Source organism: Ursus maritimus, unplaced genomic scaffold, assembly GCF_017311325.1.
Source record: "Ursus maritimus isolate PB19 unplaced genomic scaffold, ASM1731132v1 scaffold_22, whole genome shotgun sequence".
Lineage (NCBI taxonomy): Eukaryota > Metazoa > Chordata > Mammalia > Carnivora > Ursidae > Ursus > Ursus maritimus.
In genome coordinates, this window is record NW_024424675.1 from 29,882,548 (window position 1) to 29,952,039 (window position 69,492).

Here is a 69,492-nt window from a genome sequence, read left to right on the forward strand (position 1 = left end):
GTAAGAAAAAATACTTCTACACCAGAACAAAAAACTAAAAGGATAACTAGCTAATTGTGGTTTCCTATCGTTTGTGGTATTACGGGTTTTTTCTCAAGCTTTTCTTTGTTTTTCTAGTTTAATGCTTTAAATGTGAATTACTTTTGTAATTTTTAATGTTACCTTTAAAAAAAAACGCTCCTACCAGTAGACTGCTCTAATCTCAAGTCATACTTAAATACGAAAACAAACAAAACACGGAGAACATCTTCTCCAAAAGTTACCCCACTTCCATGCAATGTTTGCCTGTGAACGAAGCACTGCACAAATCAAGCGCTGCTCAATGTATCAAGGTCACAAAACCAACTTGGTTAATATGTTTATCATTACATAGTAGCTCTGTCCTCTACAGCAACTTTGATACCATTTTTCCAAGGCAGCAATAGAAGGGCCCTTTCATTAATTTCCTAAGACTCTTTGATACTACTTTGCTGCTTCTGGATTTTTCCACTGTATGTCTCTTAGAAACAAATTAAGCCCGAATAAGTTGTTCCAGCTAATGAAGTGCGCTTTTGGCTCTTTCCCCGTGGCTGAGAACTAGCCGGCAAAATACCAATTGTTTAAGGACGCGTTTTCTCTTCGTTTCTAAATACCGCGATGATAAGTTTACTACAAATAGAGAACATCAACATAACAACGTACAAGTACACGTATAAATGGAAACTACTGTCGCCCCTTTTTAAACTGAAGATGTGTGGACTCTCATGAATAAATACTATGTGTTCACATGACACAGATAAAAACAGAAAGGAGTATGCCCTCCCTCCGCCTCTACCTAACCTCTCCTCCCCACCACAGAACTGTTTCTCCCAGGGCACAAGCCCAGGGCAATCACTGCTCAGAAATGCAAACCACGCAACTCAAAGTGACTCAAGCTCTGAAACACTTTCCACCTAAGCTCCCCATCCCACCCGCTCCTCAATCACTTCCGACAGGCTTCTCTGAATGGAAATCCCAAACTCCGCTCACACGCCACTCTCCGCATCCGGGAACCCGGGCCCCAGGGTGGGTGTTTTCGCGTGGGCAAATGAGGGTCCCGGGGTTCAGGCCTCTACTGTACCCCCAAGTGGCTGGAGTTCCCGGCTCAGCTGCCTCCTCGGCGGAGCTGGCGCTCTCCACGCCAGGGGCAGGGGCTGCCCCACGCCCGCAGCGGCCCGCTGCAGCCGGAGCGAGGGGCTCCCGGCCGCCCGGCATCCCCGCCCCGCCGCGCGCCCACCTCGGGGCTCCCGGGCGCCCACACGGTCCCGCACCGCCGCACGGGGACACGCACCCTTGCGGGGTCGGCCGGGCGTCTGCGGGTGCCCCCCTCCCCTCCGCGCCCCCTGGCGCTCGCGTCGCGGCTGCGGCCCGCTGGGGCTACACCGAGCCCCAGGACGCCCCAGCCCCGGGCTAAGTGGGGGGGTGCTGACAGATGGGGCGAAGGCGGGGCTTCGGGGGGAAGGGGCGGAGCCTGAGCGCATGGGGGTGCTGGCGGCTGACAGAAAGAGCCGGGGCAGCGGGCGGGAGGGGCTGGCGGCCGCCGCGGGCAGGGCCGGGGGGTCAGGCGTGGCGGGAGGGAGCTCGCGCAGACACGGGGGGGTTGACAGGCAGAGAGACACACACACACGGAGACTGACAGTCGCGGGGGCACGCGGGGCCGGCGGGCCGCGGCGGGCGCTCACCTGGCAGCAGCGGCGGCGGCGGCGGCGGCACCCGCGGCCGGGCCGCTCTCCCCGCGCTCCGGGCCTCCCTCCCGGCGGGCGGGCGGGCGGCCGGCGCAGGCCCCGCGGAGGCGGCGGCGACGCCGGAGCCTCGGACTGCTGGGCGGCGGGGACGCAGCTGCACCAACCGACTCTGGGCCGCTCGGCTCGGCTCGGCCGCGCTCGGAGCTGCTCGGCTCCGTTCGGCCCCGCTCGGCTCGGATGGGGGCGGGGCCCGAGGCCCCCCGCCCAGGTCGCCTCTTGCGCCCGGGGGGCGGGGCTTTAGTGCGGGCGCGAGCCCCCTGACGTCGCGGGGAGCGGACCTTGCCCCGGACGCATGCGCAGGCGTCGTCCCGCTTTTCCCCGCGTGTAGACTGAAGGGGGCGGGGAAGGAGGGCACAGGGGGCGGATGCTGCGGCCCCAGAGGTTCCCGGCTTTTGTGCTCCATATCCTGGTCTTTCTGGAGGACCACCTAAGGAAGGTCACACAAGGCTACTCTTTCGAAAGGATGTAGGCAGGGCAGGGATCCTGGTTTCCCAACAAGCATCGCCTGGGAGTTGGGTTTTTCTTTCATCCCACCAATGCTCCACTGCAGTTTTAATCTCTTCTGTTTCTGAACGACAACAACTTCTGATGGCTTTTTAACATTAAATCTTCAGGTACTTGAGAACTTGCCAGCATCAGTCCCTGCAGTTACAATAATGCTGTCCTTTCTTAACAGCTTCCATTGTGTCACCTGTAACACCCGGGATGGGGTTGGGCCCTTTTCTGGTTTTTTTCCCAGGTACCTGGTTGTCATGGAGCCTAACTCTATGGCAGATATGCTCAAAAAGTGATCCCCACCTTTAGAATCCGGTGATTAATACACAGCAAGAGCTCTGCAGTCTGACACATCTAGGTTGGCATCCCAGATCTGCATTATATTGACAGATTAATAATTGGCTGGGTGACTTTGGACATGCTATTTAATCTTTAATCCATAAAAGAGCAATGAAAATATTAGTAATTAAGCCAGGAGAAATGATTGAAAGATTTAAATGACAACACCCATTAAGCTTTCCATACACTGCCTGGTGTTCAACAAATAAAGCTGATTTTAACTTCAGGTTGCATTTTAACCTTCAGATTCTGAAAAACAGTGAACATATAAAGTATTGAGCAATATGTCAAACTTGACACGTCCAAAGCCAGACTCTCCAACTTGCCCTTCAATTTGCTCCTTTCAGTCTTCTCCAAATCAGTTAACATCAATTCCATCCTTCTGGTGGCTGAGACCAAACCTTGAAGTCATCCTTAATTCCTCTTTTTCTATCATCATATCCCACATATAATCCAGTAGCAAATACCTTTTAAATACCCTCATTTGCGCCCTTGTCATCTTTCTCCTGGAATATTGCAGTAACCTTCTACCTGCTCTCCGTGATTTCCCTCTCTTCTCAGAGAGCTTGTTCTCAAGAAGCCAGAAGGATTCTGTTAAAACCTAAGTCAAAACATATTTCTCCCCTTCTCTAAAGCCTCCAGTGCCTTCCCATCTCAGAGCAAAAACCAAAATTTTTTTGTCAAGGGCCCCCAAGAGTCTATTGTGACCTCCCCCCACCCAACACTCCTCCCATTCTCTAACTCCATCTCCTTGCACTCTACCCCTTCACTCCATTCCAGCCACACTAGCCTTCTTCCTGCTTCTGGAACATGCAGGCTCATCCCTACCTCAAGACCTTTGCATTTGATGTTTCATACCCCCAAGATATCAGAAAGGCATATGCCCCTACTCCAAATTTCAAAATTTTTCAAAAGTCACCGCCTCAGACTTACCCAGACCATTCTGCTAAAATATCAAGTCCCACGCCCCCCATCATTTTCTCTCTCCTCATCCTGCTTTACTTTTGCTTATAGCCCTTATGACCTGAATATCATCTGTAATGTTCTGAGAGCAGGGACTTGTGCTGTTCATCTGCAGTATCTGGAACATAGCCTGACATGGTTAGGTACTCACTATATATTTCCTGAATGAATAAGAGTATATATGGAGTATGTTGCTCAAATTTAACTTCATTTACTCAACAAACTTTTTGAGCATCTATGCCAATCCAGGTACTGTGGGCTGTGAAGGTAAACAAGGCATTCTCCCAACCAGTAAGGAACTCAGAATTTCAAATGAGACGGACATGTAAAGAAGTACTTCTGGAAGAAATATGGGGCACCTGAGTGACTCAGTCCGTTAAGCGTCTGCCTTCGGCTCAAGTTGTGATCCCAGCGTCCTGGGATCAGCAGGGAGCCTGCTTCTCTGTCTCCTGCTCTCCCTGCTTGTGTGCTCACTCACTCTCTCTCTGTCAAATAAGTAAATAAAATCCTAAACAACAACAACAACAAAAAAAAAAAACCCACAAAAAAATGGAAGAAAATATGTAACGCTACACATATGTACTACCTGCTTTGGGAAGCAGAGAGAAGGACGTAATTAATACAATATAGGAGAGTGTAGAAAGTCTTCCCATAGGAGCCAACATTGGAGCTCAGTCTAAAGAAGTGAGGGAGGAGGAGGGACTCCAGGCAGAGGAAATACCATGCACTTAATAACTAGTGTTGGGAAGTATGTCTCAAATAGTATTTACCCAAGGAGACAAATTATTTTCCTTAAAAAAAAAAAAAACCAAGCAGATTCCAGGTGAGCCCTATAATAACGTCACCTGAACTCACTCACATTCTGATGAGCTTTCTCAAGCAGGAAAGAAATTGCCAGAATATAGTTGATGCAATAGAATTGCCACCTGACCTCTGTTTTACTGGAATCAGCTATACCTGTCACCCTTTTTTTGTGTCGGGGTCTAAAGGCAAAGAACGTGTATCAGTTAGGAGTTTGCTGGCTGCAAGTACCACTATCCTCTCAGGCCAGTTAAAGAAAAATTAAGGGGAATTTATCTTAGGGCTTTTTAGGGGTCAAAGGGATGGGTCTCTCAGGCCAACAAGAACCCAGATGGACTTCCGGATGGATTGGAGGCAAGCAAGGGGTGCCAGTAAGACTCTCCCCACAAACTTGTTTCCTCTCCATCCAGGTAATACAATGGAAAAATATGTCTACCAACTACTCCCAAGTACATGATACAGTTCCAACTACATAGAGACTAATAATTCCTCATCATTCCAATCCCAAAATCTCAGAGAAGAGGCTCTAATTGACCCAGCCGTATCAGGTGTTTCCCCTCCCCTAGAACAATCATGACCAGCTTACAGGTCATGTAGTTCACCAGGAACGCACCTCTGTGGATCAAGACCACGAAAAAAGGGAATTGTTTTGAGTTGAGGAGGTATCTGAATAGAAGTTCCTTGTAGAACCATGAATTCCACTTAATGGCAAAACACCTGGGAGACATTTGATAGTCACACAGAAAGTGAATACTGAGCTTTCCTGATTTCTGCAAAGTAAGGAGGCCTCTTTTTACGTAGCAATCAAAACCATAAGGTATTCTTTTCCCGACAAAAAGTGGACAAAAACTGGGGTGGTTTCCATAAGCCCTGTGTTGTGGGTATTCCGATGGCCTCTGGTGGTCGTGGACATTAATGCTAGCCACCAAATATTTCTGCTGTGTTTCCCAGCCACATGATAGGATTGTATTTCCTTACGGCTTGGAGTCGGGGGTGGTCATGCCACTTGCTTTGGTCAATAATGTGTGAGTAGCTGTACTCCCAGGTCCAAACTTTAAGAGCTAGTAGGCAATTGTGTATGCTCTCTTTCCCTCAGCAACAATAGACAATGCTGAAGATGGTGATCGCTCCATCATTCTGGGTCCTGAAGGGAGGAGTCATTAAATAGTGGCCCCCGGGGGACTCACAGTACACATGTTGTAGCAGCAAGAAATAAACCTTGCTGTCGTAAAAAGACTGGGGCGTGTTTGCTACCCTAGCAAAACCCAGCCTATCCCAATAGATACGCCTTCTAACATCCAGGCTATCCCACTGCCCATTGTACAGCACGGAGGCAATTTGGGTGGGAAAGACCCCATTCCCCACATGTGGGTGTGGATTCTCTGCTAGGTCAGTGGAATTAGTCTCATCGACCTTGTACTGACTGCTTCAGGAATAGACCTATTACCCAGGCCTACAACCATCAGTATCCAATACTTGCCCCATCACAATCATTGAATAAAATCCTCACTATTTCCCTGGATGTCAGTGGGAAACCATTTGCTGCTGGCAAGGAATTTATGACCATGAAGAGAGTCAGCCTAAAGATGAAGCCCGCACATGAATAGAGAAAAGCAGAAGAAAGAGAAACAGAATCGGAGTGCTGATCAAGGCTTACCTGAACCAATAAAGTCAGGTAAATCAGTAAATTCCCCATATTATTGATTCTAATGTGAGTACTCGAAACCAAAAGCATTCCCACTATGGCTATCCTACCATATTCACTGCATAGTTCCGAGCAGTAGCCGGTGATACAGAATCACAAGGGGGAAAATGTCTGAACTTTGAACAATCACAGGAAGAGAAGCTGAAAATTCTGTGATTTATACACCAGCTCTTTCTCTAGAATAAGGTGTCACAGTGCAGACAGAGCACAGAAAAGGAACAGTAACCAGGTGAGAACCAAGGACTTGAAGGAGAAGAATCCTATAGAACCAGGATAGTGACCCCCTGGCTTAGTCAACACTACATAGTTCATTTCATAGAGAGGGTTCTATCACTCTCCATGAGCCTTCATGCTGCATTTATAAAGTCTGGAGTGAAAGAATCCAGGAGGCAGTTTCATGCAGTATGTACGTAGGATTTAACTTTGAAACTCCTGGGCTGGAATCCTGTCTCCCCACTTACTTGCTCTGTGAACTTGAGTAACTTACTTAAATCCCTAATGTAGTTATGACAGTTGAATGAGATACTCGTGTTACTATTAACATGGTGGATGATGAATCATAAGGACTCAATGGTTAAAAAGGATGTCCTGTTAATTTTTTTAAGAAAGGTTCTGGGATGCCTGGGTGGCTCAGTCATTAAGCTCAGGTCATGATCCCAGGGCCCTGCATCGGGCTTCCTGCTCAGCGGGAAGCCTGCTTCTCCCTCTCCCTCTGCTTGTGTTCCCTCTCTCGCTGTGTCTCTCTCTGTCAAATAAATAAAATCTTTAAAAAGTAAATAAATAAACGTTCTGAATCCAGTTACGTCAACTTATTGCTCTCGGGTCTAAAGCCACGATTCTTTGCTTAGCCCTGTGATATTGGAGCTGAATTCTGTAAACATTTCCTTTTTGCCAGTGGCACAATGTGAGACTCTGTCAGTAGAGAAGGTTGGAGAAATTTAAAAAAAAAAAAGCAGCATAAGGGGCTCCCTGGTTCAGAACCTTCGTGATTCCACTCTGCTCTTCTTGCTCCCATAGCACATGGTTGCCCATGGTCTAGGGAGACCCAGTGGTGCTCACCCTCCAGTGAGCTGTTCTGCCACCTGGATGGCCAGCTTCTGACCTGTAGCCTGTGGCCATCCATCAGATATCTCCACCATCCAGTGGCCTGGATTCCTGCTCTCTCCAACAAGGCCCAAATCTCACCTTGGGGGTGGGGGAGAGGCACTTGCAAGTTTGTTCTCTCCTTGGTCACTCCACCTCAGCCCTAGAGATAGTAGACGCTGTCTCTAGTTACTATGCCTATATTCTTTTTTTTTTTAATAATGATTTTTTATTATATTATGTTAGTCACCATACAGTACATCCCCGGTTTTCGATGTAAGGCTCGATGATTCATTAGTTGTGTATAACACCCAGTGCACCATGCAATATGTGCCCTCCTTACTACCCATCACCAGTCTATCCCATTCCCCCACCCCCCTCCCCTCTGTAGCCCTCAGTTTGTTTCTCATAGTCCATAGTCTCTCATGTTTCATTCCCCCTTCTGATTACCCCCCCTTTCTTTATACCTTTCTTCCCCTACTGATCATTCTAGTTCTTATGTTCCATAGATGAGAGAAATCATATGATAGTTGTCTTTCTCTGCTTGACTTATTTGACTAAGCATTATCTCCTCCAGTGCCGTCCATGTTGTAGCAAATGTTGAGAACTCATTCTTTCTGATTGCTGAGTAATATTCCATTGTATATATGGACCACAACTTCTTAATCCAGTCATCTGTTGCAGGGCATCTCGGCTCCTTCCACGATTTAGCTATTGTGGACATTGCTGCTATGAACATTGGGGTGCATATGGCCCTTATCTTCACTACGTCTGTATCTTTGGGGTAAACACCCAGTAGTGCAATGGCTGGATCATAGGGTAGCTCAATTTTTAACTTTTTAAGGGACCTCCACACGGTTTTCCAGAGTGGCTGTACCAACTTGCATTCCCACCAACAATGTAGGAGGGATCCCCTTTCTCCACATCCTCTCCAACAATTGTTGTTTCTTGCCTTGTCTATTTTTGCCATTCTAACTGTATGCCTATATTCTTTGGAGCTCTCTTTCTACCCTTTTAGGCACCCACCACCTTTCATCAGCTAATAATTCTTCATATTAAAGATTCCTTGTTCAAATTACTGGTGTGGTTTCTGCCTCCTGAGTGGCCCCAATTGCCAATTAGACAAGTTTCTGGGATTAAAAAGGAACTGGTTTGTGGGAGCAGATGGGGGGAATTCAATTGTGTGTATAACAGTATTTACAAAGTCATGACTTCATCCTCAAGAGAACACTGTAAGAAACATATAATGGTGTCCTGATGTCAGAGCCAGTCTTCTGCCTGTCCTTACAGTTGGGGTTCTGCTGGCCCAGCCCAGCCCAGGACCTGAGCCAGACATGATGGACAGGATCCTGAGGCCTATCACAAGGCGGGGCCGAGAGTCACATCTTGATTATAAATATGTAGTTTCTGTTGGACCAGAGATGAGTTTGAATGTCCATAAAACCCTCCCAGCTCAAGGCATTGTCTGTCCCCACCCACCACTCTTCCCCCAAAGGAAGCGAACTCTGCACCTACTATGTACGTACCCCTGCGTTAGGTTCTGAGTATGCAGCCCCGAATAAAACCAGAGACCTTCATGTAGCTTACAGTCTAGTAAGTGAGGCAGACATTGGTCAAATAATCAAAAAACATAAATCTTACACAGTGCATGGTACCGTGAAATCCACTAATAGGAGGCTTTGGCTCAAAGATGTTCAGGGAAATAGTTCGGGTAAATCTAAAGGGAAAAAATAGGGGTTAAATTAGACGTATTAGTCTCCTCGGGCTGCCATAACAAAACACCGTACACCAGGGAGCTTAAACAACAGAAATAAATTTTCTCACAGTTCTTGAGGCTGGAAGTCCAACATCAAAGTCCCAGCCAATTTGGGCTTTGGTGAGAGCTATCTTCCTGGCTTGCAGATGGCCGCTTTCTTGCTCTGTCCTCACATGACCTTTCCTCAGTATTTGTGCACAGGAAGAGAGGGAAAATGAGCTCTCTGGTGTCTCTTCTTACAAGGACACTAATTCTACTGGATCAGGGCCCTACCCTTATGACCTCAATTAATCTTAATTACTGCCTTCCTCCCAATAAAGCCACACTGGGGGGTTAGGGCTTCAACATATGAATTTGGGGGAATACATACATTTGGTCCATAACACTAGACAAATAAGGCAAAGAAGAGTACTCCCTATAGAGAGAGCAGCACACACATAGGCCCTGTGGTCATCAAGATACGTGGTGGTTTAAACAAAGAAGAAGGAAAATGTACAATGAGGCAGATAATTGGAGGAGATAAGGTTGGAGAGGTGGCCAGTGGCCAGATCATGTACAGCCTTGAAGGTCATGGTAATAATTTAAGTCATATCCTAAAAGCAATGAAGCTTTACTGAAGTGAACGGAGTAGGGACAATATGCTGGGTGGAGACCAGAAAGGAAGGCTCAGAATAGGCCCAGACAGAACAATAATGAAGCTGTCTGGGGTGTCTAGGCTCAGTCAAGACTACACAAGTGGTCACTGGCTAGCCTGGAGGAGTCCCCGGCCAGGAGGGTTGCCCAGGACCAGAGAAGAGAACCTGTTTCTGGCCCAGGGGGATTTATGACATGCAGCTTCTCTGCAGTCTTGGCTTCTCTCCTGCTGTAGACCCCATGCTTTCTACCACCTCAGCGAGGACAGACAGCTCTGTGACTGGTTCCATATCTCTAGCCCAGTCTGGCCCAGCTTGCCTTCCTCCTTTTCCCATACTGGACCACAGAACTAAAGTTCAACATGCTGTCCCCCTAACGAAGCAGACTGACCAGCAACTGCCCAGCCCTTCTCCAGACTCTTCAGTGTGACATTCAACCCCTGAGCCAACAAAACTCTTTACACTTGACTTTCATCTAGGATCCTGAAGAGCTTTAATTTAAGAGAAGATGTGAACTGGAAGTGATCCATTCCTTTCACAGATGGTTTCAAGTCATCTGAGTGGCCTAGATAATGTCAAGCTCCGAATACAGAGCAAAAGGATCCTAAACTGTTAGCATTCCTAGGGCCCAGGGGGGGAAAAAATCTCTTTGGCGCAGTATGTTAAGTGACCCACTCTTGGTTTTGGCTCAGGTCAAGATGTCAGGGTCATGAGATTGAACCTCACATCAGGCTCCACACTCAGTGCAGTCTGCTTCAGATTTTCTCTCTCCCTCTCTCTGCTCCTCCCACTTGTACTCTCTCTCAATCAAATAAATACATTTTTTTAAAGAAGATCTCTTTGGAAGAGGTTTACATCATTCTAATCTTAAAATGGTTTCTACAAACAATTTTTAAAATGCACTACAATGCCTAATGCACAGATGCAGCCAGACTTACAAGAAGACAAGACACCACAAGAGGAAACAAGTAAAACAACAAAGAAACAGACTCATGATGACCCCAAATATGGGAAATTATCAGAGACCAAAAAACAGCCAAACACAGTACATTCATGGAGAAAAAAGCCAAGCTTAGACAAATAAAAATCATGAGACACCACTTCACAATCATTAGGATGGTTATTATCCAAAAAAGAAAAGAAAAAGAAAAAACCAGATGTTGGAGTAGATGCAGAGAAATTGGAACACTTGTGTGTTATTTGTGGGAACGTAAAATAGTGCAGCTGCTGTGGAAAACAGTATGATGGCTCCTCAAAAAAATTAAACATAGAACTACCACATATACCAAAAATTCTACTTCTAGGTATATATCAAAAAGAACTGAAAGCAGGAACTTAGAACAGACATTTGTATACCCTTGTTCGTAGCAGCAGTATTCACAATAGCTAAAAGGTGGAAGCAACCCAAATGTCCATCGATAGATGAATGGAAAAACAAAATGTGGTGTATACACACAGTAGACTATTATTCAGCCTTGGGGCGTGGGTGGCTCAGTTGGTTAAGCAGCTGGCTCTTGATTTTAGCTCAGGTCACGATTTCAGAGTTGTGAGATCGAGCCCCACATCCAGCTCCAAGCTCAGCAGGCATTCCACTTCTCTCCTCCCTCTCCCTCTGCCTCTGCCCCTCCCCAAGCTCACACGCACTCTCTCTCTCTCTCTTAAATAAATACTTTTAAAAAAATAAAGAATATTATTCACGCTTAAAAAGAGAGAAAATTCTCGGGGTGCCTGAGTGGCTCAGTCGGTTAAGCACTAACTCTTGCTTTTGGCTCAGGTCATGATCTCAGGGTCGTGAGATAGAGCCCCACATTGGGCTCTGTGCTGGGTGTGGAGCCTGCTTAAGATTCTGTCTCCCTGTCCCTTCCCCCCCCACCACCACCACATGGGCTCTCTCTCTCTAAAAAAAAGAGGGGGGGAATTCTGATACATGTTACAATATAGATGACCCTTAAGGACATAATGTTACATGAAATAAACCGGTCACAAAAGCACAAATAATGTATGACTCCATTTATATGAAGTACCTAGAATAGTTAAATTTACAGAGACAGAAAGCGGAATGGTGATTGCCAGGGACTGGGAGGAGGGATGAATGGGAAACTATTGTTTAATAACTTTTTTTTAAGTTTTCAGTGTTGCAAGAAAGAAAAAAACAGTTTTCAGTGTTGCCAGATGAAAAGAGTTCTGGAAACTGGTTGCACAAAAATGTGAATGTACTTAAGACTAGTAAACTGTACACTTAAAAACAGCTATGATGGCAAACGTTGTGTTTATTTTACAATATTGAAAAATCTAATGGAGAAGATAAAATGGAATAATAAAAAAAAACTGGATCCAAAAGAAGAAAGAAAAAAAGGAAAATGGGAACAAAACCCAGATAGAACAAAAAGAAGGCAACAGGATTATAGATGTAAATGATTTGTAACCATATCTGCAATTATCTTAAATGTAAGTGGACTAAATATTCTAACAAAAAGAAAAAAGACCAACAGGGCAAATTTAAACAAAATACAAGACTCAACTATATGATGTTTATGACATACTTTAATATGAGGACATATAGGTTAAAAGATAAAGGGATGAAAATATTCTAGCTAAAATTTTAAATAAGAAGTAATATCTATCTTATGCAAATTCTCTCCAAAAATAGAGGGAACACTTCCCAACTTATTTTATAAGGTCAGCATAATTGTACCACCAAAACCTGGCTAGAACGTGACAAGAAAAAATATAGACCACTATCTCTCACGACCACCAATACAACAATCCAAAACAAAATGTTAGCAAATCAAATACAGCAACAAATTAAGAGGATAAGAAATCATAACCAAGTGGAGGTTATCTCAGGAATGCAAATTGGTTTAACATTAAAAAATCAACCAGCCACATTAACAGAATAAAAGGAAAAATAATTTGATTATCTGAATAGATGCTAAAAAAGCATTTGACAAAATTCAACACTTACAGCAAAAAACTCTTAGCAACCTAAAGATGGAAAACAACTTCCTCAATCTGATATAGGATGTACGGGAAAAAAACAGAGCCAACAGCATTCTTAATGGTAAAATAGTGAGCATTTTCCTCTCTAAAATCAGAAACAGAGCAAGAATATCAGTTATCACCACCTCTAATCAACATTTTATGAGATGTCCTAGCCAGGGCAATAAGGCAAGAAAAAAAAATGTCATAAAGAAAGGAAGGAAAAAAACAAAACTATCTTTCTTCAAAAATCACATGATTGTATAGGTAGAAAACCCTAAGGAATCTCAAATAACCTTTTAGAACCAATAAGTCAATGTCTTAGTCTGGCTGCTATAACAAAATATCACAAATTGGGTAGTTCATAAACAATAGAAATTTATTTTCCCCCATTTTGGAGGCTGGCAGTCTGAGATCAGGCTGATACCATGGTCAGGTTCTGATGAAGGCCCTTTTCCAGGTTGCAAAACCAATATACCAAAGTTAACCTTACTTCTATATTCCAGCAAATGTCAGAAAATTGTTTTTTAAGAATAGTCAGAATAGGTTTGAAATAGCAAAAAAATACAAAGTACCTATAAATGGATCTAACAAAAGACATGGATGACCTCTATGGAGAAAACCATGAACATTTTAATAGACATTAAGGAATAATGAGAGAGAGAGCATGTTAATAGATTAGAAGACTCAATACTGTAAAGGTGTCATCCTCTTCAATTGGCTTATTGATTCAAAGAAATCCCAGTTGATTTTCACATGGCACTTGACAAGATCATTCTAATATAAAATTTATATGAAATTGCAGAAGGCCGAGAAGAGCTAAGGTCCTCCTGAAGAAGTACAAAGTAGAGAGGATTTATTCTATCAGCTAACAAAACTTATAATAAAGCTCTAATAATTAAGACAGTATGGTACTGGCATAAGAGTAGACAAAAACCAATGGACCGAAGAAAGACCCCCCCCAAAAAACAGATTAATGTTAGAGATAGCATTGCAGAACAGTGTGGGGAAATGATCTTTTGAATAAATGGTGTTGAGTCAATGGAATAGCCACATGGGAAAAATGGCATTGGGATCCCATCACACACCATACTCAAAAGCTAATTTCTATTAGATCATGGACTAAAATACAAAAGGTAAACCAATAAAGCGTTAGAAGATAACATTCAGTATCTTTATGATATCAAGGGAGGAAAAGGTTTCTTAAACAAGACTGGAAAAGCACTAACCCACAACTGAGAGACTGATCAATTGGACTTCTTTACAGTTAAGAACTTCTGTTCATCAAGAAACATCATTAGCCACAGAGGAGAAAGATTAACAACGCAAATAACTGGCAAAGGGTTTATATCCAGAATATACAAAAAACTACTATAAAGAAATAATGAAAAATACAGAGCAGTGGAAAAATGGGCAAGAACAGGGTCTTGGCTTCACAAAGAAAATCCAAATGGCCAATAAACGTATGAAAGGTGCTGAGCCTCATTAGTAATCAGGGCAATGAAGCGGAGAGAACACCTATTACAGACCCACCAGATGGCTAAAGTACAAAGTCTGATAGTATCCGTTGCTGGTGAAAACTGTTGGCAAATGCACAAAGGGAGCTCTATTGCTGGGGGGAGTGTACTTGTATAATCATTTTGGGAAACAGTTTGGCATTATTTAAGTTAAGCATAGGAATACCTATAACCCAGCAATTCTGCTCCAAAGTATATACCTAAGAGAAATCCAGGTAGACAGGTAGACATGTACAAAAATGTTCACAGCAGCATCATTTATAAGAGCCCCAAGTTGGAAACAACCCATATGTCAGCTGGTAGAAGGGATAAATTATGCTATATTCACTCAATGGAATGTTTTATATTGCACAAAAAATGAACCACACCTGCACACAACAACTTGGAAGACTCTTGAGTGAAAGAAGCTAGACACAAAATAACATCCACATTTAATGACTGTTTTTATATAAAACCCATAACCAGACAAAATTCAACATGCTCCCTGTCCCCACAATCTTCGCCCCTCCTGTACTCATGAGATATGTGAAGAATGGTAATAAAAGATGGATTTGCGGCTGAGTGGCTCAGTCGGTTAAGCATCTGCCTTCAGCTCAGGTCATGATCTGAGGACCCATGATTCCAGGGTCCTGGGATCAAGCCCCACATGGGACTCACTGCTCAGCGGGGAGTCTGCTCCTCCCTCTCCCTCTGCCCCTCTCCCGGCTCTCTTGTTCACTCTCTCTCAAATAAATAAAGAAAGAAAATCTTAGAAAATAAATAAATAAAAGATGGATTTGCAGGGTCCCTGGCTGGCTCAGTCAGTGGAGCATGCAACTCTTGATCTCAGGGTCGTGATTTCAAGCCCCACATTGGGCGTAAAGATTACTTAAAAAAAAAAAAAAAAGATTTGCAAACAAGTTGGGGAATCACTCTTTTGTCTCCAGCCACAACCACCAACCTGCTGGAATATCTCCAGTCTGGAGGGATGATGAAAGACAATGGTCCTGGAGGTGAGCTGAAGGAAGTCATTGACACAGCTGTCTGATGTGGGGGTGGAGAACAAGAGTCAGGCACCCCTTATGTTGGGGTTCATTATGAGGACCTCAGTGACATTTTAATAAAGTCACTCAAAGATAAGGGACTATAATGATGAATTTCTAGTGTATTAAACCTTCATGGGAGACCTGGAGACCATGAAGTGGGACAAGAGTCATGGGCAATTTCTGAAATGCACAGTGCACTAGCCAAACAGGGCCAGGCTCTTTTTTGCAAGATTCCCAGCAATGAACATAATTTTGTGTTATGTGTATTCCTTTTCGGGATATCTAAACATTTTTCATTAGTACAACTATGGGATTATATGACACACTGTTGAACTTTTAAAAAACTTAACAACAGGTGTTAGACATCTGCCCATTTGAACCCGTATCGATCTACTTCTTACTTGGAGGTGATGGGTACGTTCATTATCTTGATGAGGTGGTGGTTTCATGGGTAATTTCACATGTCAAAACGCAAATCGTACACCTTAAATAGATGTGGTTTACTGTAGGTCAGTCCCACATCAATAAAATGAGGAGTGTTGGCGCTTTCAAGCTCTTGGACTGCTTTCCCCACTTAGCTCTGTAAGTTTCACCCACGCTGTAGGATCCACACCTATTTCATTACTTCTCAAAGCTGTGTGGAATTCCGAGGTAGGCGTCCACCGTGGTTTACTAGCTTCTTCCTTTAGCACTTCCCTTGCTTCCCGTTCACCCATGCCATGAGTAATGCTATTCTAAATACCTCCTCCTTGTTTTATGTGTATCTGAGCAAACTTCCAAAATACATCACAAAGAGCGAAACGGCTAACCTCTGTGCCTTATGCATACTTAATGGTACTGAGAACTACCTGCTTATCTTACAGAATGGCTAAGCAAGTTTCTATTCCTGCCAACTGGGCACGGAGAGTCCCCAGTCTTCACTAGGGTTTCTGACTCTTCACGCTGCACGGATGTCAGTGCCTCGTCCCTCCCTCCCCCTCATTTGGTATTGACTTCAAGGTCGCTGACGAATAATTCTTCAGGCCGTGGCACACGGCTGTGGCCATTCCCGCATGCTTAGCGGATGGAATTTCTCTCCATCTCCACTTGGTTTTTAATCATGTTTTTGGGGAAGGCTGCAGGTTCGAAAGGGGAGCTCTACAGCCCATCTTTCTGGGCACTCCCTGGCTGCCTTGAAAGGTCCCATCTACATGAAGGAACTGGGCCTTGGTGCTGGGGCCAGTGTTTTAAGCTGCAAGGAATGCAGTGACTCAGCTGGTCCTCAGGGACACCTCTGTGAACAAGGCTGAGGGAAGGAAGTCATTACACAGACAGCTGGGCTGTAAAAAACAAAAATACTCCACACACCAAACTCTACAGAGTAGTGTGGCTATGTGTCCCATGACTCAACGGGACTGCTTCTGCCACGTGGCACTCGGCTCAGGATATGTGGCACACAGCCCTCACCCGCTGCTGGCCGGCTGCTCCTCTGAGCTGCTTGGAAAGCTGGCTGGGTGGGGGCCCCAAGGAAACCTGTGACAGTCCTCCCCCCACCCTCTCCACTCTGCCCGTTTCTTCCCTCATCAGCTCCTTCCTCCTTCCTCCCTAGTCCTCTTGCCCTTGAACAAAACAAAAACAGGAATTTAGTACTTCACACCTGCTGGAGACGTGGCAGGGACACAGCGAGGTCAATACACTGGTACCCCGGGAAGGCCCTCCTGAGTCAGGCAGATGCCTGTGACAAGTCATACCACCTAGGCAGGGGCTGGAGTCCTGGGGAGAGAGGCCAGAAGGAGATGGGCCAGCGGCAGGGGATGGAGACCCTGAGTTAGAGGCAAGACCATCAGAGATGTGGACACTCACCCGCGAACGTTTCCCGGAGACCTACTATGTGTCAGACACTATTCTTGGAATATATCAGCAAAGACAGGTCTTGTCTTCATGGTCCTACATTCTCGTGGAGGGGGAGGCAAATGCCAAATACTATAAATAAGTAAAATATATAGCACATAAAAGGGTGGTTCATGGGCCTGGAAATGATTAGAACAAGAAAGGTGGATGGGGGGCGCCTGGGTGGCACAGTGGTTAAGCGTCTGCCTTCGGCTCAGGGTGTGATCCCGGCGTTATGGGATCGAGCCCCACATCAGGCTCCTCCACTATGAGCCTGCTTCTTCCTCTCCCACTCCCCCTGCTGTGTTCCCTCTCTCGCTGGCTGTCTCTATCTCTGTCGAATAAATAAATAAAATCTTAAAAAAAAAAAAAAAAGGTGGATGGGAGTGGTCAGGGTAGAAAAGTGACACCTGAGTCATCTTGAGAGGCATGAGGAGTGAGCCATGAAGGTGTCTGGGGAAAGAGCACGGTGGGAACCTCCAGGGCAAAGAGGTGCTTGCGGATCCGTGAGGTGGTGAATGGGCGGCTGTGGAGTCAGGGAGGGGGATGGAGTGGAAGACGAGGGTGGCGGTGGGAGGTGTGAGACTGGAGCCATGGAAGGCTTCTGAGCAGAGATCCAAGCAGAACGGATTTTGGGTTTAACAGCATCCCGCAGTCAGATGGCTTTGACCCCTGGGAGTATGGCGCAAAGGGAGTACAAAATGAAACTGCAAATCTTGCCAGAGACGTAGATTTTATGAAGGAATGAGCACGATGATGGCGAACAGCTCGAATCACACAAAGCACTGGCAAGTGAGGGCCTGTTTGTGTCGGGTCAGAAAAGGACAGTGACAGGGTAAGAGTTTCCAAAGAATGATTTAAGTCAGAGGTAAGTCTTTGGGAAAACCAGGAGAGCCCCAAAGTATTTTTGGATGGTCGTGCTTTTTAGAACGTACAAAGTTCCATGAAGGATGTCAGACCATGCAATCTATGCCCATCTCCCAAAGCATTTATTCTGTAGTCATTCTAAAAATTAGGATATGGTCACATGTATAAACCAAAATTTGTAGGTATAAGATAATAAAATTCTGTTCAGCATACCTTGAAGTATATGTCAATAACTGGTTTCCTTTTCTTCATATGTAACAATGGTTCCCACTAAGCCAGGTTGTAGTAAAGACTAAATAAGAGCATTGACTCGCTGACAGACGCAACTAATACTTATTGTAGATCTTCTTCCACGTGTCACGCACCAAGAGAGAATCTGGGGGCAAAGGGATGTGCAAAAGTGCCTTCATGAAGAGATAGCATTCATCAAATGGTTTATATAACTAAATGGTCACATAAAAGAGGAGGATGAAAAAGCACATTAAAAAAGAAAGAAGAGGCATATGATGCTACGAGAGCCTATGTCAGAGAGTTAACCTGGCCGGAAAGTGTATTAGTTAGTTACTGCTCCATAACGAGTCACTACCGACGTAGAGACTTTGAACAACATACATTTATTATCTCAGTTTCTGAGTCAGGAGTCTGGGCATGGCTTAGCTGGGTCTTCCACGCAAGGACTCCTAAGGCTATGAGCAAGGTGACAGTGGGACTATATTCTCACTTAGGGGCTCCCACTCCCTCCGGTTGTAGGCAGGATTCATTTTCTGGTGGCTGCAGGACTGAGAACCCTGACTTCTTGCTGGCTGTCCTCAGGAGGCTGCCATAGGTCCTCGAGACTGCCCACAGCTCCTTGCCTTGTGGGCTTCCTCAACATGGCCATTTACTTCATCAGGTCAGCAAGGAGAGTTTCCAGAGCTCGTTTGCTAGCCAGACTCTTATATAACATAGTCATGGGAGTGACATCCCATCACCTTTGGCATTTTCTATTGGTTAAAAGAAAGTCACAGGTCCCACTCACACTTAAGAGGAAGGGATTACACAAAGGCATGAACACAAGGAGGTGGGGATACAGGGGGTCACCTTAGAGTCTGTCTGCCACTGAAGGTTTCCCTGAGGAAGTAACAGTGGAGCTGGGAACTAAAAAATGAGTTGGCAGGACACCTGGGTGACTCGGTCAGTTAAGTGCCTGTCTTCGGTTCAGGTCATGATCCCGGAATCCTGGGACTGAGTTCCTCATCGGGCTCTCTGCTCAGTGCTCAGCAGAGAGCCTGCTTCTCCCTCTGCCTGCCATTCTGCCTGCTTGTGCTCTGTCTCTCTTTCTTTGACAAATAAATAAAATTTTAAAAAATAAATAAAAATAAAAAATGAGTTAGCATTAACTACATAAATAGAGGGCAGGGGGAGAACTGTCTAGGCAGAGAGAACAATGTAAGCAGGACAGTACAATAACACTCACAAAGGTTCTAGTACAATGACTAGCAGTGCTGTCGCCCTTGGGCTTAACAACCATCCATGGCTCCTCAATGCCCATGGTTTTGCCTGACATTCAAGGCCAGATGGGTCATCTCCTTGCATTCACTTTCTCTCTCCAGCATCTATGCCTCTACTCACCACTTCCACCCACTTAGACTGCCCTTGCCCTATTATATATACCCCATCTATATATAAATTCAGAGCCCCGCAGAAATGATCTTCGCTAAACAATATTTTTGAACGTCTATTTAAGTGGAGGGCACCATGCTAGACCCTTGTTGAATTGCAAAGCATAGGGAAACATGGTCCTGGATGCCAGATAGTGGGTGGGGGCAGAAGGTATACCCAAATAAAAAGAGGAAGAACAGGAGGTCCCCTGCTGAAGGTCAAGCCCACGGGGCAGCTAAGTCCTGCAGAAATTTTAGACAACAGAAAGTTCTACTTCATACAGTGGTTAATGATCTTTCAGTATTCTTCCCTAGGCTAGAAATTGCGAACGGATTATAAGGTTCAGCCAAACTGACGCTTTTTCGGGAAGGACAGTTGGAATCGGGAACTGCCCAGCCTCAGTCCACACTGCCAGGCAACCTGGCCAGGCCGGGTCAGTCCTCGGCTGGCAACAAAGGCTTCGTTGGCAGGAAGAGGGGATAGCCACGGAAGTGTCCTGTGCTCCAGCCCAGGAATCCCTGGCCACATCCAGGGCCTGTCCTTGAAAAGCTGGAAGAAGAGGCCCCAGTAGCTCCACGGCCTTTGCCACATCAGCAGGAAAAAGGGAACACGGGAGGCAAAAGCAACCCAGGACAGTAGCCCAGAGCCCGGCTTCCTCCAGCCAAGGATGGAGGGCGGAGCCCGAGGCAGGGGGTGGGGCCGGAAGCGGGGGCGGGGTCGGATGGTGGGTGGGGCCGGGCCCTGCTTCCCCAGTCCCGCCCCTCAGTCCCGGAAGGAGAGGACTTTGAGCTCGGCGACTCGGGTCTTGGAACTGAGCACCTGCCCTCTCCTGTGATTGGGGGTTGAGTCCCTGCAGACGCCTTGGAGAGCAGAAGAAGCCTGAATCTGGGGGTGGGGGAAGGCCTGGCACCCCCTTCATCTCTACCCTCCACCCTCATCTTCCCTAGTGCTCGCTCCACCTGGAAGCCAGAGGGCTTTTCTCAACACCCACTAAAGCTGTTTCCTTTGCTCTGAGGGCAGAGGACCCTCCCCCCAGTCTGATACCTCCTCCACCCCCCATTGTCTTCAACTTCATCTTCAAGACTGAAGCACCCCCAGGTAGCTCTGCAGGGCCTTTGTACAAACTAGTCCCTACACCAGGAACATCATTCCCACCCTTCATCTAACTAATTACAACTTATTTTTCAAGCTCTGGTATCTACTAGGAAAGCCCTCCTTGACCCCTCCTATCCTGCTATGGGCTCCTGGGCGTGGCTCACCTAAGCCTAGTCATCTTACATCGCAATTGCCAGACTACCTGTCTGTCCTTTCTCTTCTCCCCACCACCCCAAGACTGTGGGGTCTCCGCAGCATCTCTAGTGCCTGGCCCTGCTCACTGAGATCATAAACACCCTGCCTGGCAGTCCTCTGCCATCCTCTAGACCTCTGCCTGGTGACAAACTCCTGCAGTCACTTCACCTCTTAGAGCAGCAGGTCTCAAAGTAGAGTGCATCAGAAACACCGACAGCGAGGGAGGTGGGGTATGTCTTATTAAAATACAGACAGCTGGGCCCTCCCTGAGTTTCTGATTCTTAGGTGCGGAATAGGGCCCGAGAGTTTGCTTTTCTAAAAAGGTCCCAGGTGCTGCTGCTGCTGCTGCTGCTGACACAGGAACCTCGTTTTAAGAATCACTGTGCTGGGGCATCAGTTTCTTTATCAATAAAATAGGATAACTTCTGTCTCTGTCATGTGAGGTTTTGTGAGAATCAAATAAAATCATGCAGATGAGGAACTAAGCATGGTGCCTGCACCCAGTAGGTGCTCAATAAGTGTTTGCAATTGCTGCTGGGAGTGGGAGGGACACATGCCATCAGAGAAAACATGAGCGGTAGAGGTAGGTCAGGGCCCAAGCAGGTCAGATGGGCTGGCAGAAGAGCAAGGCGCAGCACAGTAGCCAGGGAGTCCAGGTTGTGCTGTGGAGGCAGATGGGAGCCATGCACAGTTCTGGAGCAGGGTAGTGACAGATGTAAGCTAAATGTAGCAACATTGAGCAGGAGGCACAGCAGCAAATTCCCTGTGCTGGGTTTTCCTTGGCTGTTTGGCCAGGCATAGAGCTGCCAGATTTAGCAAATAAAAATGAAGGATATCCAATTAAATTTGAAGTTCAGATAAATAATGAATTTTTTTAGTATAATATAGGTCCCAAATTGCTGGGACATACTTACACTAAAATAAACTTTTGTTATTTATCTGAACTTCAAATTTAACTGGGTGTCCTTTATTTTTATTTGCTAAATCTGATAATCCTAGCCAGACATCAACTGCCTGCCCCAACCCCAAGCCTCCATACTGGAGGCAGCCAGCCACAGTTTCCTCTGCCTCACTCCCCCCCTTTCAATGACACCACCAGGAGTGACTGAGGAGCTGCCAAGACAAGTGGTCACCGGTGCAGGCCTGGGTGAGCAGGTCCTCCCACTTCATGCAAGGTTCGCCCAGCAAAGAAAGTGAGGCACAGTAAATAATCACTGGGTCTGTAATTTAATGAAGCACATAAGGTTACCAAGTCCCATAAAGAAGGAGGTGCCACCTGCACTTGTGGGTTACTCAAGAAACAAACAGATGTCAATGGTATGGGCCCACCTGGTGAGTGTACCCAGAGAGGAGAAAATAGCCTCTATCCTTAACCCCAGAAATGATCAACACAAGTGCTCAGACTGCTTGCATGCTCAACCTTGGAAACGGTTATATAAATGGCAAGCGAGAACGGGGGGGGGTGTCCCTGCCTCCTTCAGCTCACTTGGGCATTGGGATAAGTCATACTACCAGAGGCTGCCTCTGTCTCCCCCACCCCCATAATCACCAAATCCCAGATGATTCAAAGTTCCGGAAACAAGCCTGTTGGAAATCCAATTTCTGCAACAACCTTTAGAGCAACTTTTTTTTTTCTCTAACAAGGAACAATGAAAACAATATGCGCTCCATTTTTTAAAAATGTGATAAACATTACTGAACCCCTAGTGTGTGCCCTGTGCTGTGTTCAGCTGTTTAGCTCAGTTCTCAGCCTTGACTGCACATTGCAATCACCTGCAGATTTTCCAGGTGATCCCAGTACCCCAGGTAGCAGTATTTTCCCCAGGGCATGGTGGTTTCAACACACAGACAAGGTTGAGAACCACTGATGTAGTTCGTCCTGCTTAATCCTCACAATATGATATTGCAAGGTAGGTGTTATCTCTGTATTGCAGATGAGGAAATGGAGTTTCAAAGAGGTACGGTGACTGTGACCTGTGTAGTCATAATCTTGGACCTCTCCTTTCCTCCCAGGCTCCCTGGAGGGATTCCTATGTTCCGACGGTTAAATATCATGGGTATATATATAATGCTTCTGCAGATATGTTCACAGCGTGGCTGCCCTCGGGCCACCTTGAGGTAGCTCTGCTCCCAACAGGGCTCTTTGGAGATGCCAGACTGACACTAAATGACTTTTGCTGTTAGTGAGGACCCCTGAGGCCAGTCACGCCATCCAGGTTCTGGCATCTTGGGTCACAGAACAACCGCGGCCACCTCCCCCTCCCACCACCCAGGACCCTCTAAGCCTGGCTCTTTGCAATTGCGCCCCCGCCCCAAGCTTTTCCTCGGCGCCCTCCCCCTTCACAGCAACCCCCTCACCTCCTGATTCTTCTCAGCGCATCTTCTTTGCAGGAGTCCTACGCCCACACAGGTTGTCAGGTCTCTGATCCAGGACAGGCCGCGAGCCACAGATCCGAAGGGAAAATCCATGCCCTAGCCGGAGTCCTCGCCCGTGGCTCGCGGGCCCACGGATTCTTCAGGCGTGGGCGCACCTGGGCTCACCTGTGCCCCTCCCGCGGCGCCTGCCGGCTCAGAGGACTGTCAGCTGGGCCAAAAGGCTGGTCACCGCCTGCCCTCTGCTGGCCGGTGGCAGTATTGAGCCCGCTGCCGCTCCACCGGTGCGTCAGATGGATGGAATGAAGGACAGGGCATTTATTGAGCTCCTGCTGTATGTCAGGCCCTGAACTGGGAGCTGGGGTGTAAGGATGAACGCGACCTGCTTTCACAAAGTTCAACTTCAAATGAGGAGACAGACAATAATCAAATAGTCATTCAAGCAAATATGAAATTACAACTGTGGGCTATGTGACGTAAAACGCGAGCCTCCTGTCCAGTAGACGCGGTGTAATGGCGGGGCGGGGAGACGGTCAGGAAAACTGCCCCTGAGAAGAGGAAGTGCCCCTCAAAGGGGCCAGGTGCCCCACAAAGTCATTTCACGTAATCCTGAAAATCCTACAAGGTGGCTATTCCCTTTGACAAAGCAGAAAACAAGCTCAGATTGGGGAAAACTTATCCAAGGTCACACAGAGAGCTGGAAGCAAAGCCAGGAGGGCCTAAATCGGCCCGATTCGAAGATCCCCGCTTTTCCTCTGCTCTTGGCGGTGGGACTGGTGGCAGGCCACCGGGACGTCCCATCTAGCAGTTTTAGGGCGCGGGGCGGGGCTGGGGTGGAGCCTGCGCGGGGCGGGGCCTCAACTCCGGCCCCGCCCAGCCTCTATGGGTGAAAGGGCGCCCTTGGGCGTGGGGACTGGGCGGAGGCGGGGTGTTTTCGGGGGGTGGAGCCTGGGCGGATTGGGGCCTGCAGACACCCGCCTTGGCTCATGGAAGGGGCGGAGCCGGGATCTGACCCGGTCCTAGAGGAGACGGAAGCTCCAACTGAGTGTGGGCCTGAGGACACTTACCGCTGACCCCGTGCACTCAGGCGGCGGCTCCGGGTCCCGGAGGTCCGGTGGGCAGCTCCCCAGGTAGGGCCTAACCCCGGCCTGAAAAGAGGTACCCCTTCCCCAGCCCTGCCCTGCCCCGCCCATCTGTCCTGCCATCTGACCCACGTTTCTTCCTGTCCGTGGGCCTGAGTCCATCCCTGGACATCAGAAGGTAGCTCAGGGGTGGAGGGGCTGGTCTCACTTCGTCCCCCTCCCTGGTCCAGCCGCTGCGAGTCCCCGGACATCAGAATATGGAATTAGAAGATAAGATGCCAAAATCTCTTAGGGGAGGCTGGCGCAGCTTCACCCCAGGCTCTGTGACCTTTGGGAGGTCACCCACCCTCTCTGGTACTGAGTGTCCTGTGTTGCAAAACAGGATCTGACCCTGCCTCACCCTGCGGAGATGGGGTGAGTCGCTTTCTCCCTTCCAGGGCTATAGGAATGCTTATCCTCCTGCTTCTTCTGGTGGTAGGTGGAGAGCTGCACCTTCACCCTTCCCCAGATCTGGGAGCCCTGAAAGGCTGAGAGCTCAGACCCTGCGGTGGAGCTGTGTGCTGGCCTGGGAGGCCTGTGGGTGTTCCCAGAGTGGGCTCTGAGGCTTGGATCAGAGCAGGACCCCATGCCCCCCAGAGACAGTACCATCTCCTACCTCAGTGGCTCTCTACCAAGAGCCACTTTGTTCCCTGGGGGACATCTGACAATGTTTGGAGACAATGTGATTGTCACAACTGGAGGGGGGGTAATACTAGTATCAGTGGTAGACACCAGGAATGCTGCCAGACATCCTACAACCCCCCCAACGCGAAGGATGACCCAGCCTCAGACGGCAAGGATGCTGAGGTTGGGAAACTGCTAGGTCAAGTTGAGCCTGTCACTACCCCACCCAGCTCTTTCCTCAGCGGGCAGATAGCTCGGGTCTGAACCTCCCCCTGGGCAGACCTTTGCCCCCTCCTGGTCTGCCCCTCCCATGCTTGCTCCTTTATTCCTGGAAACTTCTGGAGTCTTCTCTGGTTCTCCTGGGCACAGTAATCTAAAAACCTGCCCATCACGTGTCGGTCCTGGTCTGTCTGCCTTCCAAGACCTTTATTCACAGAATTTGGTGTGGTAGGAAGGAACCAAAGTGGGAATTTTCACCTAGCACATAGTAGGTGCTTTGCAGATAAACTGTATATTAAATTTGAATGCCATTTTCAGGGTCCAAAAAGCTTCATTTTATCCCAAGTTTTCATTTTAGCAATTCTAGTTGTACTTTATGTTTGTGAAGTTCTAGGTTTCTAATGAGCTCCCCCGTGATGCTGATGCTGCTGGGCCATGGGCCACATTTTGAGTGGCAAGGCATTGCACGGTTGTGCAGAGGTGGGCTGGGGCGGCTGCCCTCCCTGCAGACAACTGTGGTGTGGTTTGGGGACTGTGGAGTGACAGGAACCATGATATGGGGTCAGGAAACCAGGATACAAGTCATCACTCTCCCCGCCCCTCCCCATCTATGGCCTATGGATAAGTCACTTAACTTCTTTGAGGAGTGGTCTTGCATGGCAGGTGGTCCTCCAGGGGTTCTGATGCAGGGTCTGTGAGATGGGAGTGCCCTTGCAGGTGGAATGGCCTGGATCCTGGCAGCCAGAGGGGCAGTAGGCCATTGGCCTGGCCAGCAGGGAAGGGGCCATGAGCTGCCGCTGGCGGCATGGGCACCAAGCCAGCGTGGAAGCAGCTCTCATTATGGTCCTGGCTCTTCTCCACGGCTGCCACAGCCTTCTGCTTCTGGCTTACCCAGCTCTGCCTGGTGTGGGAAAGCTGGAGAGACCAGTCTGGCTGGGGGAAGGAGGGGCAGGTTTGATGGGGTAGGGGCCAGCCCAAGGCCTGAATGTGGGTCTCAGGGCCTGGCCAGCTGAGCCAGGGTCTCAGAAGTGGGAGTCAGGCCTGAGAACTGTGGCCTAGAGACACTTGGGGTCAGATTGTGGAGCTTGGATAGGATTCCCACCTGTTCCAGGGAAACTGGGAAGGAGTTTGGTATTTGGGGCCATAAAGTGGGAGGTCACTCTACCCCCAGCTATAGTAGATGCCATCTCTCAAGTATCCGACCCCAAGAATAGAGCTGGGCAGAACCTTAGGTACCTGGGGTACCCTACCCCTGGCTCTCCACAAATCAGCCACGATGGCACAGCAAGGCCCCTTCCAACTCCTAAGACCAGGAAGCAGTAAGACAGATGAAACTATTTCGCAGATGGAAGAACTGAGACTCTCTCCTCCCTACTTCCTGGAAGGAGATCAGCCTTTAGGGCTGTCACCCATTACCCAGCAGGTCCCTGGGCCTAATATATCGTGAGGCTGCCCCCCATCGCATCAGGGAGGGGTGCTGACCTGCCCCTGTTCTCACAGTTGGGCCAACCCAGTGGTTCACACTGAGGGGTCTGCAGCCACGCAGGCCCGGGTTTGAGTCCTGGCTCCTCTCCTTACTAGCTGTGGTCCTGGGCAAATCGCTCCGTCTCTGAGCCTCAGTGGCTTGTCTGTAAACAGCAATAATGACACCCGCTCGGCCAGCCTCGCAGGTTGTTGTGAAGATGGAATGAGCCCTGCCACTGAACACCATGGTCATTAACATTACTCATGGCATTTAGAGACGCAAAGCACCCCAGATCACCTCACCTGGTGCTCTCCTTTGACAGATGCAGAGATCGGCACTTGGAGAAGGAAGGCAGCTGCCTGGGGCCCCACAGCAGGTCGGTGGGCGAGCCGGGGCTAGAACCCACACCTGCAGGCACCCCTCCCATCCCACAGCTGCTGCCCATCTGCGAAGGCTCGCCTAGGGCGACACATGTAAGCCTGGGGAGACCTTTGCTCCCCACTCCTGGTCGGCCCCTCCCATGCTTGGGGACCTGGGGGTCCCGGGGGCCGGGCTGCAGAGCCTCCCCACTGAGGGAGGTGGACCCAAACTTTGTCCCAGCATGTCCTCCCTTTGCCAGCACCAGCCATGAACTACGTGGGGCAGCTGGCGGGGACGGTGTTGGGGACGATGAAGGACATATACCGAGGCCTGAACCCGGCCACACTGAGTGGTGGCATTGACGTGCTGGTGGTGAAGCAGGTGGACGGCTCCTTCCAATGCTCACCCTTCCACGTGCGCTTCGGCAAGCTGGGAGTCCTGAGGTCTCGGGAGAAGGTGGTGAGTGCTGGCCAGCCAGGGGCCGTGGCGGGGTGGGCTCTTAGAGCCAGGACAGCCACTGCAGTCCCAGGAGAGGGCCTAGACCCCCCTCAGGTGGGGATCTGTGCTCTGGGCAAGCTTCTGTTCTTTTGCATTGTATTTGAAAGTTTTGGGTGGGTTTGGGGGTTGGGTCCAGGAGGGTTCCCGTTTTCTTGTGAGGGCAGCACAGTGGGGCAGTCCCAGGGCCCCAGGCCACCGACGTGGCTCCAGCTTACTAAGATCTCACCTGTGCATTCTTCGTAAGTCCCTTCACCCGGGCAAATGGGTGCACACTCTCATCTTCCTGGTGCTGGAGGGGTGATTTGGGAGAATGAGAGAGGAGCTGATAACAGTGTCCCAGGGCCAGGGATGCAGGTGGCACTCAAAGGGTTAGCTTCTCTCCCTTCGGAAGGCTGCGCTGTCTTCTCTGGGCCCAGGCAAACATGACAGCTTTTTGTTAGCACTGAGGTTTGGAGTATGAAAAGACATTTGGTGGGCCCGAATCCCCTTCACGTTGGGGCCCCTGGGAACGTGCCAGAGTCCTAACAGGAAAGTGTCAGCTTGGGGTGCCCGGGTGGCACAGTCGTTAAGCATCTGCCTTCGGCTCAGAGCGTGATCCCAGCGTTCTGGGATCGAGCCCCACATCAGGCTCCTCTGCTGGGAGCCTGCTTCTTCCTCTCCCGCTCCCCCAGCTTGTGTTCCCTCTCTCACTGGCTGTCTCTCTCTCTGTCAAATAAATAAATAAAATAAAATAAAATAAAAAAAGGAGAGAGTCAGCTTATGGGGGACCGTATAGCTAGGTGGTAAAGAGCTGGGGCAGACTTCGTGGCTCACAGCCGTACTTGGCCACCTCCCGGTACATTACTTAACACCCCTGGGGGCTCGGTTTCCTCGTCTATCAAGTGGGGTAGTGATAGGAGCACAGTGTTGCTGGAAAGTTCTAGGGGAGAGTCCAGATAAAACTCTCCATTCAGTGCCTAGGAAATGGTCATGCGTACCACTGTTCATGTAGTCAGCAAGCGCTCCGGGGGTTGGGGACACAGCCGCGACAGGATGGCTCATGTCTTGTTCCAATGGGGTGTGACACAAGAGCACTGAGACAGTGGTGCATGCAAGGAAGCCCAGAGAATGGGGAAATGGGGGGGGGGGCGGGGAGAACTCAGTGCAGCTTCTGTGCAAAGGGGAGCCTGAGCAGAGACCTTTAGGGTGGGCAGCCGGGCACACCAGGGGCTGGAGGGCAGGAGTTCCCGCAAGTGCAGCACTCCAGAGGGGCGGGGGGGCCCAGTAGACTAGAGTGTGGGGGTAAGGGACAATGGGGGGGACTTTGCGCCACCACACCCCTTTACAGGTAGACATCGAGATCAACGGGGAGCCTGTGGACTTACACATGAAGCTGGGGGACAGCGGGGAGGCCTTCTTCGTCCAGGGGCTGGAGAGCGATGACGTAAGTGCCTTGCGGCACGTGCCCGCTCTGGGCGGGACCTTGGGCCCTGTCACCGACGTGCCTGCCGCTGGGAACACCCTAGCAGCAAATCTATGTTGGGGGGAATCCCAGCATGCTGTTGGAGCCTAAGTAGAATGGGGAGGGGGGCAGCAGGAGTTGATTTCCTTCTCGGGGAAAGGTGGGGACAGTTTCTCAGAAGAGGACACTGGAGCTGGGCCCCTGGAAGGTGAAAAGGAAGCTTTCCCTGGGCGGCCCGAAAAGGAGGAGAGTGCTGTTGCATGGCTGAGGGGGGCGGGGGAGAGCATGAGACGGATTGTTCTGGATCTGGTGCTGGCTCGGTGCAGTTAGAACATGGAAGGGTGAAGTGAGGGATGAGGAGAGGGGTGTTTCAGAAGGGAGGCAGAGCCCAACACAAGTCAGCAGAGGTGTTTCAACAGTTTGAGCTTCACAAACTTTAATTAAGCCACTCTTCCTATGCTAGACACTGTGCAGTGGACCGGGATGAGGGGTCGCCACTGCCTGTAAAGAAGGCTCCCAGACCAGCCTGGGAGACAGACATATAAACAACAGATGATGGAATTATATAGTCACGGCAGTGAAGGGGGTTGGAACTGGGTCTGGGGTTAGTCAGGGCAAGCTTCCTGGAGGAGGTGATGTCTGGCTGAGTCTTAAAGGAAAAGTAGGTGTGGGCAGAGAAGATGAGTAGCCAAGATCCAGGGTTCTACCTGGATGGTGTGGTTCATGTGGCACCCTGGCCTGCCACGAACTTCCAGGGGTACACGCAGCCCCTAGGACTGGGGCTGCTTCATCTCTGCGAGGGAGCTCGGATGCCAGCGGCACTTGTGAGGCCACGCTATTGCTGCCTCCGGCCAGCCTCCGTGCCTGTTTTCCTAAGCCCAAATGAGTTCACATCTGGGCCCTGGGACTCAGGCAGGGCTCAGAGCAATTGGGTGGCAAGGGTGGCCCCCCCAGGCTATAGCCCCTGGTCTGTCCCACAGGAACACGTGCCTCCCCGTCTGTGCACATCACCCATCCTTTGTGGGGACCTGTCTGGGTTCCCCCCAGACTCCCAGCTGAGCACAGCCAGTGAGCCTGAGGCCATCACTGAGGGGGTGCCCTCCACGGGGCGCAAGAAGAGGCTTCGCAGGAGGAAGCCCAGGCGGAAGGAGGACACGGTGGCAGCCAATTCTAGTTCGGAGGAGCTAGAGACAGGCGCTGAGAGTGAACTGTCCCTGCTGGAAAAGCCAAGGCCAGAGCCCCCAGGGTGTGTGTGGACCAGATGGGGGGCTAAGGGTGTGGGGATACCATCCAGGGTTCAAGCACCATTTCTTCTGCTGATGCTGTGTGACCCTGGACAAGGGCCTTGACTTCTCTGGGCTTCACCTCCCCTAACCCCTGACGCCCAGGCACCCATGCCCGGTCCTGTCGGTGACCATTTATTTCCCTGCGGCCCCCTCAGCAGCATCCAGTCAGAAGGGGAGTCCTCACCGCAAGCCAGAGACATCTACCCCTACTCTGATGGCGAGTGCAGCCCCCAGGCCAGGTGAGAGTGTAGGTGGCCTGCAGGCAGGGACCCACGGCCAAGGTCTCAGAGTGGTTTCTATTTATATTTTCCTGATGAATAATGACATAGGACATGTTTAATATGTGTACCAGCCATTTCTACATCTCCTGTGCCAAGTGTTATTCAAGTCTTTGCCCATTTTTTTTTTTTTACTAGCCTGCCTCATTATTGTTGGTTTGTAGGAGTCCTCCGTATATTTATATATTCTGGATCCAACAGAGGCATAAATATGTATTACAAATATTTTTTTTTCCCCAGGCTGGGGTGGGCAGCGATGGGCAACAGGCTGGCTTGAGGGCCTCTAAGTTCTTGCTTCCCGCAGCCTCCCACCGGGTGGGCTCACGTCCCCTAAGAGTGACTCAGAGCTGGAGCTGCGGACCCCCGAGCCCAGCCCCCCGCGAGCTGAGTCCCACATACAGTGGGCCTGGGGGAGGCTGCCGAAGGTGAGTGCCTCCATGTCCGCCTCCCATCCCTGCCTTTCAGGGGCTCGGTGGTCCCCTGCGGGTCAGAAGTGCAGTGACGGAGACTTGGACCCCTGAGGTGTTGCGGGGTGTGGGAGACAGGCCTTGTGCTGGTTCACATCCCCTCCTTCCCAATTTGTTTGACCGAAGGTGGCCAAAGCAGAGTGGCCTGAGTCCTCGAAGGTCGCTGATGGCCAGGCTGGGGCAGCCCCTCTTCTTCAGGGAGAGCCCAGCACCCCCTCTGCTCCTGTGGCTGGTGTGGACCCTTCGGGACCCCTAATCCTGCAAGCAGGGGCTGATGCTGACCTTCCTCCTACCGACGTGGAGCCTCCCGCTCTGGGGGGCTCCCCTCACCCCACTCCTGAGAGGGAGACCAAGCTTCAGAGCTGCAGGCCTACCGGCCTGCCACCGCCCTCGAAATCATGGAGCTGGACCACCCTGGAGGGCCCGGTTTCCACCAGGCAGCCGGAGGGGGCCCCCAGGAGGAAAGGTGAGTGATGGTTGGCCCTCTCCCAGGGTTGTCGCTGGCCTCACATAACCCCTGGCTGGACTCTGGTGCTTCAAGCATGTTTTGAGCGCTTACTATGTGCCTGGCACTGTGCTTGGCAGCAGCCCTCACAGGCCCGCGGTCCAGTGAGGAAGCTAGATGAAGCGTGTGGCAGCAGGGAGAGCGTGCTGTGGGTGACACAGGACAGAACCACTGGTGGGGACGGAGCCTATTTAAACCATGTGGTCGGGGAAAGCCTCTCCGAGTGGGGGATGCGTGAGCTGAGACGCGAATGATGAAGGCCCAGCCAAGTGAGGATCACGGGAGGAGAGTTCTGGGCGGAGGGAAGAGCGTGTGTCAAGGCCCTGAAGTGGGAGAGAGGTTGCGTGTCTAGGAAGGGAGGCAGCTGTGCGCCTTGAGCAAGCGGGGCTGGGGGAGGAAGCCGGCAGGAGGAACAGATGCTGGGTCAGGGCTGGCGCGGGAGCTGGGGTTTCGCCGGAGAGCGTGGGAAGGGACTCGGGCTCACTGTCCAAATCAGTCGTCGCGGGCTATATATGGCTATGTGAAATGTAGTGAAAAATCACTGAAATTAAATAACATACACAATCCCGTTTCTCCATCGTGCCGCGTGTTCAGTGCGCTGATAGTGGCGTGTGGCTAGCGGTATTGGACAGGCAGGCGGGGGACATTTCTACCATCCCCAAAGTTCTAGGAGACAGCGCTGCTTGAGGGTGCTCAGAGACAAGGGGACACCCCCTGCTCATGCTACGAAGCACGTGTTAGGACTGTCGGTGTCCCCTCTGGCCTCAGGTTCCCTGAAGAGAAGCCAGCACCTGGGCCCCAGTGACATCTATCTGGACGACTTGCCCTCTCTGGATTCTGAGAATGCAGCCCTTTACTTCCCCCAGAGGTGCCTGGATGCCGGGTGCCAGGGTGTCTTGGGATTGGGGTATGGGTGGTCGGGGGTTGGCTACCAAGGGCCTGAGAGGGGTGGGCCCCTTCTCCAGCCTCCTTGTAGTCACATCACTGTGGGCCCCTCTGCCCCCAGTGACTGTGGACTGGGGCCCCGAAGGTGGAGTGAACCCAACAGCCAGAAGCCCCTGGGAGACCCCAACCCTGAGCAGGAGCCAGAACCCTCTCTGGACATGGTGGATATGGTAGCACTGTCCCTCTGTGGCGGGCTATCTGACAGTGGGGACATCTCCCTGGGTATGTCTGACCAAGGCCTGGGCCCTTCCGAGGATTGGCACTGGGGGTGGGGTGCAGCAGAGGTGGGAGGCGAGGCTGGGCGCCCTTGCGGTTCTCTGCCCTGTGGAGCCCCATGCAGCCAGCAAGGGTGGGGCATTCCCAAGGCCCTGCAAAGCAGCACTTACTGGTAAGCTGTGACTTACCCTGTGAACAGGGTGGCGAGTGCCTGGGGTGGGCACAGCAGATGCAAAACCCACAGGTAGGGAGGAGCCCTGCTGGGTCCCAGACCCAACCTGCAGGAGTTTTGAGTGGTAGAGTGTGGGGGAGCCAGGAGGCGCTGGGGCAGCAGGTCAGGTCAGACGTGTCAGCCTCACTCCTTACTCTCTGCGTCTGTGCCCAGAGAAGTTCAACCAGCACATCGTCTCCTACCAGGACCTCGTCCAAAACCCTGGCCTCCTTGAGCACCCAAACCTTGTGGTGAAAATCAATGAGAAGTGAGTACCAAGCTTGAGCCAGGCAGCCCCCGGATCGCCCCACCCTCCACGGCCCTGTGGCTGCTGCAGCCCTGATGCCCTGTTCTGTCTCTCCAGGCATTATAACTGGGCTGTGGCTGCCCCCATGATCCTCTCCCTGCAAGCCTTCCAGAGAAACTTGCCCAAGGTAATGGTTAGAGCACCACCAGGCCTGCTGAGGAAAGTGGGCCCAGCCTTGCAGCCCTTGGCCAAGAAGTGGAAAGTGGGCAGAGATGGGCCTGGGGCTGACTGGCTGCAAGACCCACTCTGAGAAGGGCAACCGAGGGCCCCTGGAGCCTCGCCCCATGCATGCTGTGTGGACAAAGCCCGAGTCTGCCCTGGCTTCCTGGCATGGCTGAATCCTATCAGGGTTGGACTTGACTTTGAAAGAGCTCAGGGCATACCAGGAACGGGTAATAACTTTCCACAGGAGGCTTTTAGATCTGAGAGATGAGGCTTAGAGGCTTGGGGATGGAGGCCCCACTTCTTATCTTACCCTGAGCACCTCTCCAGGCTGGGCTGTGGGCATTGCTTGCTTTATTGGCGTGCATTTATTGAGTACCTGCTGTGTGCCAGGCACAGGCTGGGGACAGTCACACCCTCCTAGAAAGACAGTTAATCATAAGACTCAGCCAGATGAGTATAAAATTCAACCGCGTGTATTGGAAAGGAGAAGCTGGGGTGCTTTGAGAGGCTAAAATGGGGGTTTGCTGAGCAAGTGCCCCCTGGGCAGAGATCTGAAGGATGAGTAATCCATAAGCAGATGAGGGGCAGGGAACAGCATGTGCTGATGCTCAGAGGTGGGAAGGAACCCAGTCTTTTCAGTCCTTCCAGAACTTCCACCCTCACCGACCTGCACCTGCCCCTCCTACCCCACTGGCCCCCCGCCCTAATCTGGCCCATTAGACTCACCCAAGAGCATCACCAACCAGATGTTGACAGCTGGTGCCTCCCTTTGGTGACACTCGGCTCTATCCTCTGGCTGGCTCTGGGTCTGAGCTAGGACCAGAGCCCGTGGGAAGGAGGAGGGCTACTCTCCTGCTTGGCTCTCCTCACCTCCCCGAGACAGATCCACCACCTGAGGCCCCTGGGAGAATCCCCCAGCCTGTTTCCAGTGCAAGGGGGTACCCTGGCTGACCTACTTCCAGATCATGTCCTCCTGACTTGTGCTCACCATTGTCTGTAGGAAGCTGAAATGTCTCCTGGGTGGGCCTTGGCCTAAGCTCTCCTGGGCTCCCCCTGGCGCTCCTAGCACGAATCTAATCAGCATCTTCCCAAGGTCCTGTTGCCCCCACCAGACAGCAGTGGTAACACACAGAGAGGGAGGCCATGCTTGGGATAGAGTCACTGACCTTTGGGGTTGCCTGTGTTGTCTTGGAGGTTGAAGGGAGTACTGGCTGTAGACTGTTCTTCCTGCTGTCACTTGGTGGCGTCATGCAGACAGTACTAGATCCTGAGAAACTCCCACAGCACTGCCCTCAGCTACTCTAGTGGCAATACTGGCCCACAGGATCTGGAGGCCAGGCTGAGGCTGGGCTAGAGGTAGGGGGTCAAGGCTGGGGTAGAGTGGGGATTGGCAGGGATGGCCCTAGGTCTCCCGTGCTTAGTCCGTGAGTCATTAGCTTGGAGTCCCAGGATGGAGGTGAGTATGCTTCCTTAGCCTTCAGACGTTAACGGCACCTTGCTCTAGGGTCAGCCCCAGACTCTGGGTTCATGGCGGTGATGAAAGGTAGGTTTTTGTGGTGCAGGAAAAAATGCCATGGTCTTTATCTGCTCGCAGAGCACCGTGGACAAACTGGCAAAGGAGAAGATGCCCCGGAAGGGTGGACGGTGGTGGTTTTCCTGGCGACGCCGGGACTTCCCAGCCGAGGAGGTGAGTGGTCATGGTCAAAGGGCCTGGTCAGCGCAGGCAGGAGGCGGGGCTCACTGGATGTGTGTTCTTCCCATAGCGCCGAGCCCAGACGGAGAAAACCACAGCCAGGGAGCAGCAGGGGTGAGCTGGATCTCTTGGCTGGATCTCTGCAGCTGGAGCCGAGCCTCAGGAAGATCCCTGTGGGGGAGGGGTGGTGCCAGCACCTCTCCCCCAGCTATGGTTCTTTGTCACTACCCAATCACTTCTACACCCTTTCTTCTTCTTGAGAAATGTCCCCATTTCACAGATGGGAAAACTGAGGCCTAGAGCTACACCAAAAGTCCCACAGCTGGGAACTGGGAGAGCTGGAACGGGTGCCCAGACTCCTGGCCCAGACAAGGGACTACTGTCTTAAGGAGGGGCGGGGCTCCCCTCTTTGCCTGGGGCAGGCTGACCTTGCCTTTTTCACCTCTCAAGTGACCAGAACACCCAAGCTTGGGTGGGGGATGACCAAGGGCAGGTCAGCTGAAGCCAAAGGAGGTGGGGTGGGTAATAAACCCTAAGACGCACCCCTAGGTTTTACAGGTAAACATCTCCAAGGCTATCTTGGCTAGGCACTGAGGGCCAGGAGCCCTGGGTCTCCCTGCTCCAGCTCTGCTGACCCCTTTCTGGGTTTATACTGCTGGCCTGTGTCCTTATGTCTGCTACCCCTCTCCAAATGGGTGGCACCTAGGGGGGGGTTCTGATCCTCTGGTGGGGGCAGGGACAAGCCCCAGGTTCCTTGTGGCCTGGGCTGAGGGGTGACCATCTACGAGGAGTGTAGGGTCTTGGCTGGGAAGAGTGGCCTGAGAGCCGGGGTGCCTGCAGGGAGAAGACTGATGTCCTGAGTAGTGAGGATGATGCCCCAGAGAGCCCTGTGATCCTGGAGGCCCCCTCTCTGTCACCCTCGCCTCCAGCCTACACTCCCACCTACAAGAAGTCCCTCCGCCTCTCCTCCAATCAGATCGTGAGTGTGTGCGTGGCTGTGTTCAGGGAGGGGGGCTGGGGCTGAGATAATATGACTCCGTGGAGCCTTGAGTTTACCAAAGCCCAGAATCCAATCCCTCGGCAGCCTCCCTAACAGCCTCTGCTTGAAAACCTCCAGGGTCAGGGGCTCACTTCTTTAGGCGCCAACCCATTTCTTTGTTGGATGCTCTTATGGGAAAAGCCTTCTCTAAAGCATCTGCCTTGGGTGGGTTGCCGACTCTGGGTCTGCTCTTGGAGGCCACGCTGAAGGATCAAAGGCTGACGACAGCCCCTCAGATTTTGGCCATCCCTGCCCCCAAGTCCTGTCTTTGAGCTTAGTCACTGGCCCCCAAGTGGGGCTCTCAGGGAGGTGCCCAGGCCGGGTAGCCCGGTACAGAGCAGCTACGGTACCCCTGTGTGACACCCACGCTGGGGTCAGCCAGGGCCCGATGGCCTTGGTCACCGGCTGGGCTCAGAGCTGCCCTGATCCTTCTCTTTGGACCAGGGACAAAGCTAGGTGTTTCTTTGGAGGGATGTCACAAGTACCCTAGCCTCAGGCAGGAGGCTACCTGTGAGGATTCTAGAGGCTACCTTCTATGGAGTGGGGTGTCTCCGTGCCAGGAGCAGTGCCAGGCTTAGGGCTGATCTGAGAAACCTGGGTGGGAGTCATGGACCAGGCTTTTCCTGTAAGCTTCATCCCCAAGGGGCAGGAAAGGAAGTTAGGGCTCCTGTGTGTGGGCCCTTGTGGGCCCCAGCCTGCACTCCCTCACTCCCTGAGGCCTCCCTCTACCTGTACGGATGTGTCTGGGTGTGGCTGTCTCTGATGAATTCAGGCAGGTTCTCTGAGTTGGAAGGAAGAGGGGAATGAGAGGCCCGTGGGGATCAAAGACCATGGTTTGGGGTGGTGGGCAGTGGACACACCAGGCTGTGGCAGATCACAGCTTCCCCCCCTCTGCCCGGCCCCAGCGGCGCCTGAATCTGCAAGAAGGTGCGAATGATGTGGTCTTCAGTGTGACCACCCAGTACCAGGGCACCTGCCGCTGCAGGGCCACCATCTATCTGTGGAAATGGGACGACAAGGTGGTCATCTCGGACATCGACGGGACCATTACCAAGTGAGGCCTGGTTGGCCAGGGGAAAGAGGGAGGGCCTGGGACTGGCTTCCTCTGTGCTGGCGGAAGGGGGACGTCAAGAAAGGCCCTCCCCCCTCCCAGCGCACCGTCCTGGGGGCTGGAGGTGGTGGAACACGAGAGCTACGTGGGGCTGCCTCAGAGTGACCCCTCTTCTGTGGCTCTAGGTCGGACGCTCTGGGCCACATTCTGCCCCAGCTGGGGAAAGACTGGACACACCAGGGCATCACCAGTCTCTACCACAAAATCCATCTGTGAGTGCCTGGGTTGGGGCAGGGCCCCAGGGAGGGAGTGACAGGATGTCTGAGGCCACCACAGCCTTTGCCCCAGGAAGCCAGGCTTGGGGATGCATGAGGGGTTGAGCTCTCCCCGTGGACATGTCCCTGGATGGTCCTCCATTCTGTGAAACACATGTCTCCTGCGGTCTGGCATCTGAGTCTAACCGCTGGTCTTCATGCTGTAGGGGAGGGCTACAGACTTGCTCAAACCTTTGTCCATCCTGGTCCACCTGGGCCTCAGGATGCTGTCCGTGCCCTTCCTCCCTAGGACAGCTACTGAGGCCACCTCTCCCTGATGTTCTCCCTAAGTCCTCTCCCTGCAAAGTCCTCTGGGTTTGAAGTCCAGAGCCCCGGCGTTGGGCTGAGCTGGCCGAAGCCAAGGGAGTGGGGAGATGGGGGAACGGCTGCTCTCTGACGGCTCTGGGCCCCTGCCTCCAGAAACGGGTATAGGTTCCTGTACTGCTCGGCACGGGCCATCGGCATGGCGGACCTCACCAAGGCCTACCTCCAGTGGGTGAGCGAGCGGGGCTGTGGCCTCCCCAAGGGCCCCATCCTGCTGTCTCCCAGCAGCCTCTTCTCCGCCCTCCACAGGTAACCACGCCTACGGGATACAAGCCCAGGGGCCCTCGCAGGGAGTGACGGGCTCGCTGCCTGCTCGGGCCAGGCCCGCAGCAGGCCGGGCTTGGGTGTCTGTTAAGTCCCACCCGGTGTCACCTGACCCTGCCATCCTCTGATGGCTACCCCTCCTCGGTTCCCTTTCCTGCCTGTGGCCCCGGCTGTCCCAGGGAGGTGATTGAGAAGAAACCAGAGGTGTTCAAAATCGCCTGCCTGAGTGACATCCGGCAGCTGTTCCTGCCCAATGAACAGCCCTTCTATGCCGCCTTTGGGAACAGGCCCAACGTGAGTGTGTCCCCTCCCCATGGGCCAGGCCGCCTCCTCCCTGTCTCCCAGCCCACTGGCCCCTCCTTGTCCCCCACAGGATGTCACTGCCTATCGGCAGGTGGGCCTCCCTGAATCTCGAATCTTCACAGTCAACCCCCGGGGAGAGCTCATCCAGGAGCTCACGAAGAACCACAAATCCACGTGAGGCCAAACCCTGTCATGTGTCACCCATGCCCTCCCAAGTCCCCATGCCCCAGCCTCTCCCTGGCCTCGGTTCCACCCAGGGCTCCAGGGCGGGACGCGGTCGCTGCCTGATGTGATGGGGGCTGGGGCCGGGTGGCCGCTCGACTCTCAGTGCTGGCCCTGTTCTGCCCGCAGGTACGAACGGCTGGGTGAGGTGGTCGAGCTCCTGTTCCCACCTGTGGCCCGTGGCCCCAGCGCAGACCTGGCCCACCCTGAATTCAGCAACTTCTGCTACTGGCGGGAGCCGCTGGTTACTGTGGACCTCGATGCCCTGGCCTGAACCGGCCCCAGCTGCCCCCTCGTCCCTGGCCAGACCCAGAACTGACTGGGTGTCCCAGGGAATGGGAGGCTGGAAGCTGGCTGCCACGGGGCCAGTCCACTGAAGGGGAGGAGGGGGCTGAGGGCTGGTTGGCAGCCACAGAGACCCTTCCTCCTCCCTGTCCTGTCTCCTGCCTTCGCCCGCTGATCTGCAGGAGAGGGGGCGGCCGCTCCAGGCCTCAGCGTGGCTCTGCCCTGTAGCAATTAAATGATGGTCACCTGGGCCCTTGCAGGATTCTCTGTGCCCTTGACATCCTGTCCCTGTCACCCTGGTACACTGCCTCAACTCCTGATAGGACAGAGAGAAGAGGGAGGCCTGTGAGGCTTGAGACCTGTCCGCACAGGAAAGGGCTGGTGGCAGCAGTGGGGAGTGGTCGAGTAGCATCTGGCCAGCATGGGCGATACCCTCTGAAGCCAGACCCTTCCAAAAGCCTGGCCCCTTCCCACGGCTCTTGAGCCAGACTTCACTGCTCTCCCTTGTACCCCAGTATATCAGCACATCCCAACCCTGGAGGCTCAGACATCAAGGAATGGGGATTCCAGGGCAGCGCAAGGGCTGAGGGGGTATGGCTCCCACGTGGCCTCGCCTGTACCCAGCGGCTGAAGACACAGCCCCAAACCCTGCCAGGGCGGGTGGTGGTGACCTGCCCACCCTCCCTAGGCTTTGCCGGTCAATTCAGCACCCACACAGATGCCAAGCGAGCTCTTGCCTGAGGGGCTGTAGGAAGCCGGGCTGGCAGCCCACTGCAGCCTTCCAGCCTACTGTCCTTGGGGAAGAACATACCTTTAGGCGGGCTAAAAGCTTTAATCCAGGCCTGCCCTCCCCCAACAGCACCACAGTGGAGGGAAGAAACCAGAAGGCAGGGCTACAGAGACCTGGAACATAGCACAGGAAGGTCTGTGCTGCTGTGGGGAAACTGAGGCCAGGAGCCTCAGCAGAGACCGACATCAGGGTCTCTGGGAACTCTGAAGGCCAGATAAACACTGTGTTTTCAGGTTGTCTCTTGACGGTGTCAGACCTGAGTTACTCCCCACTTAGCGAACATCCAGGTAGGGCCGGGGTTTTGCTAGGATGCTGGAAACTAGGCCCGGAGCCCTTTTTCTCGCCTGGCTTTCTATTCAGAGTCTGGCCTCATTTAGGCCATGACATCTACTCTCTGGAGAGAGACCCTAACCTAAGAGGGTGGGCAGGATTTCCCCCCAGATGGAAGGGCGAGGAGGGTGTGGGGACCAGAGGCCCTGAGGCATCTTTGGGAAAGAGAAGAAAAAGGATAAATTGAGGGGGGTCTCTAAACAGATGGTCTGGACCTGGTCCTTTTCTCAGGGAAACTGCAGCTGCCTAAGTAAGCCCTTACCTGAGGGAGGGTCGAAAGAAATAAAAAGAACTCTCAGCTGAGTCTTCGTGTTTCTGTTCTGTCTGGAAGGCTGGGGGGAGCTGGAAACCTCTGGTCCTTGGTTCAGAAACTGTAACCACAAAGCTGCCAGGTGTGAGGACAGTGCCAGTGGGCGCCACCTTCCCGCAGAACTGAGCCCGGACGGCTAGGGAGGGAAGTCAAGGAGGCAAGGGAAGCAGAAGCCTCCACAGGCTGGGGGCTGTTTCCCGGGGACAAGGGGCGGTGTGGCCAGGTGACCGGACCTGCGGCTCTTCGTCCAGGTGCTGCCCTTGGTGTGTCCACAGAAGAGCAGTGTGCACACTGGACTGTGAGGTCACTCAGGTCTGCCCCGGCCTTCAGGCATGATGTCCTTGCCTTGACCATGATCCTGAATTGTCCAGTTGGCACGGCACTAAGTGTTAATTTTCGTGGCTGAGACAGTTGTATGGAGCCGGACCAAGGCTATTCCTTCCGTGGCCTCTGAAGTGGCATCCACACTGGCCAGGGGAGGCTGGGAGGCACTGCTGGGAAGGCTGGGCTCTGGAGGGGCATCCCCAGGGTTGGCGGGATCCGGGGTTGGGTCCTGTCTGGCTCGTCTAATCGGCTGGCCGGGGCCGCGCCTGCTCGGCCAGCTGGGCCCGGCAATCCAGGAGGTCGTCCCGGAGGCGGGCGATGTCCTGTGCGTGCCGAGCCAGCGTGCGATTCAACTGGTCCACGTAGCCCCACAGGCCCTCCGTGGGCCCGAGCGACTCGGTGGGCAAGTGGTCCAGGCCTGCGGCCAGTCGGCCCAGCCTCCCACATGCACTCTCCACTTGAGCCACCCTCCGGTCGAAGTGGCCCACCACGTGCTGCAGTTCCTGGGCTGTGTCCTGGCAGCGGCTCAGCCCGCCGGCCACGTTGGCCACACCGGCCTTGAGTCGCTCCAGCTCCCCCGTCAGGCTCAGGACCTGCCTGTGGCCAGCCTGAAGCCGAGAGCCTTGGCTGCTGACCTGTTCCTGGATGGCGTGAACCTCGGCCTCCACTTTGCGTTCGCGCTCGTCCAGGGACGAGTTGGCGGCCAAGAAGGCATCAGAGTACTGGCTGACGGAGTCGCTGAGGCCCGTGAGTGACTTGCTCACGGAGTTCAGACTGACCTTGAGAAGGGTGATCTCGCCTTGAAGTGAGCTGCCCGTCGCTTCTGCCAGCTGCTCCTGGACCTCGGCCACAGTGCCATTGAGCTGCCGGAGCAGGGCGGCGTGGCCGGCCACCTGGCGGAGGAGGGCCTCGCTCCGGCTCTGCCAGGCCTTCACCTCAGCCGCGAGGTTGTCCAGGATGGCTGAGGTGGTGCTGGGGGTGCACGAGGTCTCCAGTGAGACCAGCCGTTGTTCCAACACCGCCAGCTCCGTCTGCACCTGGGGCCGGGCCGACCTGGCCGGCGGGGTGCTGTCGTGGCTTAGCTCGCCTGCCAGGGTCACCAGGCGCTCCTCTAGGCTCTGCACTCGCTCTTCCAGTGTGCTCCTGAAGCTGCCCGCCTCCCACCCCCCCTCCTCCATCCCCAGGCAGCAGCCTCTCGCTCCACCCTCCGTCCCATTGAGCGTCTCCAGGCCCTCCAGGAGCCCGTCCACACCCCCGTCGAGCATGGCAGCGGAGAGCCGCTCGAGCTCATCCCTGGTGAGGGGCCCATGGCCCCTCTGGGCCTCGGTGACTGCCTGTAGGTTCCTCTCGAGGTTGTCCAGGCGGGCGCTGATCAAGGCCAGCCGGCTGCAGCAGCTGCTCCCGCCAGCCACGCTCAGACCCTGCAGCCTGGTGCCGAGCTGCGACAGCTCCCGGCGCAGGGCCAGCTCCCGACCGTCCAGGCTCTGGTGCAGCCGCTGGCTGGCCGCCTGGCCCTCCTGACACTGCTGCCGCACCTCCTGCACCCGCAGGTCGCAGGTACTCTGGACGCCTTGCAGCTTCTGCTCGAAGCCGTCCAGGAGGCTCCCCCAGAGCCGGTGCAGCCGTCGGTCCACGTACTCGTCCAGCAGCGCCAACGAGGTGAGCGGAGACGGACGGGCCTCCCGCAGCCGCTGCAGGTGAGCCTCGTGGCCGAGGGCCAGCCCGTGCACCTCGTCCAGCAGCTGCACCTTGGTCCGCAGCGTGTTGCTCACCTCTGTCACCTTGCTCAAGATCTCGTCAAGGGGAGGTGTGAGCGGCCCTCCGGCTCTGTCTCTGGGCTTCACGAACCCCTCCGAGATGACCCCGAAGCCCACAGGGGTGGCAGGAGCCCTTGGACTACCAGTCATCCTGTTGGGGTCCTCATGGCTGGCCACCATGCCACTGAGGGTACCATATGCTTGTGCCAGGCGCTGGACATCACCCTCCAGGCGTTCCAGCCGCTCACCGAACAGCCCCGGGCCTTTCCTTCCTGGGGAAGAGGAGGAGAGAAACCCTAGGGGCATCACTGGCCTGCCTCCCTCAACCTGTCCTGTTGCCAGGCCACCTGAGAGAGTTTCTGTTCTAAGCCGACCTTCCCACTGCGCGTATAGCTCTCTCAGCTTCGGGAGGGGCTCTGGGAGCTCGGTTCAAGCCGGCCTGGGTCAGCCCCCTCCCCACCACCCCCAAGAGACCTGATCACCTGGTAGGGTCTCCATGGGCAGACTCACCATAGGGACTGGGGGCCGCTCTGCTGGAAGAAGGGGGCCGGGGCCCTGGACCCAGCTGCCCTGAGGGTATCTGGGGCTCAGGCTCTGGCTGGGCTGGGGTGGCCCCGTGGTCGGTCAGGTGCTCGGGGCAGCCTTGTCCAGTGAGGCCAGGGCAGCACCGCCAGGCGAGGTCCGTCACTGTCTTGTAGCCGACCTTGTATCTGGGTCTGAGCACTGTGCGGTACCTGAGCCAGAGGGGGACAGGGCAGGCAGGGCCCTGTACTTGTGGGCTGAGGCTCCTGCCTCCTGGCATAAGATCTGGATTCTCTGCCCCCCTCCACACTGTCGCCAGAGTTTTTCCTTTTTCTGTGCATGAGGGGACAGGGCAGTGGGGTGGAGGCAGGACTTGCCGAGGGTCAGAGAAGGGCTAAGGAGCAGGTGCAGGTGAAGCCCCACCCCATCCTGTTTGCTTGGGGACAACACTAGCGGGGATTTAGCCCCAATGTCCCCAAGACCAATTTGCACAAGGGTAGCTCATGCTGCCATCAGAAATTCCACTCTGGCTTTGGCGGTACCTGGAAGAATCCTGACACAACCTCGGCCCTTCCCTATGGGTGTGCGAGGGGGTGCCATCCGGGAGCTGGGGTGGGCAGCCCTTCTCAGTGCGCTGGGGCCACTCTTGGCTCCCATCGGTCCCCTTAGTTCTCTCTACTCATTCCTAGCCCACTCTGGGAACTCAGCTCTGGCCACCCAGGCCGGTGGACGGCGCCTCTGATTCTGAGCACAGAAGGGAAGGCCCAGGGGTGCAGGGCAGGGCTGGCCAGGGCCACTCCCTCCCCTGCTCAGCCAGGTACCTGTTCACCCACTGACACAATGGAGCAAACAGGATTGTTTTCAGACCTGCATTTGAACCTCCCCAAGTACAGACCTGTGCATCACACCTGTATGCCACCCCACAGACCCTCGCACAGCCCCGTCTGCCTGGCCTAAGCCCCAGCAACCTGGCTTCTGTCCCCTCACCCTTGGCCTGCCTTCTCCACAATCACCGCAGCCCTCCCTGGGTCTCCCCAGGGCCCCTCTGGCATCCGCTGTTGTCAGGGTGACCCTCTGCCCTCTCTGTTCACCTCCAGCCCTCTTTGCCTCTGCTGCTTCTTCTTTGCCTTGTTCCGTGTGTCTTCTGGGAACCTTCCCTTGGCTCCCCTGTGGGCCCTAACCGGAACCTGCCATGTCTCCTCCCTGGACCTCCCCAGCCAGCCTGCGTGGGAGCTGGGGTAATAGGCACTTCGGAATCCAAGGAGTTATATCCCCTTGTGGCGCTGGCTGCTGCCCTGGGAGGAAGGCAGGCCTGGGGCTTGTGCCCAGCAGTCCTGAGTGGGTGGGATGGGAGTGCACTCACGTGACTGTCCCGGGGCACTTGGGCCCCCATCCACACTGTCGGTACTCGGCCTTCACGTAGCTGTCTGCTCCCTCCTGTAGGATACAGGTCACGTTCCTGTGCACCACGTAGGCGCAGAGGGCTCTGCAAAGGGGGAACGGCATCCTTGGAATATCTGGCCTTGGCCAGGCCTGTTGAGGTGCCTATACCCGCCCTCCCCAGCTGTGGGCCTCCCCAGGGGACCAGATCCCCATCTCTCTTCTGTCCCTTCTCCTGGTTCCTGGGAGACCACACTTCTCATTCTTCCTCCCCTGACTCCTTGGGAAATGCATGCCAACTTGTAGTTTCCAGCCACCCCCCCACCTCTTTGTTCCTGGTTTCTCACTCTGATCACTTCTTGTACTGCCTTCTCCAGGAAGCCTGCTCTGATGTGCCAGGCCTGCTGAATGTCAGCTGTGGGCTGAACACTCTCCCACAGTACAGTTCAGCCAGCACCCCAGGTAGAGCCCCTAACTCACCTGACTGGGGCCAGTTTCCAAGCCACTGGCTACTGAAGACCAGAAGCTGAGGCCCCCGCGAGGCAAGAGCCACCCTCACCGGTTACAAGGGCTGGGGAGGAGGCTGCCTGGCATAAGCCAGCCACCTGTGGGCGGCCATTGGGCTCTGGAGCCGCGACGCGCGCCCAGGACCCAGGCGCCCCAACCAGTTCTGTGGCCCAAACACGCTGGAGTTCCCAAGGGGTGGCGGGGGTCAGGCTGACGGCGGGAGGGGGCGGGCTGCAGGGCGCTGGGCTCCGTCTCCTACCTGGTGGGGCACGGGAGAGAAGGGGGGGCCGCGCGGGGGACATGCCTGGGGGAGTCCCGCGTGCGCCTCGCGCCGACGGCCCTCCCTCCTCTCCCTCCACCTGGTCCGCTGCGCCGGGAGTTTGCACACAGCGCAGCTGGAAAATGTTACTTCGCTGGAAAGGTTTCCGCGGGCACTGCCAGGTCCCAGCCGCCGCGCCAGGCCCCCTCGGCTTATTTTTCTTCGCCAGCCCCGCAGCCTCCCGGAGCGTGGGGCGCCTGCCCCGGGCCGGCGCTCGGCCTCGGGTGCCCGGAGCCCCCGTCTCCCGCGCGCGGTCGGGGCAGGTGGGAGCGCCTCCCGGACCCCATCCCTCCCGCTTCCCGCCGGGCGCGGCCCGCGCTTACTTGTGCGGCGCCGGGCGCAGCCGCGGGCGCCATCCCGTCGTGTAGAGGCTGTAGCGGGGGGCACCGGGCGGCGCGGGCCGCGCGACGAGCGGGGTGCCCTTGGCCTGAGCCCCCGAGAGCAGCGCCGCGACGGCGCACAGCCACACCGGCAGGCGGCGGCCCATCGCGGCCCGCGGCTCTCCACCTGGCCCCGCGCGGGGCCCCCGCCCGCCGTCCGCCCGCCGCGCCGCCCCCGCCGCTTGCCCTCCCGCCCGGGTCCCGCCGCCGCTCGCGGCCCCCGGAGCTCGCTGGCCCGGCCGCCTGGCGCTTCGCAGCGGCTGCGTCCCGCCGAGTGGCCGGCGCTGCTCGCGGCTGGGGCCGCGGAGGGGAGGCGGGAGGCGGGCTCTGCGCGGATTAGCATAAACTTGGGGCCGCGTCGCTCGCCTCCGCCGGCCCCCTCTCGGCCGCCAGCCCCCCGCCCCAGCTCCGAGCTGACGCCCGAGGGGCCGCCCGTAAGCGAGAGGTGAAGGAGGGAGCAGCCCCCCCCGGGGGGGGGGCAGGGGCACAGGCCGTCGCGCCCTGGGAGGCCACCAAACGCGCCGATCCGCCACCGCCGCCCGTGTGCGCGCGGCGAAGCAGAGCCAGACCCCTGGGGCGGGCGGCGACGCGGGGCTCCCGGGGAACGGCCCACCCGCGGGGCGCACGGCTCCTGAAAGCCCTGGCATTCCGGGAGACCAAGGCCCAGGCTCTGCCGCTGGAATGACCCTGTTTGGGGGCGCACCAGCAACACCTCCGCAGCCACCGCCTTGGAATGGGCCCAGAAGGTCCTTGTTGGCTGGCTGTGCCTAGTCACACGGTCACTGTCTGGAGGTGACCAGGACAACTGCTAACTCTGTTGATCCCTTCCCGGGGCATCTTAACCTCTCCCTGCTCACTAACCCTCCGCTGCCCAGTCGGCGGCCAGGCCGTCCCTCTGGTTCCCTGGTGGGGTCCGTGCTCTCTGTCTCTCTTAGCTATGGGCTGCCCGGAGCCCCCGACACCCATCACCTCTCCAGCCAAGCGGCAGATGTTCTGCTTCTCTTTGTGTGACTAAAGCTCTTAGCCAGCTGGACCGCAGCACTGGCTCATTCGTAGCCTCCCGGCAAAGACAAGCTTTAGGTCTTTCTCACAAGGAGCTGCTGTTAAGGCAGGCTTCAGCCGTATTTCCCTTGTGAGACTGACCTATGGAACCCCAAGAGTTGGCCTTTACGGTCATTCTCATTCAACAGCATCTTGTTGACTTTCTAACCTGCAAAGAACTTCTTGAACCCCGATTCTGTCATCCCACAGGGTGGCATTTCTTCGTGGCTTCATCTCATCCACACAGGTGACCGCAGCCTTGTGACTTTACCCAAGTAGCTGATTGGAGTGTGGAAGACACAGAACTCCGAGGCATACGCGGAGAGACCTCTTCCAACCCGAGATGTGAACCCACACCCTCTGGGTAAAGTGACGATATAAGGGTGCTAAATGGGGACAGCTTTGAGACTCACATCTGTGCCCCCTGCTCGTTCCCAGCCATAGTGGCTAGTGGGTCCCTGGTGGAGGAAGCAGACACCTGACCAAAGTGGGCCGATTGTTCCCTTTCCTAGGCTTTGGAGCACAGGCTGAGGGGACCCAGCCTCCAGGTGGGGAATTTCCTGGTGCATTTCTTTGCTAGGGACTGCTTGCTGTGACAAATGACCACAAACGCAGTGGCTCGGAACAACAGAAGTTTACGCTCCCGCAATCCTGGAGTCTAGAAGTCTGCAATCCAGGGGTGGGCCAGGCCACACTCCCTCCAGGCTCTTGGGAGGAATTCTTTGCCTCTTCCAGCTTCTGCTGGCTGCAGCACTCCTTGGCTAGGAGCAGCACCCCTGCATTGTCTGCTCTGCCTTCACGTGGCTCCCTTAACTTGTGTGTCTACAGGGCCTTTGTCTCTGTGTCTCTGTGGCTTCTCCTCTTCTTAGAGCTTTTTTTTTTTTCTTTTTTTAAAAGATTTTATTTATTTATTTGACAGAGATAGAGACAGCCAGCAAGAGAGGAAACACAGCAGGGGGAGTGGGAGAGGAAGAAGCAGGCTCATAGTGGAGGAGCCTGATGTGGGGCTCGATCCCATAACGCCGGGATCACGCCCTGAGCCGAAGGCAGACGCTTAACGACTACGCCACCCAGGCGCCCCTATGGCTTCTCCTCTTCTTATAAGGACACTGGTCATTGAATTTAGGGGCCCAATGTAAGCCAGTCTGACCTCATCTTAACTCATTACATCTGCAAGGAAAGATCATGTTCTAAGGTTCAAGATGGACGTGAATTTGGGGGAATACTCTTCAGTCCACGACAGGCTCCCTGAGGGCTGGTGAAGGGACAGACCCTGGCGTGCTGTAGCCATAGCTACATGGGGCTTATGGGAAGGCTAAGCAAGAGAGTTTGCCAGAGGAGAGCAGGGCTACGTCTAGGGGCCACGGTGTTCTGGGAGAGGTGTGGGAGGAGCCATTTGGTAATTGGCTTCCCCTGCCTGCTTCCAATGACCCACCTCACTCAAGCTAGCTCGAATGGGTTTCTGCTGCCTGGAAATGATGTCTAAGACAGCCTTTCATCCTCTGCCACAAATCCACTGAATGTGCTTTTACATTCTCCAGCCTTTAACAGAGATGTCCATCTGCTGGGGGGGGGGCACGATACATGGTATCCATGACATGCTCTTGACCTTGTAATCACTGGATTCCCACTGCTCAGAAAGTGAGAGACATCTGGGTGAGACATGAACAGAGCTGGGCTTCTCACCCCGGGGCTGGGTTCTGACTGCCTGGCAGCGCTGCCCAGGAAGTTCTGGAAGAACCCCACCCCCTACCCCCACCCCACGCTACAGAAGCTGTGATCCTTTTCCAGGGGGCCCAGCCCTGCCTCTTGCTCCCTACCCAGCCCAGATGTGGGGCCCAAGACTCAGAGGGAGGAGGCTGGACCCTGTCTGAACTTGGAAAAGTCCACATAACAGGGGGCTGAAAGGACAGTTGGACCCCACTTCCCCCCTTCCCAGGTGGCTGACATCAAACACCCTCTTTAACTGGAACAGTTTCGGGAGCCAGCCCTGGGGCCCCATCCTGGAGGAGGCAGGTTGAGGGGAGGACATTGGCAGAGGAGATGTTCAGGGTCTTGGCGGGATCCAGTCCCGCCAGAGGCTGGGGTCTCCCCCGCAGATGATGAGACCACTTCGCATCTGCCAGACAGGAAACCTAGGGAAGGCAGAGACAGTGGAGGGAGGCAGTCGTGTCTCCACGCCCCCGGCCCCAACTCAGCCTGGAGTCTCTACACCTGGATGGAGGTGGCTGCGGGGCCACACACAGGATCCCAATTTCTGTTCACAGGGACACGCACGCCCATATGCAGACACATTCTGTCTCTCTCTCACACACACACCCCGCTTGCACACACACACGCAGAAGCATACTTCCCCAACCTTCACTAGCCCTTGGTGACAGAGGAGCCACGTCGCTCTTCAGGGACAATGGAGGGTGCCATCAGGAAGGCAAGATAACTCTGGACAGGTATAAGTGTAGCCTTGCGTTTAGGGTCCATCAGGGCGTGGCCCAGTGGGCAAACGTGGCAGCCTCCGCCAGACACTGCAGCCGCCCTCCTGCCTCCGTGGGCTTTCTGGGGCAGAGGGGAGGAACTGGTGTCTAGGGGTGGAGAAGATGGGAGAGGGGCAGAAATGCAGGCTTGCCTGGTGCTAAGGTCCCGCGTGACTCCGGGGCTTGGCATCCCGACCCCTGGAACGACCCTTCCCTACCTCCATGCATTTCTCTGAGGCCAAGGAGTTTCCTCTCCCGTCTCCGGGCTCCTCCCACCCGACCCAGGATGTTCTCGCTGCTTTATCCAGGCCCTCCACATGAGATCACGGAGAACTCCACCAAGTTTTATGGAACGTCGTTCCCCTAAAAGAGACAGGAATAGAAAGCACTGAAACGACCAGTTTTCTGGCACAAGCCCTTCTCACTACAGATGAGCCCCCTGCAACTGGGAGAAGCACCCTCCACCCCCCCAGGCAACTGGTGGGGGGACCGGCCCTAGGATACGCCTCCTGACTCCATCAGCCCTTTGTCCCTGCCCACCACCCCAGCCCCTCTCCTTTCTTCTGAGTGTGCACACCCTCCCTACAAGGGGCCACCTTTGGAAGTTCTGTGCAGCAAGGATCTTTCCCTGGGGCTCACTCTCTCCCCAACATAAACATCAGCATGCTCAAAGCCCAATCGGTGTTTTGATTACACCCACACCACCAAAAACAGTCACTGTCAAGTCCATACGCATTTCTGGGGCAGGGGTTTGGGTGACCCCTTCTAGGGAGGCAGAAGCAGGGCCTCTCCAGGCCCCTGGGGGGTGGCTAGATGGCATACTTCAGGTGAGGGCCTGGGAGAGAAGCCAGAAATCTTGGAAATGGGACTCTATAAAGCCCGGGAGGACTTCTATTGAGTGAGAGTTGCTTAGAAGCAACTGAAAAATTGTACTGATGGGGCCTCCATGTGGACACATGCAAACCAGATGTAATCGTTATGCAAATTATATGCAAAATACATGCATGGGCCTCCCAACTATTGCAAATGCCAGATGTAGCCCCTGGGGACCCTGACGTTAGCTTAGCCCTGATGTGGGGCACAGAGATGGCCCTAGAGGTGCCAGTCTCTTATGGTGGGCAGGCAGGGCTTAGCTCCAAGGCGAATCACACACGGGGGGAAGGAACTAGGCAGGGAGTCACTCAGACCTGGGTTTGAATCCCAGCTTCTCCACTCATGAGTTGCTTAACCTTCATGGAGTCACTTCACCCCTTTGAAGCTCTGTCTTTCCATCTGTAAAATGGTAACTGTGAGTACTGAATGGGAACATTGGCTAAAGCTCCCATCTGCAGGGTCAGGGATCTACGGGACCCTTAGTGAGGGGGTAGGACTCAGAGTCCCTCCCTGGGGGAGGGGGTTGGATGTCTGGATTTCTTTCCACTCACTGAAATTGAGACTGCCATGGGCAGGACCTCCTCCTAGGACAACAGCGCAGCTGTGGGCTCGGGGAGGGTCAGTGCTGGATGGGCCAAGAACCCACAGTCTTCATTTCCTCAGAAATCTGTCAGAGGTCCCACTTGACCAGGGGGTATGGCAGATGCTATTGGTTCCCTGCCAGACCCCCTTTACCCAGCCTGTGCGCCATCATGTCCCCACTGTGGGCATGATGACTTCGAATGCTCACAGCCACCCGGACTGCAAATTGTCCCTGGCTGATGACAGCCATCTCCCCGGGAAGTTACACACCCTCCCCCCTCATAGCCAATGATGGGCTGCTACAGGGATACAAAAGACTGCTCTCCTCACCTCAGGGGGACAGCTCAGCAGTGCAGTCAGCTTCTAGAGCCCCTGGATCAGACCACATCTAGATGCCACCTGAGATCCCATTCTTGCTCTGCCCCCTCCTCCCCTCTCCTCCCCTTCCCTCTCCCTCACGTGTGTCTCCTGAGAGCCCTCCCTCGTAAACTGCATGGTCCTGAATCCCCATCTCCAGCTCTCCTGCTGGGGAACCTGACTCCAGACAGGAGACGGGCCTGCAAACAGAAAAGGACGATGCACGTGATACTGTTATGGTCAAGGACTCTCAGGAGCCATGGGGTCTTGAGGCCCAGGGAGACGTGTCTGGGATGGGGAGAAAGGGTCAGAGATGTCTCCCCAATCAAGCAATACTGCAGCTCACCTGTGGGGAGAAAGCATCCCAAGTGGTAGGCACAGCCCGCACAGGGCGTCGAGGTGGGAGATGGCCTGGTGTGTTTGGGGACTACCAAGATCTCTGGGGGGGGGGTGCAGGCCCCATGAAAGGTTGGCACAGGCCAGACAAGAGGAGCGTTGGATACTCCAGCGAAGAGTCTGGACTTAACACCAAGGTAACCCCACACACCAAACAGTCTTGAAAAACGTCCCCAGGCTGCTGCTACACAGAGCAGGCCCTGGAGGCAGGGTGCCAGGGAGGCCGCGTGCCAGGGAGGCCACGGCTGCAACCGTCAGCCACAGGGCTGACAAGGATCCGGTGGGGATGATGGGTGGATTTCAGAAGCTTTCAGGACAGAAAGCTGGCAGGCCCTGGTGGCTGATTTGGGGGCTATGCGTGTGGGAAGGGTCTAGAAGGTGCCAGGAAGAGGGGAGACAAAACATCAGGCCTGGGGAGGGGGTGACCGTGTGTGGTCAAGTGTGCGGAGAGAGGAGGGCTTAATGAGCTGTCCAGAACAGGGGTCTACGTCCCCGTGCCTGTTCCAAGGCAGCCACAGCCAGGCAGAGCCGGGACGGGGAGGCCTCCATGACGGCGGGTGCTAACTCCATGAGGGCTGGCACAGCCCGGGGATTCCAGGGGAGGCTGGGGACTGCTCCCTGCAAGGGTGGGGGGCCCACAGGGCCCTGGGAAGGGCTCACCCTGCTCTCCTCTAGCTCTTCTATTCATAAGCACGGGAGTAAAAACCACACAGGATTACCAGCTGGTAACAGAGGAGACGGGCATGCGCTGGGCCCAGGGAAGGCGGTTACTCTCCAGCAGGGTGGGGGCCAAGGGTGGGGAGGTAGGTCGTTGCCATGGCAAACTCATGCTTGGATAGGCAGAACCCGACCTCCACCCAGACAATGCCCTTATCTCAGACCTGCTCTGCCTTAATTCCTTAGTTCTCCAGGACATTGGCTGGGCACCCACTCGGGGCTAGCAGCACGGGCGGGTGGGCCCCAGGCTGAGCTCAAGGCACCCAAGACCAGGGCGCAGGGGGTGGGGGGGGCGCAGAGGTGGCTGTGAGTTGGTAGAAGTCCCAGGAGGGGTCAGGAAAGGGGCCTGGGGAGGGGAGGGGGCAAGGAGTGTGAGGGTGTTTGTGGGGTGCGGAGGGCCAGTGTGTAGGCTGAGGACTGGGGAGGTGTGCCCAGAGATGCTTGGACCTCACCCCGTGAGTCCTCACCTGCCAGTTCCTACACACCCCCGTCACTGTCTCTGCGTAGAGCCCCCCTCCCGACTGACAGTCCCTGATGGAGGGGACGTCTCCTGTCTGTGCTTGCTGAATGGTCAGCCATAGGTTTCAGTCACTCGGAAGCCATGAGGAGGATACACTGGGGAGGCTGGGGCAGGAAACAAGACAAGAGATGCTGTGAGGAGGGAGGGCAGGCATTTGGAAGAAGGGCTGCCAGGCTTTCATGGGCTGGCTGGAAAGATGGGTCAGGGCCAAGGTCACAGTGTGGACTCCCACCCCCGCAGGGTCCCACGCCTGTCTCCCCGCCCATCTCACACTTGGTGCTAGACCGTATATTTGGCATTTATTCGAAGGGCTCCCTGCCCTAGCCGGACGACTGATTCCCCAGAGCAGCCCAGCCACCTGCTCTTGCCACCTACCATGGGACCCATGGGGTCTCCCCCAGCTCGAGCCTCTGCCGCCAGGGACTCCCACATTCCTGGCTACACTGGCGTTGGCCTCAGTTCCTTTGGGAAAGGGCAGGCAGGAGGCTCCCACGGTGGGACTTTATCCCTCCCTTTCCTCCCCGCCCCAGGGCTGAGCTGGGAGGAGGGCACCCTCCACCCCCGCTGTGTCATCCCAGGGCCTATCACTGCCCACTGACTGCATCTGCAACCCCAGCTCCTCTTTCCCTCACACCTCCTCCTCCTGTGTCTCTCTCTGGCCAAGGGCCCCATTGTCCCTTCAGCCACCTCATGGAGTGCCGTGGAGTGCCTGGGTGGGTGATGGGGAGGGTGGGGGCCAAGGAAAGGGACCTCAGTGCTGGTTAGGAGGCTATGCTGGTGCCTGGGGTGCATGTCGGGACTGCTGCTGTGGAAGTGAAGAGGGAAGGGAGTGGAAAGCGTCCAGAAACATGAGGAGAATGGGGGAACCTGGTGGCTTTCGAGGGGCTACAGGATGCCTCTAGCTTTCCAGTGTGGGGGTCCTTTATTCAGAGACAAGAAAGAGGGGAGGCACAAGTTTGGAGGGAAGCCATGCTGAATTGGAGGTGCCTGCAGATACCCCGGGGGAGATGGATGTCCACAATATGCATGTATTTGGGGTGTCTCATTTGTCCTCTGCCCCTTCCCAGCTTGGGGGGCTGGGACATGCTCTGCGGGCCCTTGAGTGCAAGGTCAGGAGGTCTGCCTCGCACATACCACTCCACTGGGGTCTAAGGTTCCTACCAGAGCCACGGGGAAGGGACCGACTCATGGTCCTGGTCGCCTCTTTCCTCCCAGAGGCCCAGGTTTTGTCTGCGCAGCTGGCGGAGGCCCTGGGTGCCCCTGCCGCCCCTTGTTCCCCCTCCTGGCACCTCCCAGGAAACCGCTCCACCACCAAACCCCCTCTTAGCTGTGGGTCTCTGGCGTGTCATCCTTCCTCCTCTCTCCCTGGTCTCTCCAGGCTTCCAGCCCAGGTGCCCTCCCCCTCTCCTCCCCCAAACCTCCTCCTCCTTTTCCCATAATTAGGAAGAGCCTCGTCAGGGCCCTCTGTATACAGGACTCAAATTGGCAGCAAGAGAAAAAGTCATTTTCCCTGCCTCAAGAGCTCGGACTTAGACATTCCAGGGCCAGGCACGTGCCACTCCCAGGAAGAGGTGGGAGATGTCTACATTCTGCCCTGGAGAGGGTGACTCTCCCCAGAATGGGCTGAATGACTCTTAATTCAAGGGGAAATAAAGACCAAAAAAGAATTTTTTGTGCCAAAAACAAATGGGAAGTTCAAAACCTGCCCTGTCTGGTTTATCTGAATTTAGAAGTTAATTCATTGGCCAAAGCTAAGGCCATGGGAACGAAGAGGTGGCCCAAGAAGACTGTGTGGTGTAAGAAGGAAGCTGGGGACATTTAAGGTGAGAACCAAGGAAGAGGCAGTGAAGGAGAGCAGAAAGATGTGCTCAGAGGAGCAGCAGGGCTGGGAAGGCAGAGGGGGGTGGGGGGAGGTGGGCAGGGGGTGGGGAAGAGGGAGAGAGAGACACCAGCCAAGACAAGGGAGAGGATGTATCCAGGAGACTCAGGGAAGCCATAGGGGAGGCCTTGGCTTTCCTGACCCAGAGAGAAGGCAGGACGCCCTTTACTGGGGCCAACCAAGCTGGGCTGAAACAGGGGGAGCGGGGAGTAGGAGGACGGTGGGTGGGAGGGAGGAGGGCAGGGAGGAAACAAAGGCAGATGAAGGAGTGAGTTCCAAAGAGGGCTGGGGGTCTGGTACCCAGGCCCAAGGGATGAGGGGTGGGAGGAGGGAGATGGCCCAGAAGGCCCTGGAAGCTGAGCACCTGTAGGTGTGGCGGGGGTGTGGGTGGGGGCAGGAAGCAGAAAGGGCTTCCACCTGCTGCTCTGGGCCTCTGGTGCCACATGGCAGGTGAGGTTGAGAGGTGGGTGGGGATGGAAGGGTACTTAGATGAGGCCAGGGAGAAAGGCAGAGGCTCGACCACAGCGTCTGTGGCAGAGACATCGTAGTTTGAAGGTGGGGGCAAAACCATGGCTCATAGGGTTTATCCAGGGCTGTAAGTGCGGATCGGGGGAGGGAGGGGAGGACCGGACGGAGCAGGGATTGGGTGCTCCTGGACCCAGGTTCCTGGAGGAAAAGAAATTTAGGATGAACAAAGCATGACAGTGGCTTCCAAAATTACCTCTCCGGGTTATGTAGACCATAAAACATGGCTCTCCTGTTTGTCTTGCGGAAATGTAAAAAATAAATAAATAAATAAATAAAAATCATCCATTTTCAATGAGATAGAAAAGGAACAACGGAGGAAAACATGAATGTTTGGGAACAGCCCGACCGGTGTTTCCCTGTGCCCTGCCCACCTGGCCGGCTTGTTTCTCGCCGTGCTGGCAAACAGCTCCTCCTCTTCAGCTTCCAACGTCTTGACCCAAGTTGGCTGTGGGTTCTTTCTTAGTAATTGTGATTATTTAAATACAGCCTGTCGTCATTTCCCCCCAGGAATCTCGAGGCTGTGCAGCTGATGAAGTGACGGTGTGCACTTTTCCAGAATCCCCGACACCTGGCGCCCAAACCCGACCGCGTGAGAGCCTGCCGCTTTCTGAGCCAGGTGCCGCTTCCTGAGTGAACGCTGGCTGCTATGACCCATCAAAAAACACAAGTTTTGTGCAAATTATAAGATCTGCAAGAGTCTTGGTAATGAGAGAGATTTCACATTTTGTGACTTCTGCCAGTTTGGTGACCATAAAAAAAAATGAGCTGTAGGAAAGCTGCTCACTCTCTTCTCTTTGCCTTGTGAAGGCATCCGGCAGGGGCTGCAGGGGGGTGAAGTCTTTTCATCAGTAAGGACGAGTGCTGAGATCTACAAAAGTGTGCCAATTCTAAATAAATTGCTAGGAAAAATAAAAGCTGAAAGGTCACAGACTTTTGAGACAATAAGGTTTTCCTGGCTTTTTTGGAGGGAAAAAAATGAGTAACGAACCTTAGCTTTGGGTCCACAGAGATTCCTTGTGTTCCCTCTCTTGCAGTGTGTGTTGAGAAGTTTCCGTAATAAAAGTTTTTTTTTTTTTAATTAAAAAGAAAGACAAGGATGGAACAAGTGACAATAGGTACCGGTCACTCCTCTTTTCCCTTCCCATTTTGGAAGCTCCATTCTAGGTCGTACTCCACTCGTGCTGACCTTCCTGTTTTCTGGTTTTTCTGGAATTTCCAAAAGTTCTATTTAGCACTTCTAGTTGCAAGCTACCAGTCAGTGTTATTACATCTCTCTTCTGGTTTTGTTTTGTTTTGTTTTAAAGCTTATTTGGTGCTTACACTACAAATTCCATCTCATCTCTCCTGACCCATTTGGAACTAACTACACAGGAACTGGTAGGCTTTCGGCTCACTGTTGGGTGATGGCTTCCTCTTTTCTTCATCCCCCTTGTCTGCAATCGGATTTGATTATTGCCCGATTAGGTTCCTTTCTCTGGTGTTTCCCCCTGTCCAGGGGGCCTCCCTGGAGCCCGGTGTCTTTTATGGCCCCATGAGGCGAATGGCACCTTGGCTGGCATAGGCTGCTTTCCTCTTTTCTCGCTTTGCCAAGGACATGTGTGGTTTCCGTCTGATTCTCTTTTCCTCCCGTGTAACTTGTTCCCTCCTTCGAGAAGCTTGTAAGAGTTTTCCCTTTAATCATGGAATTCAGGACTCTTCCCAGGCCGTGCCTAGATGTCTGCGTTTTTCCATCACTCCTGCCTGGAACTCAACGAGCCCTTGCAAACCAGAGTCTTTCTTTGAACCACGGAAAATTTTCTATCTTGTTTTAAAGTTATTGCTTCTCCTCTGTTGCCTGGGTTTTCTCTCCCCCTGTAGGCTTTTTAGGCTTCACATAGCATGTCTCCTGGGTCTCTCCCCTCCTAGGCTCTGGTTTTCCTCCACATGAGTTCTGTCTTCTTCCATTTTTTTTGCCTTGGGTTTTGCGTGATCTCATTCACCTGCTCCCAACTCCCCATCCTCTCCTCCAGTTCATGTTAAATTTAAAATCATGCTTCCTTGTTCAGAGAAGTATTTTCTTTTGCATCTGATTTTTTTTTAATGTCCTTATTGTTTTCTTTGTGCCATTGTGTGAGGCTGTGGTCTGTCTCCTCTTACAGCTCTGACTGGATCTCGGGCTTTCTCCAGACTGCTGGTTCTCTCGGGTGCTCACTCTCTTCTCTTTGCCTTCCGCCCCCCCGAATGTCCATATGCATTTTATTACGTTCCCATCCCCGCCCCTGATAAGAATGGTATAAATTTAAGTGCTCAAGGTGATGCTCTGGTTGTGGCGGAGTGATTGCCGCAATCAGGCTGATTAACACGTCCATCGCGTCACAGTTGTTCGCGGGTGTTTGTGTGACAGCACGCGGGATCGACCCTCTGCCGCCGCCAAGCGTAGATACGGTATCGTTAGCCACAGCCGCCACGCCGGGTGTCAGGTCTGCGGAGCTTATCCGTGCCGTGTGACCGAAGATTTGTACCCTTTGACCAGCCTCTCCCCCTGCCCCCAGCCCCTGGCAAGCACTACTCTCCTCTCGGCTTTGAGGAGTTCGACTTATTTTCGATTCCACGTCTAGGTGAAACCGTGCTGTGTCTGTCTGGCTTATTTCACTTGGCGTAATGCTCTCGGGGCTCATCCGTGTCGTTGCAAATGGCAGGATTTGCTCCATTTTCGGGGCTGAGTGATATACCATCGTATATACACATACCACGTTTTCTTGATCCACTCATCTGAACTCATTGCAAGTATCTTTTCCAAGCACAGTGAAATGGAGCTAGAAATCAGTAACAGGAAAAAATGAGAAAATTCACAAATATGTGGAGATGAGCTAGGCCACTCATGAACAGCCGCTGGGTCAAACAGGAAATCGGAAGGGAATTTGAAGAACATCCCGAGACCAATGAAAACAAAAACACAACGCACCAAATCTTAGGGGACACAGCCAAAGCCGTGCCGAGAGGGCAGTCTGTCCCTACGTGTTCTTGCAGCTCTAACCGCCCCGAGGCTCAGGTCCAGCGGACAGGCCGGCGGTACCTGCAGGTGCCCCATGAGGGTGCGCTCTGTGTCCCCAACTCCCGGGCACAGGGAAGGATTCCGCAATTCCTCCCAGACCACCCACGGCTGCTGGCTCCAGCTCTCTGGGGCTCCCTGCACCAAGCTCTCCCCTGGAACTGGGGAGATCTGAGTCTCACCCAAGACGCTGTCTGCTGCCGACCCCGCCTGTCTGGCCAGAGGGAACCAGCGACCTCTGTCTCGGGTCCTGCCCCCCCCCGGCCACGCCCGGCTGCGGCCCACCCTGCAGGAAGCCTTGCTGTGGGCACTCACCTGGGAAGCAGGGAGGGCCGCTCTCCAACAGGAGGTTTAATAAAAAAGAGGTTCTTGGGTCTCATGGATGTTGATGGGCCACCTGGGTTCGACAGTCTCTTGCAGGGTAATAAAAATATACCTGGGGGAAAAAAAGGCAGCAAAGTGGAATTGAGTGGAATGTGTTACCACGTCTATGACAATGCATCTGGAAGGTACGGCATGCTGAGTGGCACTGAAGGGAGTTTGAGGAGTTGGGCATGTCTTTTGGTTCTGGTAATAATGAAGTTCTGTAAGGAAAGGAACGACCTCAAATGGCTTCCGTTATGTTCTTGGCACAACACAGTGTATGTCCTGAAGGAATTTCCCAGGGCTTTAGAAGTGGGGGTGCAGATGAAGCGTGCAGGAGGCGAGGTGATTTCTCTAGAACACTGGTGGCCAGGAGAACAACGCTCGGAGGCCGCGAGGCCACGGCCCGTGGTCTTAAATGGCCCTTCTTGTCCTGCGGCTCTCGGTGGGTCCAACGGATAGTTCCTGTTCCTGAATTTGAACTTATCTGGTGTTTTAAATTTCTTTACCACATGGTAAGTGTCCTAGGAATTTTTTTCTGAAGAGCTTCAAAGTGAAACTATAGATGCTTTCTTTGTCTTTAAAATCCAAAAGAGATCATCATCTGAGAGAAATTAGGAACATTTCAAAGCCGCTTGGGACAGAGTGGATAAATTATGCCAAAAAACAATTCCTAAGGACTTCAAAGTTGAAAAGTACTCCTTTCAGAAGGAACGCTGAAAGAAAGTGAATGGTGATGATTCGCATTGTTCATTTCTTCGGCTTCCTTAGAGGAAAAGTATTAAATTAGTATCTATTATGAAGGAGGCGCTCCTAGATTATGAGATGAAATGGAGCCTTTCCTAGAAGTGATCGAAGTGAAAAAACTGCTCTTCCCCACTCAGACGGAACGAACTAACAAAATGAAATGGTCAAACATGTGCAAGACTTGTTTAGCCCCGGAGCACTTCGGATCCCTCAATTCAGAACGTGTTTTATGAACCCCCCGCACCCCTCCTTCTGTTGGGATCGCACTGGGCTAATTGATCTTGGAGGCTTGTTGATTCAACATGGTCTTGGCCGCCCCGCCCCTTGGTCTCAGCTCTCACGCCGGGCAGGACAGAAAGCTCGTTTGCTACTCTCTGTGGCCTAGAAATCCACTTTTGCTGTCCTATCACGAGCGGTTCTTGCTGTGGTGGGTGCCGGGTGAGACAGATCACAGAAGTGAATGCTTCCTGAGTCCTCACTTTTTCCAGCCGCTGGGAACATGCTGAACTCACGAGTTCATTCAGTCTTCAAGCAACCCTTGGGGAAGGGATTGTTAGCCTCACTTCCCGGGTGAAGAAAATGAGGCTCAGAGAGTTCTAGTGACTTGCCCAAGGTCACACAGCAAGTGAGACTCAAATCCAGAGCCCCTGACACCAGAGCCAGTATAATCACTATGTTATTTGTAACCAAATGGATGAGATCCCTGTGACATCACAGGTTTGCCTGCATCCGCTGAGATAAAAAGAATGTGCTACTACTTTAATCTCATACTTAAGAACTTGTTTCCGGCAATGTGATGTGTCTCTACACATTTTAGGGTGATCAGACATTCGAGTATGGTTCTGAAGCTGCCTGCTGAGTAGGGCTGCCTGTCCGCTCTGTTGCTGGGATGACACGAAAGACATATGTTAGAGGGAAATGTTCTGAAACAATTCTCCCGTTAAAAAATAAATTGCCCTGGGGCGCCTGGGTGGCACAGCGGTTAAGCGTCTGCCTTCGGCTCAGGGCGTGATCCCGGCGTTATGGGATCGAGCCCCACGTCAGGCTCCTCCACTATGAGCCTGCTTCTTCCTGTCCCACTCCCCCTGCTTGTGTTCCCTCTCTCGCTGGCTGTCTCTATCTCTGTCAAATAAATAAATAAAATCTTTAAAAATAAAATAAAATAAAATAAATTGCCCTGGCTAAACAGACTGCGATATTTCTATCGTGGAATACTACGCGGCTGTGAAAAAGGAACCCAGTACCGATGCAACCCAGATGAACCCCCAAGCCTCGTGCTGGGCAAATGAAGCCAGACACAAAGGAATACCTAGTGTACGATCTTATTGGTATGAGATTTTAGTAAAGGGAAGCCTGGGCTATTCATTGGCTACAGTGGCCACAGACGAAGTGGCTTGAACAGCGGAAACTCACTTTCTCACAGCTCTGGAGGCCAGAAGTCTGAGCTTGAGGGGTCAGCAGGGGTCTCTCTCTTTGGCTTGTAGACGGCTGTCTTCTCCCTGTGTCTTCACGTGGTCTTTCCTCCCGTGTGTACGTATCCGTGTGCCAATCTCTTCTTATGAGAAGACCAGTCATACTGGATTAGGGCCCACGCATATGACCTCATTTTAACTTACTTACCTCTTCAAGGAAACTGTCTCCACATACAGTCACATTCTGTGGTCCTGGGATCAGGACTTCAACATATGAATCTTGGGAGAACACTACTCAGCCCATACCACCTAGCGTATGGTGAAAATAACCAGAATGGCGGTTGCCTCTGGGAGTAGTGGGTGGTGGGGGATAACTAGGAAGGAGCGTGGTGAACTTTCTGAGGTTGATGGTAAATTGTACTCAGTGATGGGGGTACAGGTCACAGAGGTATCATATTTACCAGAATAGTACACTTAAAACTTCTATGTTTCATTATATGTCAATTTCACCTGAAAGATCAGAAACAAATATTGAACTCTAGTTAATGATTTGCATGCATAGTGTTTAGGGGTGAAATATAGTCATGTCTACAAATTGCTCTTGAACTGATTGATGGGTGAATAGATGGATTGATACAGCAGCGTGTTGATAATACAGTATCTAGGTGTTGGGTTTATATGGGTGTTCACTGTACAATTCTTTCAACTTCTCTGTAAGCTTGAAATTTTTCATCATAAAATGTTGGGGGAAATATATATATATTTTTAAAAATTCCATTTCAAAATGTTAGCCAGGCATTTCTCCTAAAGCCTCTTCAGTGCTAGATCAAGGTCCACCCACAGAGAGAACCACCACGACATCATGCCAAAGTCATTGGTAGGTCAGTGACCTCCAGTGTTTTTAGCCCCCATATGCCTATGATGGGGTGTGGGGGGAGGATAGGAAGATAATTCAGAGAGAGGTCTGAGGATCCTAAGGCATTCCAGAGACCGACTAAGGTGTCAGAGGAACAAAAAGTTGTTCAAGCTTTGTTGTTTAGAATCCAGGACAGATGGTGACCTGTTTTCTCAAGCCACAATGGAGTAATTAAGCCATAATGGGTGGGAATGGGCATATGAATGATAAAGAGTTGGTAGCACACAGTAGGTGCACAAGTGCTGAATAAATATTTGAATGACATTGGAAAGGGGCCTTCTAAGCACGTGGCCCTCGGGAGACGGTGAAGTCTCCTGTCTGGTAAAGGGAGTCTGTCCCTGCCTCTGGCCTGGCCCACCTCTGGCCTGGCCCGAGTCACCTCGACAAATGGGCCCAGGAGAGGTGGCCTGGTCTCTGGGTTCCTGGACAGCCAGAGTGAGGACGCTTTGCCACATTCTTAGGAGAGAGCACATCCAAAACAATTTCTTTTTCTAAAAACTCCGCGCTAACGGGTTCCAGATGTCCATTTGTTATATAATGGGGTTTGTTTTAATAGCGTCAACTTCCAGATGTGCAGCCTGGAATCAAGAAGCCCATTGGCCCCCTGAGGACAGCATGAGCCAAGCCGAGAGCTGCCCGGGGAGGGGGAGAGACAGACGTACGTGCGGAACCAGGCACGGGAGAGGAGCTGGCAGTGCCTTCCTGCGCCTACTGGGCCATTCACCTGCCTAGCGGCTGCCCCCTAACCAGGCAGTACAGAGGGTGGTCCTGGTCCATCCACCTGCCTGTTGGCCAGGCCCGTCCCTGAACAGGGGCTTCCAGGGGACAATCACAGAAACGCAGCCTGAGGGGTGTGTGCCTTGGCATTTGAGGTGCCCCGGAGCTGCTGGGTGACCCCGGTTGGGTACCTTGGCTTTGCTGAGCTTCACTGTCTTCCGATGTAAAGTGGGTCAGCATCACTCCACCCTCAGGGTCAAAGGGGGGGGGGAAAGGGCACAGAGGAGATACAGGGAAGCCTTGGGCCTTTTCCCTTAGTCACAGTGCAAGGACCGGGCCCTTGTAACCCAGTACTCCCCCACTCTCCCACCAAGCCGGGAAACTCCTGGCCAGCACCAGCGACATTTCCCCCCACCCCTAGAACACTGGAAAAGTACCACTGGTAGGGCTCTCACCACCTCCCCTTGTGGCTTGGTTCGTTGCCCTGCAGCTATTCTTTCCGAGGTGTGAGTTTGGCTCTCTGGAGCCTTGCGGAGTACGTCACTCCCTTGTGTACTTGATGGCCCTTGGGTGCCAGAAGACAGGGCCTCAGACCCCCAACCCCTCTCCTCTCGGGTGGCTGCAGCTATCACACGAGATGGGTTCAGGTTTAGGGGCCCTGAGGAGAGGTGTCCAAGATCCCGGACAAGAGAGATCACAGAACCTTGAGGAAGTCACAGGAGACACACATGCCTTTATCCACAAGAGAAAAACTCACTACCATGAAGAAGATAATCGTCTCCAAATTAATCCATAAAAATACTGTGAGTCCAACAAAATTCCAATCAAACTTGGGGGGAGTACAATATAAAGTTGAAATGGAAAATAAGTATAGAATAATAATTGCTATGGACTGAATGTTTGTGTCCCCCCAAATTCATATGTTGGACTCCTAACCCCCAAAGGGATGGTATTAGGAGTTGAGGCCTTTGGGAAGCAACGAGGTCAGAGGGCAGAGCCCGCATGCATGGGATTCAAGCCCTCGTGGAAGGGACCCAGAGGGCACTCTGGCCCCTCTTCTGTTGCGAGAGGACACAGCGGGGAGCCAGCAGTCTGCCACCTGGAGGGGGGCCCTGTCCGGAGCCAACCGTGCTGGCACCCTGATCTCAGACGCCACGAGAAACACACTTGTACCGTTTATACACCGGCCTGTCTGCGGTACTGTCACCGAGGCCCGAACAGAGACAGTCACGGCCTCTCTGCAAATGAACAGTAAGGGAGGACTTGCCTCCAGCAAGCTGTTCAAACATAGGGTCAAACTCTAATACTTCACCCAGGACTGGCCCCGGTACTGACGGTACCAGCACCAGGACGGCAGGCAGAGAAATGGCACGGCAAACTGAAAGTCCAGAAACAGGCCCATCTACAGCCCCGGATGTGGAACGTGGTGAAGAAATGCATTTCAGATCGAAGTCAGTGCGAAGTGTGGCCCGGTTCCCTTTGGGGAGAAGGACTTGCCAGAGAGAGAGGAGGGCTTGGTTTTCATGTTGTCTCTTCCAGGACTATTGACTTTGCTGACACTAGATATGTATTCCTGTGTGTGTGTGTGTGTGTGTGTGTGTGAACATATTTTTATGTCAATGATGTGTCTTCTAGAGATCTCGATTCCTTTTGGGTTTTCCGTCTTTGTGCACCTCTGTATTTGCGAGAACCCTAGTACATGCAGTGACACTAACGATGAAAGCCTGCGGAGCAAGCTGCCGGTGGGCGTTATCTCAGGGAGGGGCCGGGAGGGGCTCTCACCTCTGAGTCACGGACTCCTATGACAAGGGATTTCTTCTCCCTCCTCGTCCTGCTCCTGCGTCTGCTTCTCTTTCTTCTTCTTCCTCTCCTTCTCTCTCTCCCTCTTTTTTGTTTAGGTTGCAGGTATGATTTTAAAATTGAAAAGATGAGGAATGAATTTTGAACAAAATAAACAAACCAGTGCGGAAATGATGCATTACTCACTGAATGGGACTGGACAACTGGCTCACAATTTGGAAAAAATAAAGTTAGGGTCCTGCCTTACACCAAAATAACCCTAAGATGGCTTAAATGTTTACATGTTAGAAATTAAACCATGAGGAATCGCAATGCCTGTACAATTTTATGATAAGCAACAATTTTCTAAGAAAACGTCAAATGAACAGATGGGTAGAATCAGACAACAAAAATATATTAAGGCTCCTTTCCATCAAAACAAAATACAATTAAGGTCAAACTGCAAAATGAGAGAGAGAAAGAGAGAGAGAGGAGAAAGACAAGATAGCTATGTAACAAAGAATCAAGAATTTCTATATATAAAAAGCTCTTACAAAAATTCCTGCCCACAGTTTTTTTCCTAAGCCAAGAACAGAGGGGAATGTGAACACAAGGAAAGCTGAGATTCTTAGGGCAGGCTGCAGGTGGGGCGGGTGGGGCTGAGCCAGAGGGTTCAGAATGGGAGCGAAGAGCTCAGTGGGGCAGCTCCAGGGCTGGGTGCCCTCCATGTGGCAGGGGTTCCCCCGTCTCCCTGGCATCCACAGTCCCATCTGCTGCCAGCTTCTCCAGCCCAGCCCGACACACACCCCGCCCCGGCACAGCTAACATTTCCCATTCCTTCACACCCATCAGACACTTCCCATTCCCATGACTTTTCTAAATGCCGGTCCCTCTGCCTGGCTCACCCTCTCTCATCTCTACCAGGAAAAAAAAATCCAGCTGCTCTCTGAAAGCTCAGCTCAAATGTCCCTTGTTGCGCAAAACCATCTTTGAGCCACCTGTGCCCCAAGGAACTCCCCTCAGGCTCTCGCAGTGCCCAGTCTTCTGGCCACCAAACCACACCTTTCCGCTTACCTGTCCTGGTCCCCCTCTGGACTCCTCTTCTGGATCTCTCAGGGCTCTCGGTGGGATCCCCCCCCCCCACCGTTCCAGGTCTGACAGGGAGCAGGTGTGCCACCAAGATGACACATGTACAGTTGAGTGACAGAGCAGAGCACTTGAACTGACCCCCCCGCCCTTGCTTGGTGGGGCTTCAGGGTCAAACAAAGTACTTCCTAAAAGTACAGTTTTATTAACAGTAAGGATATGAGTTATTGGACTGTCATGAGATTATGAGAAATATGTGAAAAGAGAGGTGCCAAGTCGCAGTAAGAGCAAACCACCACCCGAGGGGCGGTGGTGGCTGAATGCACTTGAACTTCTGAGAGCCACCGCTGGGTCTGGCAGTCACGGCCTTATATCAGGCGCTGTACCAGGCATGCCCTTCCCTGGAGAGATACCCAAGGGGGGAAGGGAGAAAGAGCTACGAGAGTGACATTCGCAGGCTTTGTGGCGACCCCATGAGGGAAGTGTTGCCCGTGCTTGCAGGATGCTGATGTGGGGAACCACGTGTAAGGATGTGCACGACCCCCCAACAGCGTGTGGTGTGGCAACGGGGACAGGAGCCCACACAGGCAGAGGTATTGGTCTGCTCGTTCCCTGCTGAACGGCCAGCATCGGGAATTGTGTCTAATGCACAGCAGGCCTTCGGTAGATGTGTTGACTGAATGGCTGGAAACGGTCCTGGAGCTGTCCGGGGTGGCGCAGAAGTCACCTCGGCAGCGTCTCCCCAGACTGCATCCTCTTGAGCTCGAACACGGGACTGTTCTCCCTGGTGGTTTGGCCAGCAGAGGACGCGGCTCAGAGGGAGCCAAGGGTGGGCCGGGCCTGGTGCAGGAGAGGGTCGGTGCGGGGAGGGCCACATGGGGCACCAGAACAGGGACTCCAAGGGAGGAAAGGGACCAAAGCTAAGAGGGGAGTTGCAGAGGTGGCAGATGAATGGGGTCTGGGCTCCCCCCTCCTCCCTGTGGCCAGAGCAGCTGGAGACAGCAGGGCGCTCGACCAGCTTTACCAGGCCCGGGGACAGCCCGCTCAGAAGGCAGACCACTGTGGGCTCAGTAAAGAGGTGTGCCTCTGTCCGGGCTTGGAGTGCTGTCATGGGGGCTCCAATGAACACAGGGCTCAGAAAGGTCAGGTCTGTTCTCAAAGTCACCCAGCTAGCGACAGAGCCAGGATTCGATGTCACATCTTTCTAATTCCAGAGCCTGACCTTTTTTCACTCTGCTAAAAAAAGGCGAGGCCGCTGGCCCAAGGCGGGCATGGAGCCCCAGGACCAGCGTCAGGCCTCAGTCTGGATCCATGGAGCCCCAGAGCCAGGGTTAGAAGCACGGGTCACTCTGGGGACAGGGCCAGGCCAGGGCCGGGAATGACTGTGCAGCCAGCAGAAGACAGTGTCCTGGAGCTACGGCAGGGCCTGCTGGAGCCCCCGGCGCACTCACCCCCCGGCCCCGGCCCCGCCTGACCTTCCTACCCAGAAGCCAGGAACTGGCCTGGCCCGCGTCCTGGAGGGGGCTGCAGCTGCTCCCGCAGCCCCGGTCCCAGCAGACAAAGGCGCTTTCTTTCCCAGCACAAGGTCCTGATTGCGTGCTGCCTGGGATCCAAAAGTTCCTATGAAGTAAGTGATTCCCTCCCAGGGTGTGTGTGTGTGTGTGTGTGTGTGTGTGTGTGTGTGTGTGTGTATGTGTGTGTGTGTATGTGCGGGTGGATGGGTGTGTGGGCCCGAGGGAGCTGGGTCGTGAGGCTGGTCGAGCCCCTCTTGGCCTCCCGGGCCGGGCTTGGTGCTTCTCTCCGCGTCCTTTGTACGCATCTTCAGCTGTGTGTTCCCGTGCAGACGCGCGGGGTGGGTGTGTACGCGTGAGCGCGTCTCCACCGCTCCATGTGCGCCTGCCTCGGCTCTCTACCTGTGCGGATTTCTGTAGACACCAGCATGCATCTGTACGTGCTTCCAGGCCCATGTATCTGTGCAACCGAGTCCGCACCCCGGCGCTTTGGGGCGTGTGTAGGTCTCTGCGTGGGTCTATAGGAGACACCGGGTACCAGCCCCCCGGCCCTGCCGCCTCTGGCTGTGCCTCCTCACCCTGCCCCATCCCTGGCTGTGGCTCTGCAGTGTGCAAGGCCTCCTAAAGTAGTCCCCTTCCTTCTCCCCTCCCCTCCGCCCCCGCCTCTGCATTTGTCTGGGAACAACCTGGCCCCTTTCAGCTCTGGGAGGAAGACAGGTTTGTACAGCTTGGCTTGGCCCATACACTTTCCAAAAGTTCCCTGGCTCCCAGCCGATTCTTTACAAAAAGGCTTGTGGGGAATAGCCCAACAGGAAGGTGGGGACCTCACGAGGGGGCTCAGGACCCCCGCGCCTACCCCCAAGATGAAATGGGAGCATCAGGCAGCTGAGCTTCGGCAAGAGAGGGGACCCCAGGTCCTGAGTCGAGCTTGGTCTGTGGACACTCCGCTCTCAAGGAGAGAGCAACTCAGCAACTCAGGGTCTCAGGGCCAGGCTGGCAGAGGGGGCGGAGCATGGAGAAGGTAAGAGAGGTACCCAGACCGTCCAGAGAGCAGAGCCCCTTCCCAGCATCCTGTTGGCCGGGTCCATGCTGAGCCTTCTGGGGATAACCCTGGGTCTGTCCACCTTCAGGGAGGTGGGTGCTGCTGCCAGTCTCTCACAGCCTTGATGGGGGGCTCCAAGGCCTGGCTGCCCCTTGCTCCTGGCCCGCAGGGCCTCCGGACCCCAAACCAGAAACTCAGTGTTTGTACAGTGCTGCTCTCTTAGGGTGGGCTTTACCCAGCACCCACTGGCCTGGGCTGGTTTCTCCCAGGCCCACCAAAGTGCAGGGGTGGGAGCTTCTGCTCCGCTCTCCCCACACTGATATGGGGGGGTGCCACCCTCCAATGGCACAGGGGTCCTGGGGGCCCTAGGACGTTGGAAGGGGGGCTGTCCGATGGGGTAAGCGCTGATCCCGAGTGAAGTGCAGAGTGCAGAGGGCAGTCACGCTCCCTGGCTGTCTGTGGGGACAGGTGAGCTGGTGCTGAAGGAGGCAGCATAGGCACAGGGGAAGGGCAGGCTGGGGCCACCCAGAAGAGGGACCCAGAAGCGCTCCCAGACGTCCGTGCTGTGGACTCGGCTCCAGGAGGCTCCCAGGTCCTGGAATCAGACAGGACATGCTTGAGGAGGCTGGCTGCTTTGTCCAGTCCCCACTGCCCCTTACTCTCAGCGGCCCCTCTCCTCTTGCTTTCAGGAATCTTCCTCTAGAGTGGGGAGGGGGGCAGTATTGGGAAGCTTTGCTCTTACCTGTCATATGTCCAGGCCAGGGACTACGTTTGGAACTCAAAAGCCAGGCAGAGCTGCTCGTTGCCACATCTCATCTCCGAGAAACGAGCACAGACCGGCTGCCTAGCTTAGCGCCGGGGGGAGTGGCACGAAGGATACAGGGGTAACTGCAAACTAAAAACAACAAGGTCAGGTTTCGAGAACATTGTGCATCCCCAGGTGACTCTGCAGAGAAAGTACCGCTTTGGATGGAGGTTTTAGGTCTTTCCAGTCCCACTGGGGTCCAGGCAGTAGAACATGGCGCCTGTGCCCTGGGCTTGCTTGGGGTGCTGGGTTGTGCCCTCTCCACCCCCTTGCTCCATGGGATGCATGGGATGCTAATTATCGCCAACTTGTCTGGGGGAGGGAAGGAAGTGGCTGCAGGGACTTAGTCAGCAAGACTGCCTGCTCCCGGGCCACTGTCCTCCACCCGTCTCTCCATCTGTCCCTGTCTCAGATGCACACCAACACTTGGACGACCAGAGTTGAGGCCCTCTTCCTTATATGCATATATCCTGCTTCCTGTCGGGGACATTTGACAAGGGACTGAGTCAGAGGAGGATGAACCTCCAACCTGGGGGCCCCAGGGGCCCCAGGAACCAGGGTTGGGGCCTTCCTCAGGCCCCTGTGATCCACCTGACAAGCTGCATGTGTGACCCCCCCTCCCCAAAGGCACTCACCCAGGGCCTTGGCAGTCCCTCTGGCTCTTTGCTGGCCTGGAAAGTTTGGGATCTGTGAATGGAAAAGCCTGGATCAGAGGCTGGAGTGGGGATGGGGTAAGGGGGGGTGGGTGGGTGGGAGTGGTGTCTAGAGTTTTCCTGGTCTGGCCTCCTCCTGGTCAGAGCCAGGAAAGAGGCTTAACACCTCAGCAGTCCTGAGTCACTGCCTGCCCTACTTAACCCGGACCACCCTCACCCCTGCCTCCCTCTACTCACACCTGCAGGGTGGCTCTAGGTGCTGTCACCCACTCTTTGGAAGTCCCTGAGGACTCGTGGTGAACCCAAATGTGCTGGGGATAGAGAAGGGGGGGCCCAAGCGTCATCCTGAGGGGGCGGCGTACCACAGACACAAACACCCAGCAAGACCAGAGAGTCAAGGGGCCTAATAATGAGACTGAGGGGGTTTTGCAAGGCTGCTTCAGTCGGGCCTCCTGTCTGCTGTTGGCAAGCGCCTGGCGTCTCCCCCATGTGGGACACCCCCCAGGTGGACAGCTCTCCCCTCTGGGGGCTGCTGGCCGCCGGCACTGCACGGACCTGGGCTCCTGAACCTTTCCTGGCGTCCTGCCTCTGGGGGAGACACGACAGTCACCTCCCTAAAATGCCTCCCCACTCTGTGTTCTCGCAGGTCAGCTGCTGGTCGCGTGGGGAGCCTGCCGGGGCCCAGCAGCCTGCAGGTCCTCAAGTGGCAAACGCGCGCTCTGGGCCCTGGATCCAACCTGCACACG

General features: G+C 53.9%; 2 protein-coding genes across 3 annotated transcripts; one reads left to right on the plus strand and one right to left on the minus strand.

The window, feature by feature from the left end:
- Nucleotides 1–24,100: 24,100 nt before the first annotated feature.
- On the plus strand, nucleotides 24,101–40,124 carry LPIN3 (lipin 3). Of its 2 annotated transcripts, none has more exons than XM_040638318.1 (21): nucleotides 24,101–24,228; nucleotides 26,850–27,000; nucleotides 27,147–27,346; nucleotides 28,713–28,808; nucleotides 29,807–30,072; nucleotides 30,268–30,351; nucleotides 30,695–30,815; nucleotides 30,984–31,323; nucleotides 32,131–32,230; nucleotides 32,369–32,529; nucleotides 32,909–33,002; nucleotides 33,099–33,168; nucleotides 34,801–34,893; nucleotides 34,970–35,013; nucleotides 35,740–35,878; nucleotides 36,844–36,992; nucleotides 37,175–37,261; nucleotides 37,724–37,876; nucleotides 38,071–38,185; nucleotides 38,265–38,368; nucleotides 38,546–40,124. In XM_040638318.1, exons 3-21 carry the CDS (start codon nucleotides 27,155–27,157, stop codon nucleotides 38,688–38,690), a joined length of 2,553 nt encoding a protein of 850 aa, XP_040494252.1. In that variant the 5' UTR covers nucleotides 24,101–24,228; nucleotides 26,850–27,000; nucleotides 27,147–27,154; the 3' UTR covers nucleotides 38,691–40,124. The 2 variants fall into 2 exon arrangements, with proteins under 2 accessions (XP_040494252.1, XP_040494253.1); XM_040638319.1 differs by having other exon boundaries at nucleotides 30,271–30,351.
- EMILIN3 (elastin microfibril interfacer 3) lies at nucleotides 40,117–44,757 on the minus strand. The gene is made up of 3 exons (XM_040638320.1): nucleotides 44,098–44,757; nucleotides 42,723–42,946; nucleotides 40,117–42,484 (listed from the first exon to the last, which is right to left on the minus strand). The coding sequence occupies exons 1-3, from the start codon at nucleotides 44,238–44,240 to the stop codon at nucleotides 40,698–40,700; spliced, it is 2,154 nt and encodes a 717-aa protein (XP_040494254.1). The 5' UTR covers nucleotides 44,241–44,757; the 3' UTR covers nucleotides 40,117–40,697.
- Nucleotides 44,758–69,492: the final 24,735 nt, after the last annotated feature.

Bases quoted from the DNA above. Each gene is read 5' to 3' on its own strand.
- LPIN3 (XM_040638318.1), top strand. From the start codon at position 27,155: ATGAACTACGTGGGGCAGCTGGCGGGGACGGTGTTGGGGACGATGAAG. The intron at 33,169-34,800 runs GTAATGGTTAGA...ATCTGCTCGCAG, and splicing joins TCCAGAGAAACTTGCCCAAG to AGCACCGTGGACAAACTGGC. The intron at 34,894-34,969 runs GTGAGTGGTCAT...TTCTTCCCATAG, and splicing joins GGGACTTCCCAGCCGAGGAG to CGCCGAGCCCAGACGGAGAA.
- EMILIN3 (XM_040638320.1), bottom strand. From the start codon at position 44,240: ATGCCGTTCCCCCTTTGCAGAGCCCTCTGCGCCTACGTGGTGCACAGG. The intron at 42,947-44,097 runs GTGAGTGCACTC...CCTCTGGCTCAG, and splicing joins AAGTGCCCCGGGACAGTCAC to GTACCGCACAGTGCTCAGAC. The intron at 42,485-42,722 runs GTGAGTCTGCCC...CCTCTTCCCCAG, and splicing joins AGCGGCCCCCAGTCCCTATG to GAAGGAAAGGCCCGGGGCTG.